This window comes from Malus sylvestris, chromosome 11 (genome assembly GCF_916048215.2).
Source record: "Malus sylvestris chromosome 11, drMalSylv7.2, whole genome shotgun sequence".
NCBI classification, from domain to species: Eukaryota; Viridiplantae; Streptophyta; class Magnoliopsida; order Rosales; family Rosaceae; genus Malus; species Malus sylvestris.
In genome coordinates this window covers 2,386,173-2,439,134 of record NC_062270.1, presented here as the reverse complement: position 1 = coordinate 2,439,134, position 52,962 = coordinate 2,386,173, and the positions used below count along the sequence as shown (strand labels likewise).

The following is a 52,962-nucleotide window of genomic DNA, read 5'->3' as shown; positions in this document are numbered from 1 at the left end:
CAAAATAGAATGAAAAATTTATTAAGTTTGACCACTCCATTTACATAATATATATAATATATATATATATATATATATATATCTTTCAAAATATATTGATCCCGAGAAAATTCAAAACTCATAATAGCTAGATTTATCAGATCATTTTCTCGCTGATGTAATAAGTTTTGGAGTACCTTAGGACTAGGAGGCTAGGCTTTCTAAGTTTGTTCGATATATTGCTTGCGAAGACAACAAAAATTAGTTGGTTTTATGTAGTAGTTATAATTTTTGCTGCAAGATATATATGTCAAACTCGGTTTCTTTACCAAATAAGTGGACATGAGACTTATTAGTGACCAAATCCTAAGAAGTTAAGGTAAATAAGGAATCGGGATCCCACAACAAAGACACAAATCTAGGGCATTCAAGAGAGAGAGAGAAAGAGATTCAAACACTTAATTGTGTGAGGTAGGCTAATGAAATAAACTAATAAATATAGTAATATTTAAAATAAATAGTATAGATCTCTGGATCCACCGGTTTGGGATACAAAAATCCAGAGATAATGTCAATTTGTAAATAAGGAAAACTAATGAAAAGGGCTTGAAAACTTTGAGTTTTAATGATAAGGACAAAATAAAGGGTAAAGTGAATAGTATCAGGATTGACTTTTTAGTGTAAAAATGTGGTTTTTCGTTAAAGTGAACAGTACCGGGTGCTTTTCATTAAAGTTCCATTGTAAATAAGATGCAATTATTGTATATTCTTGTGGTGGGTCATGCATTCATTACTTGCCATTCTATGTTATGACACGTATAAAATGACTAGAAATGTTTACAAAATATTTTGTCTAATTCTCCATTGAATTATACAACATTATCTAATAATATAATGCACAGCTCCTTACTCTCCACTCAACCATCCTTGTCACTTTGTGATTTGATTAATCTCATCAAGATCTGAAGCTTAGTTAATTAAGGCTACAGTAACGGGGGGAGATTCTCATAGGTTTTAAACTACAAACTAAATTAATCCCCGATAAGCTGGCATCAACCTTTTTACGGTCAAATTAAGTGTTAATCTAATATGATTACACGTGCAAAAGCACCTTTGATAACAAAAACAATACTAAATACTAAAGATTAGTATAAGACTTTTTTTAATTTTTAGAAAAGAATAATATTATGTACATTAAGAGGTGAGAGAGTGACATAAGTCTTAAAATAGGTAAGCCATAATAATGTGATTCAAATTCACATTTAGTGAGAATCGAACCTAAAATCTTTTATTTACAACTGAAGAGAAATATCTTTAGACTGTAGTACTAGGTGAATTAGTATAATACTTGAAGCACCTTGATTAAATCGACTGGCCGTTTTGTAAGATCTCAATTAATTAACCTTATACTTTCCTTCTAAGCAATAAGCTCTAAACACCTTTTAACTAGTTTAATTAGATTATTGTGACATCTTTAACCACCACAACAAAGTTGGCGAAATCCACTTTTGAATGCCTATATATTAATGAACTAGTGAACCAAAAGTCCAAAAATAGCTTGCGCATTAGATAATATTGACCATTAACTTTTGACCATTTGGTGCATTGCAAATTTGGTCAGACAAATTGTTTAGATGAAACCTAGCACACCAACAGAAAAAATTAGATGAAGGGAAGACAATAATGCATATTAATCAATGGTTAATCTCTCTTAAATCCTAATCAACAACTTTAATAAGACAAATTCAAACTCAATAATTCATATTAATCTTTTATTTAACGTGATGATTTTGTTTGTTAGTATGAGGGTCGCCTCTACTTATTAAAATCCATGTGCCAATATATGCACATTTCTATATGTATACGACTCCTCGGGGCAGCATTGGTACCCTACTAAATTGCAAAAAGAGACCATTTCTTTAAGCACCAAGAATTAAGGAAAGTAATCCCTTGTTTTGAAAACATTAAACTTGAACTCCCACAACCTGTATTCTGTGGCACGTCACGAATTATTAAGCAAAAAGTCCTCCAGATTTGTAAATCTAATAGAAGATCATTATTTATTTAGTCTCTCCAAAAGTGATGGAGGATTGTTAATTAATTTTTGGGTTTCTGTAAAAGTGGAGGGGGTAACTTGCCTTTGATTAACATCCACAAATAACTTAGGACTTTATAACCTATGAGATGAATTTTCTGTATTAAACTCTGGTTGTCTGATTTCATTTTAATTTTGGTGCTTTGGCTAAGGTACACCATGATGAATGACCAAAATCAAAATCTACTGTTCTTCTCTGTATATATATATATATATTTTTCGCAGTAATGTACTTAATTCAATGATCAAAATTAAAATCTAAAATTAACAACAGATTTAACAAAGAAAAATGCCAAAGCCATTTGATGAGTTGCTTCATCTGCTACGATAATTCAAAGGTGCTTCCATTTGGAATCTCAAGACCAGTGTTGACCACCATGAGAGTAAAAGCAAAACCACATATATGACATATGATATGATATATACCCACCACCACAACTCATTTTTTCGTTTTCCATTCTCACAATATTAAACACAATTAATTGGTGCTACAATGATCTAAGTAAACTTAGAAAAAAAAATATATCTTGCCGATAAATTGTGAGGAAGAAATTATTCTTCTACAAAGCCACTAGGTGCGTAATAAGAAATATAGGCTCATCATTGTACACAAGGTGATTATAAAAAATTTCATCTCTTCAATGGCGGATCTAGGAATTTTTCTTTGAGGCATTTTGCTAGAGCATCTTGCCCACACGGCAATCATGTTAAGGAGAACATCAAAGAAACAAATTGCAATTTTAATTGTACCAATAAATGGATTGAGGGCTGGTTTGGTATTGTTGTGCTTTAAAAAAAAACTGCTGTGAGAATAAGCGGTTGTGTTGTGAGAATAAGCGGATGTGAAATAAATCAGCAGAGTATTTGGTAAACTTTTTTGTAAAAGTGCTTTTGGAAAAAAAAAAAAAAAACAATCCGATAGTGGGTCTTTTCATTAAAGGAGCACTGTAGCTTCGTGTGCTTTGAAAAAAAACCAGTTTTCCAAAGCTGCAAATAGCAGCTTCAGCTTTTTCCTTTGATTTCAGCTTATTCTCACAGCAGCTTCCAAAATAAGCCATTTTTTTTAAGTTTATCAAACACCTAAAACCCTCACAGCTTTTTTTCATAGGTGCTTTTTTTTCAAGCACCTCACTCCCAAACCACCCTTGATTCAGTTGCACACTTTGGCGACGTGAAGTACTGAAACCAAATGCCTACCTGATTACTTTCACAAAACTGAAACTGGGAATAAGTGCATTGAAACTGCTTCAAATGATTGCAGATCAATCCCAGAACTTGAAATACATTTATTACATGGGAGGAGTATAGTGATCACATTTTAGGGAGAAATGGTAATGGGAAGCATGAAAACTTAAAGAACTCGGTCTGCTTCATACGTAAAAAATAAGCAAAACTAGTAAAAAGTGAATCAAAACCGGCCCTAATGTGAATTCGCCAGCTCCCCTACAGAAAGGTATACCAGCAGTTTTTTAGTTCACTCACACTTTTCTCCTCATACCTAACTTTTTATACACGTAGAATACGTTTGATCACACACATCCGTACATCTGTATACCATATAATGTCGGTACGTTAGCAATAAATCCCTAAGTTCCCTGTGAGTACAACTACGTTGTCTCTGTCTAAAACAGCACCCACAATACTAGTGGTCCGAACATTCACGAAGGGCAGCATATAGTCCATGACCTAGTGGTCACCCTCCGCACCAAAAACCTTGCTTTTCTGCTGCAAATGGGATTGGATTATGTTCTTTATTTGTCACACAAACCCCAGCCCCATTTCTGTGTTTGGCTAACGTGTACACAATCCAGCCAATTTTTCTCTTGCTTTAATAATTATGCTTCTGCTCCCCTCCATTCAATCTGAATGCAGCCATTTCTCTCTTAAAATTCAATGGTTCTTCTGTGATAATGACCGGTCTTTGAGGGCAATATGGTCATGTAAAAAATGTAAATATACCATATCCGAGGGACTAGATTTCGGTCCTCAGTTACTTCTGGTTGGCTTAACTAATAGAAGAGGAAACAAATGGTTTTATTATTATTATTATTATAATTGTGGGTTTCCCTTTTATTTATGTCTCCTAATTCACTGGCCTCAACGAGAACTCCACCACGACTCTCAATAGTATTCCATGCCCAGCACCAGCAGCAGCACCTGTAGAGAAAGAAGAAGCAAATCTCTAGAGAGAGAAAGATTTTCTACAAAGTTCTAGAGAGAGAGAGTGTGTGAGTGTAAAGGTTTGTTTTTTATATTGTTATGCTTATGTTCTTGCTTTTGTCTTCTATCATCTGATATTGTGCTTGATTTCAGTGGGTTGTTTGGATTTCTTATGTTATCTTCTTTACTTGGGTGATTGAGATTTTAGGAATAGAAAATTGGGTTGTTGGTAGGTTTTAGGTGGTTGTTGGGATTTGTGAGAATTTTTTTGAGTGAACAATGAAAAATGGTACTTTTTAGTGTCTCTTCTCCGCAGTTTTTCTTGGTTTCAGAAGCTTACTTTTATAGCAGAATCAATTTATCTTTTCACTCAAGTAAACATTAGATGGATTTGGCTTTTGGGTAGCTTTAAATTCTTGGGTTGAATCTAAAAGTTGGGTTCTTTTTTTTTTTTTTTGTTTTCTGGGAATTTTTGCAGGGGAAAGAGCCAGAGGTTTTACTTATGATTTGATCTGATTTTGGTCAGAAAATAGAAAAGGAGAAGTTTATTACTTTGTTGAAGTTTCTATTTTTGGATGAGAATTTGAAGAATTAAGGAAGCAATGGAATCAGATCTTCAGCAGCATCACAAACCCCAGCAGCATATGAACTCTGGCTTGATGCGGTACCGGTCAGCTCCCAGCTCATATTTCACAAACATTTTGGACTCAGAGCTTTATGAGCCGTTTTTCAATCGGCCTTCTAGCCCTGAAACCGAGAGGATTTTGGCCCGGTTTCTGGCCAGTGAAGTTGGTGGTAATGGAGGAGGAGGAGGTGGTGGTGGTGGAGGAACAGAACAAATTGCATCACAACACAAAGTAGCAACACAAGTTAATAATCAGCAACCACAATTTTTGGTGCCTAAGGTGGATGATGAAGTGGAGGTGATTCAACAGCACAAGCAGCAGCAACAGCAGCAGCAGCAGAGCAATTTGAACAACTATTCATCTGTTGCTCAAGGATTTTACCAAAGTCCAGCGGCGAAGCCGCCTTTGCCTAATCAGAACTTGACATCAGCTAATGAAGGAGCTTATTCAATGAGGGGAAGTCATTTGCCTCCTATGAAAACCGGTAGTGGTGTCGCGAATTCCAATCTCATTCGGCATAGTAGCTCGCCTGCTGGATGGTTCTCCAATATGAACATTGATGGTATGTTCTTTGTTTTTTCAGCATAGATGAATTTCAAGAGGAAAAAGGTGCTAAATCAAGTAAATTTTGATTATTGCGAGGCAGATTTTTGTTTCTTTTGGTTTTTGGATGCTTAATTTTCTCACTGTATGCAGAATTGTATTTGCTTTCTGTTATTTGAATTGATTGATTTTATACAGAAAATTAATGAACTTTGGATATCATTCTGATAAATCAGTTGGAAATAAAGTGGCTTAGTGATAACTGTTGCTTACGAAATCTTTACCGAACATTTTATGAAAGAAAAAATATTTCTGGTTCTTGCGTTTGTTTGATTCTAGTCTTAGTTTAGATTCGAAATAAAAATGATGGAATCGATTTGAGAATGATACTTAGCATTTGGCAGTGGCAGGCTATGCTGCATTGAGAGGAATGGGAAACTTCGGAGCACGTGATAGCACTAATGAAGAAGCATCTTTTTCTCCTGCAAGCAGGTTGAAAAATTTCTCTTCAGTGCCACCATCTACATCGGAGCTAATTAGTCCGATTTCTGAAATTGGGAACAAAAGAATGCGATCGAATAGTCTAGATGCTAGAGGTTTTGGGGATGGCCGCGGTAACAATTATGCCACTGGTTTCCCAATGGATTCATGGGATGACTCTGCGATTCTAGGTGATGATATCAGCAGTTCAACAGGCTTTAGGGATGACGATGTGAAAGCATACACTGGTTTAAGTCCATCCGAAACTCAGGTACCAAATTTGTGTTAAATGTAATGTGCTTGGTTGTGTATTATCTGGTGTCTGATATAGTTTTCGTTGCTGTCATGCAGGATGTAGAGGCCGGAAGTCGCCCTCCTACACTTCTAGCTCATCACTTGAGCTTGCCAAAAACAGCCACTGAGATGGCTGCCATTGAAAAGTTTTTGCAGCTCCAAGATTCTGTTCCTTGTAAGATTCGAGCAAAGCGGGGCTGTGCAACACACCCAAGAAGCATTGCTGAGAGGGTACTGTTTTAGTGTCTTAATGTCACACATTGAACACTCTTCCTATTGCTTTAAACGCTTGTAAACGAAAAGCACCATTGAAACATGTATGTTAAATTAAAATGCTCAAAATGTTTATTTTTGTTCCGGTCAGGTGAGAAGAACCCGAATTAGCGAACGAATGAGGAAACTGCAAGAGCTTGTACCGAACATGGACAAGGTAGAATCTTCACATGCCTTTTCGATCTATGAACCAGTTAGCGTGTGCACTAGACTCAAAACATCTAATGTCTTTACTTTGCAGCAAACAAACACTTCAGACATGTTGGATTTGGCAGTTGAGTACATTAAAGACCTTCAAACTCAAGTCCAGGTATGTTTTATAAAAAATCAAATCGAATCACGAAAATTTACAAATTGTGTAGCTCAAACACTTCTGACTTGCATTTGTAATGTATACACTCACTGCTTTATCCTTTCTTTTCGGTTAAATTTTTCCAGACGCTCTCTGAAAATCGTGCCAAGTGTACCTGCTCAAACAAGCAGCAGTAGCGACACCAAAATGTAGGAGTGACTTTGCTTTTCATGTACAGAACCATTAGAAGTTGTAAAGAAGAGAGCTTTCTGGGGTTCTCTTTTGTACTTAAAAATTGACAGTTAGGTTATTTCTTTATGTGGGTGGAGAGGGAAAAGAAGAAAAAAGGGGCTGCTAAAAGTTGATGTCTAAGATCCAAAACCCACTGCTGGCATTAAAAGAATACATGCTGTATAGTAATATTCTGTGGTGAATGTGACATTACATGCTTACAGTTGTGGAGCTCAAGCAATTTATCAAATCCCCACTTCCCATCCGAGGAGACGGAATTACACGAAGATTCTACTCATGCGACGTTATGTGAGAAAGTAACATATAAAGTGAAAACACATGGGGACGTCTACGGACAAACATGCTTTTTCCTGGCATAATTGGAGGAAGAATGAGTGAAGCAAATTAAAGAGCACATGATTACTAAATGAGCATTTTCTCTTTGCTTTTATTTTTATGCATCAAATTGCACCCATGCAGTCAAGGATGCTAATTGTTCTTGTTGCCCAATTTCGATTTAATAATGGAGGTTCAAATATTTCATTTTTTTGTTGTTAGAAATGGGTATGGAGGGCCAGATGAAAGTCAAAGAAATGCATAATTTACGTAAGAGTAACATGGTTGCCACCCTAAATTTATTGGCCTTTGTCTTGTTCTATGCAACAAGGAGACCACTCCTAATACTAGTTTCTTTGTAGTAAATGTGTGTTGGTTTTGTGGGGTTATTGAACTAAACATCTCATAGCTTATCGTGTTCTAATGATAATGTTCATGTCAAGTAAGATTATATTAAATTCAAATTTCAAAGCCTAAACTTATCATTCCCAAGTATATAAATTTTGATGTAGCACGAAGTAATTAAAAGGCTTACCAACGTAATCTCTTGAAGAACAAGTCTGAAATCCATCAAAAAATTGAGAAAAAAAAATACTAGGGATTGAATTGATTAATGATTGAATGAATACAATTATTGGGAACCGGATCCCCTCTGGATCCAAAGGAACTGAGCCCAAGGATCAAATGATCTGGGACATTGAAATTTAATATAACGGCTACAATTATTATAACTTTAGAGGGTCTTCCTGTTTGTAGCCGTTGAATTAAATTTCAATGGTCCGGATCATTTGATGAGTATGCTCATTTCCTTTGGGTCTGGAGGGGATCGGGTTCCCAATTATTGATACATCTAGATGATTTAAATAAAGATTACAACCACATGAAATAGCTCTGAAACAACTCAAAGGACTCTAAGTATTAAAACGTCATTAGTTAAACATTAATCGAACGGGAAACCGAAAGGTCCAATTTTATTACGAAACTGTAAACACTGTTTGGAGCCTAAAATGACTTCAGATGACCAAAATCATCATATATCATAGCAAAGCAATGAGTTTGACTCGTGGTGTCGTTCCCTTTCCAAAAAGGTATCACGGGTCTAAATTAGAGCTCATACGCTAAATCAATGTTCTTTATTCTAACAATCTATTTCTCTTCGATCCATATCAAACGCAATCTCCTTGGCAGATCTTGTTGGTTGTGTTGTGTTTTCACATGTTTACTCGTTTTTCTTCATTCCTTTTATCAATCAAACACCAAACAAATAAAATATATAGAATAATATCAAAATATAACATCATGTAACAAATGTCCAACCTTTCACCAACAAACATACACAAGAATCCAATTAAGTTAAGACTAAACAATAAATAAAAAAACATATTTCACAAAGATAAAGAGTCGTTATCATGTTTTGCAAATTAACACCGACTTGAATCTTCAATTAATGTGTTATATAAATATATCAACCCACCATGAATTAGACCTAAACAAAATTTGCCACGAAGACTTATTTTATTGTTCGTGGCTATAGACTCGTAACGTGTTATTATGTCGTAAGAAGGCTATAGCAAAAACATGAGTTGTTTTTTTTTTCCTTTCTAACTTTTCTTTGCAGCTTCCTTTTCAACTTGCTTTCATAAGCATGAAGTGGGAGCTTTTTCAAGTTTGAAGAGATAAGGAAAAGAAAAACCAGCTGATAAATGAGGCTGGATGCCTTGGCGAAGAAGGATTGTTGGAAGAATGAGTGGCTATAGTAAGCTGGACTAAATGGATGAGGCTACTCACTTTCTTTTGCATGTAAGTGATTGCCATGTCATATCTGATGTCACGTCCCTCCCAAAACTTGTATTTCCTTTTTTTTGGTAAACAAACTTGTATTTCCTTGCCCATGAAAGAGAGATTGCTTTCTTGTTTTTATTCCCCGGAAGCCCAGGATGTTCATATATATTTATGTATATATGTATATGTATGTGTATATATATATTTGGTCATCACATATACTAGTTGGAGGATTTGGATCCTCTCCGGACCTTATAGTCTAGAACATCGAACCTTTTTAAGAATTTGGATAGTTCAAAAGAGAAAAAAAAGATTCGGACTCTTACTTTGTGTGAAATAGGTCATCGAAATGAGTTAATGAAGACCGTCAAATTTAATTTGCATAATTCAAATTACTTGTTCCTTGAGCTTTGGACAATGAGATCAGAAGACGATCTGTATTTCTAGTTGGAAAGAGAGAGATGTAGGCGTACCACTTGGAATCATCCAGGAGGATCCTCGCCGGATCCTCCAATCACATCCGTTAATCGTATATCGTGCAGTCAGAAATCATTGTAAATTTTTATTATTTAAAATTGAATATAAACAGTATCTGACAAAAACTAGTCGTACAATATACGATGAACGAATGTGATTTGAGAATCTTTGAAATCTTTATAAAGAGAATCCGACGAGGATCCTCTCTCTGGAACATGAAATTACATAACTTTCTTTTCTGAGTGGGGATTTATTTATTTATTTTTAATGAAAAGTGGGGACCTTTTTCTTTCTGGCTGCATGATGAATCTAGTGCCTCCCAAACTAGTTAATACAGAATGGCATTCTAAACTTGGTTTGTTGAAAAGAATCCGGATTCTCACCGGATCTCTTTGTGAGGATTTCAGAGATCTGTGAATCATGTTTGTTTATTATACATCGTGCAATTAGAAATTATTTTAAATATTTTTATTTAAAATTAAATACAAACAGTACTTGATAAAAACTGACCGCATAATATACAATGAACACACAATTTACGGATCTCCAGAATCATCTCCGGAATCCTTACCAAAAAGATCCGGATAGGATCCTGTTGGTGTTGAAAAGACCCAAACAAACCTCATTTATTGAAAAGTTTATAATTTTTCGGTGTGTCCTATTTATTGAAATTTTTGGTCAGTCGTTAGATCTTGGTCATTGAATTTTTGAAGCACGTTAGGAAATCACTCTCTAATTACCATTGAAAAAAAAATCAGAGTTTGAATCCCTATCAAAAAATTAAGTAACATGCATGACTGCTGATATGGGATGAACCTCTACTAATTTACTGTTAAGTTCTAACAAGGTCGGCGAGGCTTGGTGTAACATGAGTTGTGTTACACTTATTTTCTATTTGTACCATCTCTCTCATAGAGGTAGAGCTCACTAACACTTGTATGTCTCATCTATATTAAAGAGACGGAACAAACAATGGTACAAATAGAAAGTAAGAAAAACATTTTTGGTCTAATATTATTAGAAAAACTAATGAAAATAGTTTGAAAACTTTGAGTTTTAACGATAAGGACAAAATAAATAATAAAGTGAATAGTACCATTATTGACTTTTTAGTGTAAAAATATGATTTTTCCGTTAAAGTGAACAATACCGGAAACTTTTCGTTAAAGTTCACAATATTATTTTGTAGTTTTCTTTTTCAATTGGCATTGCCACCATGTAACCGAAAAAATTAAAAATAAAAACATGAGTATGTTTACTAAGAATCCAGATCTTCTCTGGATCCACTTTGTGAGGATATCAGGAATTCGTGAATTGTCTCTGTTCATCGTACATCGTGGAGTTATAAATCATTTAAATTTTGTTATTTAATATTGAACACAAATAGTACCTGACAAAAAACTAACTGCACAATGTACGATGAACGAACACGATTTACGGATCCTAGGATCCCCTAGAAGATGATCCAGAAAGGATCTTGGTGGTGTTTACTAAATTAATAAATATTGTGTTTCCCATCCGAATCCAAGTTGTGGGGATCTTCACATCCTAATCGTTTATTGTATATCGTACGATTATAAATCATTTTAAATTTATTTATTTAAAATTAAACACAAATACTATTTAACGAAAACTAACCGTACGATACACGATGAACGATCATAACGTGAGGATCCCTACGATCCTCGCAAAGAGGACCAGGAGAAAGGATCCTCATCCTAAATCAATAACTTTTATCCTCCTTTTCTATTCACAGGCCAAGTGTTATTTTAAGATTGAGGTCTTATCTCAAGAGAATCTCTCCCCTTCTGGTATTGGGAAGGAGATTAGGCAAAAAGCTACACCGATCGCATGGGTTAGGGTTATATTTATTTGGGTGAGTAATTTGTTATCACAGCTTATGTTGAGGTTAAACTAAGTTCGTTCTAAGCTTTATGAGTAGTAGGGTATGCCCCGTTCTCAACCAGCGTATAGCGAATCACCTTGTGGAATAAAACATTTATGTCCTTTTGTTTTCTTTATAGTTATCCCCTTATTTCCCTCTAATTTACTGAAGAAAAACAAAATATTTCGAATTCTGATCATTCAAGAGAGAGAAAAAGATAAGTGGCTCGTTACCGTAGTGGTAGAAATGAGTTGAGCCCTTATATGATGACGTCGGCTCAAATTTCATCAATGATTAATCTAACAAATTTATCGTTTGACAAAAAACCTAAAAGAAAAAGAGATACGGATTCTTGATTTGTATGATTGGTTTAATGAAAGAAAAGACCACTCATGCAGAATATTTGGGTTTTTTTTTTATACATCACATCATTTTTGCTCGGCTAAAATCTGGGTTGGGAACATTTGGGCATTTTTGGGCCTCTGTCTATCTTTTACCCAAAAGTTTACATGGGCTAAAGCCCAATAGAGTGCCTGTTTAAGCCCAATAAATAAGGATAAGACCAAGACATTTAACTATTTAATTGCTTTTTCACAACATATTGTTCTGAAATTTAGATCTTGTTATACTTGCCCTCTAAATTTTTCATTTGATTTTGAGCCCTCCAATTCGTTAATTGTTACCAATATCGCCCAAATCGTCTCTCAATGTCAGTGTCGGCTCAACAAAGTACTTTCGCCATTAGTATTCTTTCCGATCTTTACTCGTTCCACTTCACCGAATATTCCATCTGCCTCTACTGTACTCCAACTTGGTAGTTTTCACTTCTTGTCCAGGTTGACCCTGGGATTTGACGGTGGACATAAAAAGTCACCTATAGACACTTTATGCCCTTGTATTTTATAGCATTCAAATTTCTTTTAAGTGAATCACAAAAAGAAGTGAGAAATAATGCTAACAAATTGAGTATGATCATGATATCCGTACTTCATTTTCATTTCAATTTATGCATCTCATAACATCTGATCTTCTCTATTTGTATGGGATTTTTTCAGTTTCTTTAATAAAAATAATTTGATTCTAATCACTAGGACATGTCTACGTAAATCAGCGTTAAAATCATGACTAAATTACCAAAATAAATGACTAATTAACAGATTCTAGGTGTTTAGAAAACAACTCTATTTGGACTACGCCCAGAAATAAAAGTACTTTTTCTTGATAAATTGAATATTTAGTTTCAGAGAAAAATCAAAAATAAAAAAATGGAAAAGAAAAAAAAGGAGAAAATTTCCAGCGTCTGAAGAGGGACGTTGGACAAACGGTTATTGCGGTTTCCCTCTCAATTCAAAAGCATTTGAAAAAAATACCAACAACTTCCCAAAAAAGCATTTTAAAACTTGGTCGATTCTCTCTCTCTCACTCTCTTTTCTCTCCCTCCTCTCCTCTCCGCCCTTCATGCCATGGAAGTGTCCGACCAAGACTTCCCCTCCGGCGGCTTCGGCGCGGTTCGGGTCACATTAACCCCAATCCCCACGCCCTCCTCCAAGCGCCGCCTCTCAAGCAGCTTCAATGAGAGGAGCCGCCCCGTGCCGGCTCGCCGGAAGCTGGCCTGGGTCAACCTCGAAGGCCGGATGGTCAATGCCGACGAGGCTAGCTCGGCTCGAGCCATTAAGGGTGGCTTGAGCCCAGAGCAAGCCGCGGCTTGGGAGCTGTTTACCCCCTTCCAGAGGTTCCTCTTCGTCGCCGTGATAAGTGTCGCCGCCGCCGAGTCGAAGAAAAACCGCCACATTTCGCAGCTGAAGAAATCTGTGGAGCTTCGGGTTTGTAGTCATTGAGTTTTGATTAATTTGGGTTTATTAAATTTTCAATTCTCTCTTTAATTGCTGATTTGGGTTGGTTTAAATTATGAATCTTTAGACGTTTTCTTTAACAAATTTTGAAATTTTGTATAATTCAATCATTATTCTCTCTGTATATTTATTTTAACTGTTGTAGTTATGGAGGTTATATTCATAACTGGGCATGTGTTTTTAATATCAATTTAATTTTATTCATGAATTTTATATAAGGAAAACTAATGAAAAAATGCTAGAAAAATTTGAGTTTTAACGATAAGAACAAAATAAAAGGTAAAGTGAATAGTATCATAATTGACTTTTTAATGTAAAAATGTGGTTTTTCGTTAAAATGAACACTACCAGAAGCTTTTCGTGAAAGTTCCCTTTTATATATTCTCATGTACATTTGATATTGAAATCTTTGGTTCAGCCTAAGTGTTAGTCTAAATTTTTAAGTATCAGATTTGATATTGTTTTTGAGTAAAGTATCAATCTTTCGAGTTAACTGAGAACCTTAAAGTGGTGAAATATAATTCTTGACTTAAATTCTTGTGTCAAACTGTTTACCAGGATCAGATATTATCAAGCATGCAGCAGAAGCTTGACAGCCTGTGCGAGCAGATGAATAACATTAAGGATCACTCGGGAACTCTCGTTCCTTCCACCCTCGAAAATGTAGAATTGCAGCGCAACGAATCTTTCAGTTCCCATAATATCAAGTTTGTTGATTGTGGTTGTTGGCTCTGTGATCAACATCGTGACCTTCCAAATGGGTTGGTGGTAAGAATTTGTTCCGTGTTGCTACATTGATTGTTTCGAGTTATCTTGTACTAATGCAGAAATCTTGATCTGGTTAATCTCTTAATTTGGTATCAGGATAACAATGCTGAGAAAGCCTCTGATGGGGATCATATACTACGATATAAAGTGTCTCTGCCAAATGTACAAGAGCAAGAGGAGCGCCGGATGTCAGATTTATCAGACTTGTGCTCAAGTGTCACTTCTGCTGCAGACATCCAGGTAATGGAACTGCTTTCATCTTTTGGTCTGCAAAACTTACCAGAAATGGCAGTTTCTACTTTCTAAGGTATCACTTTTTCGTGTTCTTGATGTAATTCGTTGTGATTTCAGCAGCTAAACGCCGTAGATATTGAACAAGACATAGACAATCTCAAGAAGGATTGTGAAGAGAAAGATGGAACCATACAGGAGCTGACCACTTTACTCCAGTCAGCTGAAAGTGCCGGTTCAAAGGCAACCTCCCTCTTTTGTTCTCGTTTTGTTCTTCTATAATTCTATTGCCAAATTTTGTCTTTGGCTGATCACGGTTATTCTTATCATTCATATCAGAGGATTTCAGAGTTAGAAGACATAATACGTAGAAAGAACTCAACGATTACAAGACTAAAGAGGGACATGGTAGTTCTAGAACAAAAGGTACGGAGCTGCGAAGTAAGATGTGGGGTTTCAGAATTACGGAAAATAATGTATTTGACTTTTGAGTTATTCATGTCAAATTGTCAATGTGTATATACATATACAGGTAGTGCACCTTACAAGGCTTCAGAGACCCTCTTTCTCTTCCCCAGATGCACATGAAGATGATAAACAAAACCATCACATGATGAACAACATCCTTTATGATATGGATAGCACTACTGGCCCTTCATCTTCTGATTCAGACTGCTCTCCACGGATTCGACCACCAGCTCCTCCTGTTTTTAAAACTCGAAAGGTTCCTCAGATCCTTGACCCTGTTCAAACAACTAAGAAACCAGAGCCTGAAAAAGCCTCAACTTCGAAGGTGAAACCAACTAACAGTCGCATAAAATCCCACCCACCGAATCCTCTAAAAGCGATCACCATGAATTCAAGGCAAGTACACTCAGTGAGCAAAGCTTCTCAACCAATGAGTCCAAAATCTCAACCGGCGAGCCCAAAATCTCAACCAATGAGCCCTATCACAAGATCCAGTACCGCTCAATTTTCAAGGCCAAGGCCGACATCAGCTGGTGGGGATTCAAAAAAGACCATTCGAAGGCTTTCTATATCTGAACGAAAGGATGCTCCTCCACAGAAAAGATGGGCATAGAAAGGTAGACCTTGCTGTTGCCATCAATATTAGGTCAATTAGCTACTTGATTTTCAAAACATCAAACAATAATGGCCGTTTTTTTTTGGTAGGAACGACCCTTAAATATGTGTTTTGAGGGGAAGGGCAAGATTTTCAACTTGTAATTTCTTAGCCAAATTGTACTCTCATATATCTCTCCTTGTCTACCCTTTTGTAGGTTGATGTGGAGAACGGTATATGCAACTATTGAGTTTATTCATCCCTGTCGTCGACGATACTTTGAAGTAGATATAAGAATCAAGCTAGTAAATAGATATATATTATAGGTGCTGAGAGAGTTTTGTATTTTATCAGAGAACTGCAGAGCTGCAGAAGTCGGGAAATCATCTGTTTACGTTGTGAAATTGCTCTATCAGCGGAAGATCTTGTTAATTAGCCAGAATATGTTTCATACAGCATGAATTGTGGAAACTTGTGATGCAAGTCAATCTGATGCAACTTTGAGAACATATGGAGGAGAGAGAGGATAGGAATGATGATGTAGAGATGATTTGCATTGTAAAAAGCTCAAGATGTGACCAATTTTCCCATAGATTATAATCGAACCCCGGATTAACTAAAAGCCAGTTTAATAACCATTTCGTTTTTTATTTTTAGTTTTCACTTTTGTGTTAGTTATAGAGGGGAAATACATGGCGAAAAGAGGGATGATGGACGGTGGTAGAGATGTAGAAGAAATGAAACAAGCATAAACCCCGAACATGCAACAACAACAACAACAACAACAACAAAGCCTTTTCCCACTAAGTGGGGTCGGCTATATGAATCCTAGAACGCCATTGCGCTCGGTTTTGTGTCATGTCCTCCGTTAAATCCAAGTACTCTAAGTCTTTTCTTAGAGTCTCTTCCAAAGTTGTCCTAGGTCTTCCTCTACCCCTTCGGCCCTGAACCTCTGTCCCGTAGTCACATCTTCGAACCGGAGCGTCAGTCGGCCTTCTTTGCACATGTTCAAAATCACCGGAGCCGATTTTCTCTCATATTTCCTACAATTTCGGCTACTCCTACTTTACCTCGGATATCCTCATTCCCAATCTTATCCTTTCTCGTGTGCCCACACATCCCACGAAGCATCCTCATCTCCGCTACACCCATTTTGTGTACGTGTTGATGCTTCACCACCCACATTCTGTGCCATACAACATCGCTAGCCTTATTGCCGTCCTATAAAATTTTCCCTTGAGCTTCAGTGGCCTACGACGGTCACACAACACGCCGAATGCACTCTTTCCATCCAGCTCGTATTCTATGGTTGAGATCTCCATCTAATTCTCCGTTCTCTTGCAAGATAGATCCTAGGTAGCGAAAACGATCGCTTTTTGTGATCTTCGCTAGATTGCTCCGGTCATTAGTGTGGATAAGTATATAAATGGATAGAGATAGGAAAGCAAACACAAGATGTACGTGGTTCACCCAGATTGGCTACGTCCACGGAATAGAAGAGTTCTCATTAATTGTGAAGGGTTTACACAAGTACATAGGTTCAAGCTCTCATTTAGTGAGTACAAGTGAATGATTTAGTACAAATGACATTAGGAAATATTGTGGGAGAATGATCTCGTAATCACGAAACTTCTAAGTATCGAAGTGTGGTGTCGTCTTGACTTGCCTTATCTGTCTCATAGGTAGATGTGGCATCTTCTCTGGAAGTACTCTTCCTCCATCCAGGGGTGGTATCTTTAACTGGTGGAGATGCACAAGGTAATGTATCAATTTCACTTGAAGCTTACTTGTAGTTTCAGGCTTGGTTAAGCGCGATACAAACCATGTAGTAGGAGTCCCCCAAGTCGCCGAGCTAGGGGGTCTGCTGAAAGAGGTGACAGACAAGGTAAGCAATCAGAGCTCCGACTGATTGTTCACCTTCTCCCCATCTTGCAGCAGCATGAAGGATAAAGAGAAGAAAAATGAGAAGAGATGATATGAGATACTTTTGCTTTTGAAGAAGTAACTTTCCACAGGCTTATTCTTGAACTGAGCTGGAGGGTTTTCTGGTTTCCTCCAGAGTATAAGGCCGACTGAAGAATTTGAGGGTCAAAACAAGTCCATCAAATCTAGAGTACGTTCCACCCTGCTGATATGGGATACTTTTGCTTTTGACAGAGTAATGAATGTATCGGCACGTGTGCTGTTACGCTTGTCTCCACATGCTTCCTTGTATCCTTCGCACTTGCCCTATCTGTTCCTCAAGCAGATGCGGAATCTTCCCTGGAAACATAAGATGTTGAAGATGAGTACTCGAGAGCAATGCCAGGTAAGTAATCAGGTAAGGGGTTCCAGGCAGTCAGTTCCTGGCTGGAAGCTTGATTCCAAATGCTGACTGATTGCTCTCTTTCTCCTTGTCTTGCAGGTAAAAACAAGGCCAAAAGAAAAGACAGGGAAAAAGCATGATATGGGATACTCTTGCTTTTAACCCTGATGATATGAGATATTCTTGCTCTAGTATAGCTTGTTTGCAGAGGTATTATCGGGGGGAAAGAAAGTTGAATATTTCGAAAGGCTTCGTTGGGAGTGCCCTCTCAGATATGATGAAGGGTTGAGCATTTTTGCAGGTCTGCCTGTCCTTTGGGGATAGAGGTCGACATATATAGGAGTCTCCCTAACAACAAGTAGTAATGCTATTCCTTTACCCTGCTTGGTCATAGCACGGTAGTGGGAGCTGCCAGTTTCACATGTTTTAACTCTGTCAGAGCACTTTGAAAAAGTGGTCTGTGGTATCTGGCTCTCGAGATTCGGAGAACGATGCCTCTTCGATTTTTGAGAAAGCAATCATGCTGGGGGTATGACTCTCGAGATTCGGAGAGCAGTGTCTCTTCGATTTTTGAGGAAGTAATCATGTTGGGAGTCTGGCTCTCGAGATTCGGAGGGCGGTGCCTCTTCGATTTTGGAGCAAGCAATCTTGTTGGGAGTGTTGTCTCGAATGTGAGTAAAGGTTGGGCATGTTTGCTAGTCTACCTTGCCACGAAGCACAAAGGTTGACACACAGGGACTTTCCAATTATCCAGCAATGGTACTGTTCCTTTACCCTCTCTTCGATTTTGAGAAAGTAGTCATGTTGGGAGTCTGGCTCTCGAGATTCGGAGGACGGTGCCTCTTCGATTTTGGAGCAAGCAATCTTATTGGGAGTGTTTTCTCGAATGTGAGTAAAGGTTGGGCATGTTTGCTTGTTTACCTTGCCACGAAGCACAGAGGTTGACACACAGGGACTTTCCAATTATCCAGCAGTGGTACTGTTCCTTTACAGTTGTGGGTAATAATATGGTAGCTAGACCTTCAAAATTTATGTGTCTAAACTTTTGTTAGTGCTGTTTCTTTGCTATTCTTTTACCCTTCTTGGTCAGAGCGATGTAGTGGGAGCTGCAAGCTTCACGTGCTCAACTTTGGCAGAGAACTTTGGCAAAGTTATTTGTGGTACCCATGAGCTATTGTTGCGTGTGGGAAGTGGGTGATTGAACAGTAAGATTCATGTGCTTTCTACTTCACCAGAAGTCTTCGACAGAATGCCCATAATTTCTGCAAAGCTGAGTGTGCGTGTGACAGGTGCTGACAAGGCTAGAAAAGTAGGTGCCTCTTCGATTTCTGAGATCGGCCCTCGTGGTCTCTGAGCAGCCCAGCTCTTGAGAAAGCGAGCGCCTCTTCGATTGATTCGGAGAACGATGCCTCATCGATTTTTGAGAAAGCAATCATGCTGGGGGTCTGGCTCTCGAGATTCGGGGAGCAGTGTCTCTTCGATTTTTGAGAAAGTAATCATGTTGGGAGTCTGGCTCTCGAGATTCGGAGGGCGGTGCCTCTTCGATTTTGGAGCAAGCAATATTGTTGGGAGTGTTTTCTCGAATGTGAGTAAAGGTTGGGCATGTTTGCTAGTCTACCTTGCCACGAAGCACAGAGGTTGACACACAGGGACTTTCCAATTATCCAGCAATGGTACTGTTCCTTTACCCTCTCTTCGATTTTTAAGAAAGTAGTCATGTTGGGAGTCTGGCTCTCGAGATTCGGAGGACGGTGCCTCTTCGATTTTGGAGCAAGCAATCTTATTGGGAGTGTTTTCTCGAATGTGAGTAAAGGTTGGGCATGTTTGCTAGTCTACCTTGCCACGAAGCACAGAGGTTGACACACAGGGACTTTCCAATTATCCAGCAGTGGTACTGTTCCTTTACCCTTGTGGGTAATAATATGGTAGCTAGACCTTCAAAATTTATAGGTCTAAACTTTGTTAGTGCTGTTTCTTTGCTATTCTTTTACCCTTCTTGGTCAGAGCGATGTAGTGGGAGCTGCAAGCTTCACGTGCTCAACTTTGGCAGAGAACTTTGGCAAAGTTATCTGTGGTACCCATGAGCTATTGTTGCGTGTGGGAAGTGGGTGATTGAACAGTAAGATTCATGTGTTTTCTACTTCCCCAGAAGTCTTTGACAGAATGCCCATAATTTCCGCAAAACTGAGTGTGCGTGTGACAGGTACTGACAAGGCTGGAAAAGGCTGGAAAAGTAGGTGCCTCTTCGATTTCTGAGATCGGCCCTCGTGGTCTCTGGGGAGCCCAGCTTTTGAGAAAGCGAGCGCCTCTTCGATTTTTGAGATCGGCCTTCGTGGTCTTTGAGCAGCCCAACTTTTGAGAAAGCAAACGCCTCTTCGATTTCTGAGATCAACCCTCGTGATCTCTAAGCAGCCCAGCTTTTGAGAAAGCAAACGCCTCTTCGATTTCTGTGCATGCGCCTCTTCGATTTCTGAAGCTTCGTCGAGTGCAGATTTTTATAGGGGCTGGCATTAAGTTCCAAAGCACACTTGAATCTCCACCAGTAGAAGCTTCATTCTTGCACTTCTAAGATCTTGATTTGTCCGACCTCTTCTCTCTTCAACACCTTTGAAAATGTCTGGCCCCTCCGACCGTCGTTTTGACTTGAACCTTGTTGAAGAGGCAGCCCCGCCTTCTCCAGACAACATATGGCGCCCATCCTTCGTCTCCCCTACTGGTCCTCTTACCGTTGGGGATTCCGTGATGAAGAATGATATGACCGCTGCGGTGGTGGCCAGGAACCTTCTCACTCCCAAAGATAACAGACTACTTTCCAAACGGTCTGATGAGTTAGCTGTTAAGGATTCGCTGGCTCTCAGTGTTCAGTGTGCAGGTTCTGTGTCTAATATGGCCCAACGCCTATTTGCTCGAACCCGCCAAGTTGAATCATTGGCGGCTGAAGTGATGAGTCTCAAACAGGAGATTAGAGGGCTCAAGCATGAGAATAAACAGTTGCACCGGCTCGCACATGACTATGCTACAAACATGAAGAGGAAGCTTGACCAGATGAAGGAAACTGATGGTCAGGTTTTACTTGATCATCAGAGATTTGTGGGTTTGTTCCAAAGGCATTTATTGCCTTCGTCTTCTGGGGCTGTACCGCGTAATGAAGCTCCAAATGATCAACCTCTGATGCCTCCTCCTTCTAGGGTTCTGTCCAGTACTGAGGCTCCAAATGATCCCCCTCCGGTGCCTTCTCTTTCTGGGGCTCTACCGACTGCTGAGACTTCTCCTAAGCAACCTTTGTGAAGGCTCCCTCTTGTGTGCTTATTTTGACTCATGTATATGTACATATTTGTAGCTTATCGGGGATATCAATAAATAAGCTTTCCTTCATTTCAACGTATTGTGTTAAATACACCAAAGCCTTCTTCGCTAAGTTCTTTGAATTTTCTTTTGTTAAAGTTTGTATGTTGAAGCTTTCTGAGTAGAGCATGTAGGTTGGGGTAGTGTTCCCTTAATTTCCCGAGTGAGGAAAACTTCTCGGTTGGAGACTTGGAAAATCCAAGTCACTGAGTGGGATCGGCTATATGAATCTTAGAACGCCATTGTGCTCGATCCTGTGTCATGTCCTTCGTTAGATCCAAGTACTCTAAGTCTTTTCTTAGAGTCTCTTCCAAAGTTTTCCTAGGTCTTCCTCTACCCCTTCGGCCCTGAACCTCTGTCCCATAGTCGCATCTTCTAATCGGAACGTCAGTAGGCCTTCTTTGCACATGTCCAAACCACCGTAACCGATTTTCTCTCATCTTTCCTTCAATTTCGGCTACTCCTACTTTACCCCGGATATCCTCATTCCTAATCTTATCCTTTCTCGTGTGCCCACACATCCAACGAAGCATCCTCATCTCCGCTACACCCATTTTGTGTACGTGTTGATGTTTCACCGCCCAACATTCTGTGCCATACAGCATCGCCGGCCTTATTGCCGTCCTATAAAATTTTCCCTTGAGCTTCAGTGGCATACGGCGGTCACACAACACGCCGGATGCACTCTTCCACTTCATCCATCCAGCTTGTATTCTATGGTTGAGATCTCCATCTAATTCTCCGTTCTTTTGCAAGATAGATCCTAGGTAACGAAAACGGTCGCTCTTTGGTATTTCTTGTAAGCTGTTTAAATTCAAACCCTTCATGTACATGACGATGGTGGAATGGCTCCCAGTACAGGGACAAAACAAGGCGGACTTTTTGACCTCCTAGATGGACAGAATCCTAGGAACGACTTGTTCGACTGTCAAATGTTTTAGGAAGTTCAGGATGTAAGAATTTAAGTGGGAGATGCATATCTTCCATACGTGTATCGAAGCAAAACACGGGACTATCTGAAGATGAGCCAAATATGTTGGTGCCTACAATTGTATAACTGATAGAAGGGTAGGGATTATCATAACAGTATGAAAAGCAGGAGTAGTCGAAAAAGGTTCGGGAAGAGGCAACAATTTTCCCTCCCTGATGTCAAATACCTCGAAAGAGGGTGTCGCGGGGGTGCCAATCACGCTCTTGAAAGGATCAGAGGCAAGAACATATAATTTTCCGTCATGCTCCGCCTGCAGCTGTGTCTTTCTCCCTTGTTGTAGGGGACTGTTGTTGAAGACATGCTGGGGATGCTTGACGATACCGGCGTTGGGATCCACCGTTGGATCAGTCTCAAAGACAAACACATATTTACATGAAGACGAGCCAAATGACGCGACACAGATGTTGGTGCCTACAGTTAGATAAAGTGGATCGTCGCATAGGCAACCTTTTGCCCACACTAGGATCGAAAACCTCGAAAGCGGGTTCCATAGGGAGACCAACTGGGTCCAACATAGGAGAACGTGATTGAACGTAGAGTTTATCCTTGTGTTCGAATAACATGGGACCAGATTTTCCTTGTTTCATGGGAGGCTGCTTCGTGATTCTGGGTTGGGAATCGAGAGCGGGATCAGTCCTGAAGGCATAGACCTGTTTCTGTGAGGCAGGTCTTTGCCACGAGCGTAGCCCCCTTGGCGTAAACCCGCGGCCAGGAATGATGTTGAAGAACCTAAACGCGGCCGCGGGTCTCGCAATACGTGGCTCTAAGCAATGGCATGAAGAGCGTAAGCAATTGTGCCATCCAACATGTTCTCACAAAAACACAGGTACAAAGTGTTAGAATCATCAGTAATTATCTCCTTCCCTTTCTCCATCTTCATCTTTCTTCTCTTGTGCTGCTGCATCTCCATACTTTGATGTCACGCTCGTCCGATACTTGGGAATCAAGAAAGGCTAGGGTTTTGATCTCAAAGCTTAATTTGACGTACGCTTTCAAGACTTGGAATTCAAGAAAGACATCATGAATGGCTTTGGACTTGGAGTTCGCCTTTCAAGAAACTAGCTTAGGTTTCCCTTTCCACTCTCACCACTTTTTTTTTTCCTTTCAGAATTGGGGCATATAGATATCAATTGTCGAGGTGATGCTACTTGGACATACAAAACTAACACATACAAGAGTCGAGCCCATTTGTATTGTGTTTAAATAAATGAGTCAGTTTTGTGTGTCTAAATAATATTATTGGTTATGAGAAATTCGTAGAATGAATGAAGGTTGGGAACCTGATGGTGCGCATAAGAGGAGCTTATCATGTCTAAAATTGGTGTGAAGGGAGAGTTAAACTTTCCTAATATTAGGAGGAATTCGAACTTCTAGTGTGATTAGTGTTAATTAAGAAGAGAAATTAGATAAGCAAATACTTGATTATTCCAAGTAAAAGAGGCAAAGGGACGATGTCAGTATGGCATGGCTTAGTCAGTTATTCTCACAATTAGATAAGATTCGGGCCGGCACTTCTCTATGAAAGCATGGTTCTTGCCCCCCTCTCCTTCCTCAATGGAGCTCATTTATTCGTTGATTGATCCCTTACTTTGACATTTGAGTGTGTGCTCGTTGTTTAGGCCGGTGAGTGAGATTTCGGCTCATTAAAATAAGTTAATGAGAAAAACAATACATGAAATTCCGGGTATTCATCCCTGTTGTCGATATTTTTTCTAGTACATATAAGAATCAGACTATATAGGTCTCAGAAATTCATGTTGTGACATGGCATGGTGCGCACAAGATTGTGATGCAAGTCAATCTTTCTAACCTTTGAAAGAACATGTGAACAAAACAATGAAATTCTTCACATTCATAAATAAAAATTCGATTACGAGGCTATAGTATTTCCCCCTGTTTTCCTTTCTAAAGTGGAAAAGGTTTAGGCCATACAGATTCACATACTACAAATGTAAAAATACGGGCAGCATGTCATCTGTTCTTGACACCGAACCACTATACTCTGGGCCAGTGTGGACTCACAACCTGCACAAGCAAATAATTTTTTGGTCATCACAGTCAATTCCTTATCACATATTCTACGGCAGAGCCTAATTTGGTTCAATACCATCTAAAAACAGATTACAGAAATTAGATTAGCAACACGGAGACTACAGAGCTGAAATCGCCACAAGGGCAAGGGGCTTGATATTAAACACATTCTCAATTAAGAAAATGAACTATATTCAGCTAACCTCAAGTGTGCTAAAAACTAATCGCATTCGACTTGCAACAACTGATGATTCCTCGGCTTGTCCAACCACTGCCAATTGCTCTAGTTGAAGTGTCTTTACTGGAAGCCTTCAAGGAAAAAAGTTTAAGCAAAGAGGTGAACCTTCACAACCGGTTTATATTGCACGAAAAGAGTAGTTTGAAAAGGTCAAGGTGGAGGTCGATAATTTGTTGTCATAGCATGTACTTGAGAAATATACAGCGGTGTGCTTGCACAGAAAAAATCCGGATTTGTCAAAGTAGGATTCGGATGCAGAAATTCAGCCATGTTTAATACGGATTATGATATATATAACTCAAAGTAGGATTTGGATATGCTGAAAGAAGCTTACCATGCCATTCCTCTCACATAATACGCATTTGCTATGAGTGCACAAAAGCCTTTCCATTTAAGCCTTTCTTCGTCCGATACTGGAGGTATGGATGACCATCTAACTATTGTTGGCTGTGGCGTACACAATATGGTGATGAATATAATGCTCAACCACAGAATGCACTCATCAACCTGCATTGTGAAGAAAAGACGGAAAAGGGAAATCCGGATCCCACTGAACTAATCATTCACTGTAAGAGGAAAAAAGTCGAAATCATGACCAACAGAAAACTTAACACGCACCCCTGCTTCTCACATTTCCAACACTAGACTATGACTGACACTCAGTTTAGTCAATAGATCACAAAGATCATCGGAATTGGGCAAAAAACTTCATATTCCAATCCTTATAGTCAATCAGATAATGTCTCAATGTATACTACAATGGTTGCATTTCGACAAATGGGTAAACGTTAATAACTAAAGAGGAGTTTACCTCCTCCGATGCGATCTTGAATTTGAAACTGGTGGTTCCACCATAACTTTGCATTCCTTCAATTTCAACACCAGATTCTTTCATATCAAGCAGTTCTTTTCTTAATCCCTCGTCTGTGCAGCCCAGTGCATAAGCATTCACCCCAGCACTGATGAACTCCTGATCAACCAAACGAAACATCAGTTGTGAAAGAAATTAAACAAAGCAAAACACACAAAATACCGCCGAATTCTGTATATACGTTTAGGTTGGCACCTCCTCCACGGTCGACCACATTCCTGTACCGCCTAAATAAACTGATTGCTATGTTGCGCGATGATCGATACTCATCATCCGATGGAATCGAATCCTTCATCCGGCACTGCAATGAAAAATATCAAAACATATCAAACACTCGTACAAATATCAAAATCCATTTCCTTATCCCTAAATTTTAAACAAAAGAAACTTACAAAAACACTTACTAGCCATTTCTTGGGGCTGTTTAGCTGATTACGGCTTCTCCATGACAAGTAGAAAGCAGAGAGTGCAGAATTACAAGGAGCTCCAATTGGGTTAGTACAAATAGAGATTTTGTTCAAGAAATTCACATGGGTAGTCTTGCAGGGTAAAACTGCCTCATGCTGTAAAAAATTATGAGCAGAATCTGTATATGTAATAGCTCCTGAAGCATACACCATCAGCATGGTTGCAGAACTTGATGAACCATCACAATGCTATATCACCTTTTACAAAAACCCAACAAACCAAATTCAAAACTGAGTAGTTTTCTAATAATTAACAAGCCTAAACCATCACAAAGTTGAAAGTTCTTACCTGCAGAAAAAAAAAACCCAAAAAACCAAATTCAAAATTGCATAGTTTTCTGATAACAAATAAGCATAAACCATCACAAAGGTCCCACCTTTGGAAAAACCCAAAAACAATATTCAAAATTCAGCAGTTTTGTAATTCCACAAGGCACATATAAAATGGATAATTGATTAATTCAAGTGAAATATGAAGCCTGGAAAGAAAGCTTCCTCCTTTACCTTTACCTTTTCCTGCAGTTGAATTTTCCCGGGAACCAAACAGGTTTCTGACACAAATTATTATCCAAGTGACGATTTGTGGGGTGATTGGGGAATTTTGAGGGGTTTCGAGGCCACCAATTATTGTATGGAGGGCTACGGAGATGGAGATTCCATTTATTTTTATTTTTTTGGTAAACGATGGAGATTCCATTTGATTCCAAAATTTTCAGAATATTTCTGGCTGCTAATTGTTAACTGGTGTACGAAAATCCTCCTCTGCTTTGGCGGATTTTTCCCAATTTGTTATTACTTGCAAGCCAACTCTAATAACGACGTTGCTTTCCTCGTCGTTTTTTATTACTCTAATTTGATTTTTTTTTCATTATTATCATTTTTTTTGTACCGGCTTGGGGGGGATTTTGTTTGGAGTGTTGATTATGGATTGACTACAATACATAGTATTAGGGAAATCAAAGTTTTTAAAACTAAATTTACAAACTAAACGATATGCTTATTGATGATTAGATTATCACTTAAACGTTGATTAACGTGTTTATTTCTTATTGGTAATGCATAATTTAATTTACAAATTTAATTAAATTTTAATCTCCCTAGCATTACCGATACTTATATGTATGAGATATAAGTATTATCTGTATGTGAATATTTGCAGCTACATGTATAAATTATGCATAAGACCCTTAACAGGAGGCCGATAAAAGTGAGTATGATACTAATATATGGAACTCGTACAGGAAACACAGTTTTATAGTAGGCCGAAAAATTCATGCTTTTATAGTAGACCAAAAAATTTGATTGTGAGACCAATATATTGGACTGTGTTATTAAACTTGAGTGTGATACTTACAAACTAATTTTGTAAAAAAATATTGACTCTCATAGCTATTGAACTCACTTAGTGTAACATTAATGTTATAGGTAAGAAACTTAGGCTGCCTAATTCCTATATAAATTGTATCGCACTCACTCCAACTTACAGTGAATGGCCTAAGAGCATCTCTTGCGATGCTCTATAACCTAGTTTGGTACTGAGATGATTCTGGAAAAAGTAGGTATCAAAAAAAGCTATGAGCTTTTTTGTGTTTGGTAAACATTCAGTTTCAGCTTTTTTTCACAGTTTTGGGTGAAAAAAAGCCTAAAACACAAAGCTGCAAAACCCAGCTTTGAAAAACCGGCTTTTTTCACATCTATTTTACATAAAAATTTACCAAATACTGTAATACTTTTTTTTTTTTCAAAAACACTTTTACAAAAAAGTTTACCAAACACTCTGCTGCTTATTCTCACAGCACAGCAGAAGCGATTTTTTTTTCAATGCACAACAATACCAAACCAGCCCTATATATAGTACTTACAATCGTATGTATATATATATATATATATATATATTCCAAAAACAAGTCCCTGTAGTATTGGTGGCCCACCAAAATTGTAGCCAAACCAATTATTATAGAATGAACCAATAAACCTAACTAATATAGTCACTTGACATGAGATAGACTTGCATAGGGTACCCCTGCAGACTGCGTCCCGGCCCGTTCGTCCTCATAATCAAATATTACCCAACCCCCATCCCCGATTTCCACTGCTAAAGATCGGGAGGGTTCAGAGGGGAATGCAGGACAGTTCTGAGGAGATTCCTTATGCACAAGAGCCAAAGTTGATGCCCCTAAGGTAACAAGGGTCGAGATGCGGGGGTTGGGGCGCCAGAGAAGCCCTTTTGCTCGCCCCATTGTATACTTAAGTTATAAGACGTGGTGTACCGTATTGTGCTTCGGAAATAAACATCTTGTTCATGTAGATAGAGGAGAAAAAGTGATGTAAAAATCATTCCCCAAATAAAACTCTTGTAACCGACCAATAATCATTATAAAGACTTATAATGAGTATTTTGGGGTAGCTCACTATTGTTTAGCAACTGAAATAAAGAAGGCCGGGGTGAACAGGACATTGTGATCCTACTTAAAATTAATGTCAACCCCAAATTATAGAAAAAAATTTCAATGTGCCGAGAACATTATAGGATACATTAAGTGTCATAATACAATTGGTTGAATTTTTTTTTTTTTTAAGTTTTCAACCAATTGTATTATAACATTTTGTGTTATTAGCCGTGTTTTCGACACACTAAAATCTCTCCAAATTATGTGACTAAATTAGTGGGTTCATTTTTACTAAAAATGTGAATCCCAAATTATTTGCTTCCTGTGGGCTTACTTGTACTTTTGGCTTCGGTCTTGATTATGTGATATTTCCAGTTCATCAAAAAAAAAAAAAAATGTATTTGTTGGTATGGCTCTTCAAATATCATCGTCATTCATTCATCATGTTGCAACGTCATGCATATTGTCCCTAGCTCAATCTATCAAAGTCTCACACCCTACTTAACATGCTATGATGATAATCTTATCTGGAAAACATGCTCTGATGATAATCTTATCTGGAAAATGGTTGGGTCGTTCAATGCCATGGTGGGCTATTATTTTGTCACCCCTTGTACGCTTAATTACTACATGCATTGTATATGGTAGGCCACTACCTTTATATTTCAAAGCGATGTCTAAAGCAAGAGAAATTTTAGGATGTGACGGTTAAAAGAAACATGGTGTTATCAATTTAAATGTATTATGATATATTAAGATCCATTTAGTTTTATTTCACATTGCACCATCAACATTATTACCAATCTCACATATATTATGGTGATATCAAATTAAACAGATCTTAACATATATCTATTAATAATTCAATTAGTTGATTTACCATCTCTATTGACAGTCCCATAAAAAATTACTCATATATGCACATATCAAAATAAAATGGTTGGGTGTCTCATTCCCCAATAATAATGAAGATGCTGACTTGGTTGTTGAGTAATAAGTTGTTGATCATGGCAAGTTGGTTAACCTGCATCTGGACAGAATACTAACATGTGTTTCTCTCCTACTCGTTTTGAGAGAATTATGTAAAGAAATCATGTTGAACAAGTCTTGGACTCTAAGCACCGGTTCTTCATTTCAAATAGACTGGTCAAACATTGATCAATAATATTATTCGAAATAATGTATGGTACCCACCATTTGAATCCGAGTATCCAACTCGTAAGACCTAAATGGGTATGTATATTATTGAAATTTTTTTGGTGGAACATTCATGAATATTGTTTGGTACCCACCATTTTTTAGAATTTTCATTAGTTTGTAGTAAGGGTAAGTTCCATCGATTACATAGAAGGATTGAACGTGCTCACTAGCAAGAAGAAGATGAATATAGGTTGTGTGAAAAAAAGGAAGAGAACATTACATTTGAAGGCAATTCTCAAATTGGCTTGAACTTTTACTCTAAATTTTGCAATTTGCCAGTTAAAAAACTTGAAGCAATGTGTCACTTGAATTAATAATCAGTTGTAGTCCATCATCTACGGTTAATTTAGTGAAATGTTTCGTAAGAAGTGAAACACCTGAACACATATGACTTTTTCAGCAACACGTATATTAACCTTTTAACGGGCATATGTGTTTTCGGGGTGTTAAGGAATTGGGTTCTTCAACCCAATGCAAACAAAAACTCCTCTCATCCAAATAATTTTTTTTATCATGAACTTAAGCAACAAATTTACTTACATTGCATATGTAATTCTTTTTTACTAAATATTAGATTTGCGATAGTAAATATTAAGAATAGATCACTTCACTCACCTCAGAATATGCACTATCTATTTGTATTTAGAGTAGTTTGCTAACAAGTGTTACTATTGTTATATTGACCTTAGGCTGAACCCCAAGTGAAAGTAAAACAAGCAGTGAATAGTTAATAGATCATTGTAAAATGCCCACACCTTAATGTCAATGATCTTATCCAATCCCAATGTACACTAATATGACTTGTGCTGTTCTGCAAAGATTAGTTTCCAAGGAAAAGGTCCTCTTCGGATCCTGGGGATAGTAAAGATCTCCATATCCTTGTCATTTATTATACATTGTGTGGTTAATTTTCTTCAAGTACTATATGTGTTTAATTTAAAAAAAAATAAAAAAATAAAAAAGTCAAATTATTTATGATAGCACGATACACGATGAATGACTAAGATGTGAGGATTTCTAGAATTCTCACAATTTAGATCCGGATGGGATCCAAATCAAATTTCCAACAAGGATAATGTTAGGAATATCATTTATTTAAATTATACCTTGTAAACCATATAACGTGATTGTCAATAATTAAATTATATTTAAGTATTGATTAATATGCTTATTTTTAATTAAAAACACATTACATAATTTGTAAATTTAATATAAAAAATTAGTATACTTAGCATTTCTCTTATATGAGAGAAAGAACGCAAAGAAATATATTATCATCATATGGTTTCAACAAAGCATCATTAACCAGGAAACATTACAAGTTGATCACCTATTTTATTCTCAAGTACAGGACATGTGATTTTGACATTAAAAAAATACATTTTTTTTTAAAGAAAACTAATAAATAGATTTTTTTTAAAGGAAAACTAATAAAAAGTTTGATTTTTTTTATAGTTTTAATGAAAAATGATAAATAAAGGTGTAGTAAATAATATCAGATAAATATAAAAATATGGTTTTTCGTTAAAAGTAAACAATATCAGGAGTGTTTCGTTAAAACTACTAATTTTTTATGTCCCTCGAACACTGTCACTGAATATTAATAATTATTTTATTTAAATTATAATACGTGTATTTTTTTTTAATTCTTGGTACGTGCTCGTGAAAGTTTCTCTATTAATGAAAGAGAAAATTTGAGAAAATTTTTAGTACGCCAAGAACACAGTTTGATAATCAAGTGTTATAATATAAGTGGATGAATTTTTTTTTTATAAGTGGTTGTTATATAAGAGTAAATTGTAGAAATGATCCCTCAACTAAAAATTCATTATCATTGGCCCCTCAACTTATCAAAACGTACAGCTAGTCCTTTTTGTCAACTCCGTTAGAACTTCTGTCAAAATGAGTCATATACCATGCACGTGAGGCTAAATCAAGAAGCAATTATGAAAAATCAAATAAGAAAAATTCTATCAATAATCCCTCAACTTTAATTCAAATGAAGAAATAATTGTTCAACTTTGACTCAATTAGAGCAATGATCTTTCAACTTTAACCTAATTGTAGCAATGATCATTCGAACATAACTCATTTTAACATAATTGACGAAAAGAACCATATGTACACGTTTTGATGCGTTGAGAGATCAATAATAATAAAATTTTAATTAAGCAATCATTGCTTCAATTTATTAGTGATGTAAAGATGTGGGCTCCGTACGCTAAAAAATCCCTCTGAAAATTCGTAGAAATTGAGTTCGAGTGTGAAATAAAATCAGAACACCCCCAAAACCTCCCACCCCCTTTCTAATTCATCGACTTTTTACTCCCTTGCCAATTTCTTCTCTCTCGCGTGCGCATATTATTAAATGAGATGCAAGCGTAGAAAGCACCACATCATTAAGAGCTGATGACCATGGACAGAGCGCAGTCAAGCTCGGACTCCCCAACCAGAGAGCCGAAATCACCCATGGTGCTCTCTATCGAGTGCCTCAAAGGCAGCTCCAAGGCGGACGAGTGGACAGGCGACATGCTCCAAACTGGAGATATCGTCGAGGAGCTTCGTATTGGAAGCTCCATCACCGTCAAGTCGCCGTTTAAGAACGGAAGGAGCGGTGTCCAGAAGATCCTCCACGCCTCCTTCAAGGCCAAGGACACCTCCATTTTCGTCCGTATCCGACGCGGACGAGATGAGTTCGCCGAGTTGCAGGCTTGTATAGTCCCCAATGACTCAGTGGGCGGTAGGACCAAGCAGTACATGCTCAGGTCCATTGCGGACCCTAACTACACTGTCGGCTTCTGCGATCGGACGGAAGCCGACTGCTTTGAGATCCAAGGTACTATTACGATCATCCGTTGACTATCGCTATCCTTCCTTTCTTTCATGTAAGGAAGATGAATTATTGTTAGTATTTTACAAATTATTATTGTTTTGGTGATTAATTATCCCCCACTTGGTGATTGTGGCATGTTAATTATGATTATGATTTATTGGCGCCTAGCTTTCCTTTGTGCACATAATTTTCAATGGAATGTGTGTTTGTCGTATGAATGCAAACCAACTTTAAGTAGCACAAAACAAGTCCACGTGAGAACTCATGACTTCCTCTTTGTTGAAAATTATATGTAGACCAAACCTAATTGGTGGTTGACAGCTTCGGTTAAAACATTTTATTCTGTTCATGCACTTCACCTAACTTCCATTATTCAATATATACTCATTATAGTTTAGTTTAGAACCGTATCAAAAGTCTTTTAATTTTATGTGAATATAATGTAATATAACGAGTAGTGTGACACTTGAGCCATTTTTATTAGTAAAATGTTCAGAATGTACAGTTTAATTAAGCTTTTATTGTTTGATCGTTGCTTCACTTTAAAAGAGCTAAGGTAAATCAAATAATAGGATTAACATTCTAAATTAAGATAGTTAATTATTTGCACTATAACAATAAACACTATGTATGTGCGATTGATCTTGTTGAGTTATGAGTAATTAGTTTGTCTGGCTATAAGAGGGTTCCTCATCATTCACGAGATTCTAACCTAAAACATCTCACTTACAAGTAAAGAAAAATACTATTAGACCCTTACAAGTAAAGAAAAATACTACTAGACCCTAATATTACGTGACACATGTTATTTTTTAAAATGCTAGAAAACTAGGCTTTGCTTATGTTATAACACACATATTTTTTTAATTAATACTCAAGTGTTAAAATTTGAGTTAATTTATAACACCATGCGACAACGTTGCATACAAAATTTTCTCATGCTCGATAAGTCGATCTCTATGGATAATGACTAGGTTTAAAATCAATGAGCAGTTTGAACACCAAAGGGTCAGTTGTGAGCCTGTCTGCATATAAGTTGATTTCACAGAAGGAAAAAACAACTGTATATTTCTTATGTTTTATTTCCTTACTGCAACTAGGAATTAATCAAAATTTTGTACGAGAAACTACAAGCAGTAACACAGAAAACTTGTTCAATGTGCAGCTTCAAGGAACTCGCGGATGGTGAGTGCACTGACCAGGTCTAAACTTCAAGATGGGTATGTGTCATATCCATGGGAAAGGAGAATGCAGGAATTGCTACCAGTTCCCTACTCTAGTAGCTTTCTATCTGTACTTTTCCTTCCAAAGGCTTCAGATCGATCTGCTTCTCGCTACAATGACTTAGAGGACACCCTTGCTAGGGCAAATGTCTGGCTCAATGCCTCCCAGGCTGCCGGTGTCCCCGTTGTCTTCATGAACATCCAGACTGAGTCCTTGCTCACCAAGGTGATTAATCACACACACTAAAGGCTTTTTCGTTTATATGCCCTTGCGCTGCGAAACTTTCCATTTTTCTCCCTAAACTTACAATTGTGTGACTTTGACTTATATGTACTCTGTCTCACGTTACCGTTCCGTCAAGTTAGTTGGTTAGGAACATCGTTAACTTGGTTATTGTTGTGGAACCTCGTTCAAAACAAAGAAAATGCGAACTTTCCAGTTTGCAAATCTGCCAAGTTAACGATCTTCTTGATCGACTTGACAAATTGGGTAACTTGAGATACAAAGAGCACAGGAGGGGGCAAAGTCATACAGTTGCATGTTCAAGGCAAAGGAGAGATTTTCATTGAAGCGCAAGGGAAAGAAAATGCTTAATTGTATATCTTATATGTATGTCTGATGAGGAGTGAAATATATGACAGATTTCTGGAGAGACAGCTTCTTCGACTGTAAATGCGGGGTCATTGTCTGACTTGGCTGATCTTGCAAGTGCTAGCTTATATGGTTTTGAGGACTACCATGGAGTTGACATTGGTGTTGTCCGAGCAGTTCGCCTTTGGTTTGCTCCTCTTGGTGGTGAAATTGCAGTTGAGATCAAATTACAAGAAGATGATGTCAAGCTTGGCTTTGCGATTAGCCGCACAGAAGAGGTATATATACTGTATATTAATTAATTTCTCTCTCCATGACCAATTCCTCTTTGTTACCAATTGTATATTGGGTAGGTGATTGACTTGATCATATTATGTCATAATTAATGTGTCCGTTGTAACTAGTTGAAATAACTATGAGTAATAAGTGGATTCTAGGGTCCACCACCTGTCACATATCTCCATATAATATGATCAACTAACCCCTCGCCTTGATCAATTTTCCATTAGGCACAAATTACTCGATTTGTGAAAGTTGATGTGCTTGTTCTAATTACTAATTTACAAGTAATTTTACAATAATTTTGTGTAGAAAGTAGATGTTGGATGCAACATAATATGATCCCCTATTGCCAAATTCTCCATTAAGGAAAGATTTGAGTTTTTTTTTTTTTTTTGGTCAGATGATAGATTTTGTTAGAATAGATGTTAGATTAGCCACTGACGAAGTTCAAATCCACGCCATCATACAAGGGCTCAAATCCTTTCTACCACTGTAATAAAGGGCCACTTGTGAGAAAGGTTTGAGTTCACCACATTATATATGGGATGTTAAAGATCAACACCAACCCATTAAGATTAGTCGGTATAAGGGAACTAAATTGTTTTAGTTCAAACATGCATGGAGTTGTTCTAGAAGATTCTAGCATGCAAAGTAGGGTGGCTAGTCTAGAATTATCTAAGCTAGAGATTTGTAGAATATACTAGAAACCAGAAACTAGAAACTAGTTCTAGTTTGTAGAAAGAACTAGAAACTAGTAGAATGCCAAACATTCACCTATAAATATGGGTGTGATGTTGAACCAACCAATCAACCAATCGAAGAAGATAGTAGGCAACCCAGTAAGAGAGTGAGAAGCCTTGTAAGAGAGTAGTCTTGTAGGAATGTGAGTGGTTTAGAGTGTGTCTCTAAAAAAAGTGAGTGTCATAGCTTCTAAAGAGTGTCTTTGAGAGTTTGTGTGTTGTAATACTTTGTGTGTGTAATACAAGTAATTTGTTTATTTGTTTTGTCTCTCCAACACTTGTATTAGAGTTGTGTACTCTAATTTTTCCTCAACACAGGATAGTTGGTGTCCATGATGAAGGAAGTTGAGAGCATTCAACTAAAAATCAATTAAATCTTATGTAAACGCTAGTTAAGCTATAACTTGGTAAAGAAATGCGGTCCCTCTAACATTGCTTGATGGACCATGCACTACTAGATGGTTTGGCTTGTAAATGAGTTTTTTTTTTGTGATTGCAGGGGTTTATTTACATTTCATCAGTGGTTGATGGTGATGAAAATGCACCTTCAACTCGATCGGGGCTAAGCAATTTGTACAAGGAAGCAATGGATGCATCAAGGTTGCTGGTGGTCTCAAGGGTTTCAAACCAGAAGGTTCTCCCATGGATGGTTTCCTCAACAGGAGCAATTCGATGCTTCGACACCATTTCGCTCAGCCAGAAGCTATCACTTCACCGTCACGCCAAGATTCCAATTTCCCTTCACGTGTTCATCTGGGATCGAGCAGTTGTTTCTCCAAGCGGAGGCCAAACTAGGTTTAGGAGCAGTACCTCCCCACCAACAATTATGCCATTGCCACCTGAGGTTCAATTGGCTCGACATCCGAATGAGAACCAAGTACAACCACTGCCACTAGAAGTGTTCGACGAGAGTAGTAGCGAAGGTGTGACTGAGAGATTATCAGAGGTCAGGCTTGAGAGAGATACAGCTGGAGAGTCCTCTTTTAGATTCCATGATTTTGCACTTTCAAGCAATTGGGTATGAATGTGTTCTTTTGGTTCTTCATTTGTAATGCTGCTTTCATGTCAACTCGAATCCCTGGTGTATACTCCAAATAGAGACAACGCCCTTCTGGCGATAAAGGGGTTTGCAGCTCGAGCTTGGATTCTACGATCCGGGCGATTCTGGCGACCTTCGGAGAAGGGGAAGCCCCCATCCTCTCTTTGTTTTTATATTGTTATGCATAGAGGTCTTGCAAAATTGCAAATAGGCATTGTTTGGCTAAATTTAATACACATAGTATACGAGAGAGATATATAGAACTATTTCACATAGCAGGATTTGATCGCTTTCACTTACACACCTTTCTTAATAAATGGTTTTGCTTATAAGTTCAGTAATTAAAGAACTGATAACTCAACAATCGTTTATTATCTATTTAATTTGATCTTCAAATTTGATACATAAATTTGGTGTTTCTAACACTTCGGATTTGTTGGTATTGAGAAGTTTACTAACTCAATACCAAAATATATGGGTGATAAGTTTACAAACTCTATCACACCTCTCACTTTGCACTCTCAATAAAATTGGACAAAGAAATAGAGAAAGGAGGGAAGCTACAACCTTCGGCAAACAATGCACTTTGATATATTTAAAACAGTTTGCAAACACACTTCTAAAATGGAATGACAAATCAGAGACACTTCCTAAAGCCTTATGGGAGGCTTATTTATACAAGCAGAAAATGAAGGACCACTCAAGTGCTTTTAATAAAATAAACACAACAGCACACACAAACAGATCATATGAACTTTGGACAGTCTAGCACACATGTACAGCTATCTTTCCAGCTTGCAATCAACATAGTTTCGGCTAGCACATCACATGGCAGCACACAACTGCTGTCTTTCAACACACTTTCAGCTGGCACATGGAGGAAACTTTAGTCTTTGTAGTTGCAGCAAGTGTGAATACAACCTGTAAAGAAACTAACAGCTAGCAGCTGCCATTTACAACCTGTTTTGATTTGAATTTCCAACACACCTCCTCAAATCAAAACGCCTTCATTCCTAGCATTTCACGTAGCAGCCGGAATGATTCAACTGGTAGTGGCTTAGTGAAGATGTCTGCCACTTGTTCCTTCGTGTGACAATAGACAAGTTCGATTGTCTTTTGCTTTACATGGTCCCTTAGAAAATGGAACCTGGTATCAATGTGCTTGCTCCTTCCATGTGGAACAGGATTCTTTGCAAGCTTGATTGCAGACATGTTATCCACATGAACCACAGTCGATTCCACTTGTGGATGACACACTGACTTCAATAGATTTCTTAACCAAATTGCCTCACACACTGTTGAGGCTACAGCAACATACTCGGCTTCACATGATGACAAAGCAACAATTGATTGCTTCTTTGAAGTCCATGAGAAAGTTGTTGATCCTAGAAAAAACACATAGCCAGTTGTGCTTTTCCTTTCATCTTGGTCACCTCCCCAATCACTATCTGAATAACCAAATAATTTTGCATCTTCACCAAAATTATAAAACAGACCATAGTTTAGAGAACCTCTTATGTACCTCAAGATTCTCTTGGCAGCCAGCCAATGAGACTCCCTTGGTGTTTCCATGTACCGACTCACGAGTCCAACTCCATAAACTATATCAGGTCTTGTGATTGTAGAGCTTGTATGCCTTGGACTCTTCACTATAGCCCACAAACACAGACTTTTCACCTCGATCATCAAGCTTTCTCCTCTTGGCTTCTGGAACTTGAGCATATGCAACACACCCAAAAACTCTTAGGTGTGCAACATTCGGCTTATATCCACTCCAAGCCTCTTGTGGTGTCATCTTCTTAACACTCTTTGTTGGACATTGATTCAACAAATAAATCGAACAAGCTACAACTTCTGCCCACAATTCTTTTGGCAAATTCTTCTCCTTAAGCATGGATCTTGTCATGTCAAGGATGGTTCGATTATTTCTTTCGGCTATCCCATTTTGTTGTGGTGTATAGGCAGCAGTCAGTTGATGCCTAATTCCTTGCTCCTTGCAGTATGCTTGGAAAGCATTGGTGGTGTACTCTCCACCTCTATCTGATCTCACAGCCACAAGCTTGTGGTTGCTTTCAGCCTCTGTGAGTGCCTTGAACTCCTTGAAGATTCTTAGGGCAGCCGACTTCTCCTTGAGAAAATAAACCCAAGTCTTCCTACTAAAATCATTAATGAAAGTAATAAAATACCTATTACCTCCATAAGACATAGGATCCAATGGACCACATATATCCGTGTGTACCATCTGCAGTGGTGCCTTTGCTCTCCATGTATCACCAACAGGGAATGATAGTCATGCTTGCTTGCCAAGCACACAACCTTCACATACTTGGCGTGTGGCTTCAATCTGGGGTAGACCACGAACCATTCCTCCACTTGACAGCAACTTTAGGCCATTGAAATGAAGATGGCCATATCGAAGATGCCATTTCCATGACTCATCTTCCATTACACCAATGTTGCAACTCCCAAACTTTGTGTTCAACTTCAACGGGAACATTCGGTTTTTTGACATTTGAACACGTGCAATAACCTTTCTCCTTGCATTCCTGAGAGTGAGAAACATATCCTCCATATGCATAACATACCCTTTCTGGAGCAATTGACCAATGCTCAGAATGTTGCTCTTCCTACCTGGTATGTAGTAGGTATCAGAGATGTATTCTTCTTTACCATCCTTCGGGATGATTTTGATCTTTCCTTTGCCTTCAACTGGCAACTTTGAGGAGTCACCAAGACTCACAGATCCATAAGGCCCATCTTTGAGTTCGGCAAAAAACTCTTTCTTTCCACACATGTGGTTGCTTGCACCAGAGTCTAAATACCAAACATCTTGTTGGCTACTGATATCATGGTGTGCTAGTAAGACTGTAAGTTCCTCACCAGCATTTCCATTTGATTCTGCCATGTTGACATGCTCACCATTTTTATATGAACATTCATTTGCATAATGTCCATATTGCTTGCAAGTGTGACATTGGATATGCGTCTTTCCTCGGGTAGATCTCCACTCTTGAGATTGACCTCGGTTTTGTTCATAGCCTCGACCTCTTCCTCGAGCTCGTCTTCGGCTACGGTTGGATGAACTCCCACGACGTGAGTTCCACTGCCCACGACCTTTATTTGGTTTGTCAATATTCAACTTTGACTCCAAAGCTTGCTCTAGCGTTGTGGGGCTTGCATTCTTCTGAATGCGTTGCTCGTGAACTATGAGGGATCCTAGTAGCTCCTCTGCGCTCGTCGCCTCCAAATCCTTGGATTCCTCAATGGCAGTCACCACATGCTCAAACTTAGATGTGAGTGACCGGAGTATCTTCTCCACAACTCGTACTTCATCGAGTCTCTCGCCATTTCTCCTCATCTGATTTACTATCACAATGAGCCTTGAGTGATAGTCGGAGATGCTCTCCCCTTCATTCATGTGAGCAGTTTCAAAATCTGCTCGAAGTGACTGTAACCTCACTTTCTTGACTCGATCTACTCCTTTGTAGATTGTACTGAGTGTGTCCCATACTTGCTTACTCGTTGTTGCTTCTGCAACCTTCTCGAATGTTGCATCTTCTAATCCTTGATAGAGAAGATACAACGCATTCTAGTCCTTCTTTCGTAAATCCTTGAGAGTGTTCATTTGATCTGCAATATATGTGGCTTCTTGCTCGGTAGTGGGTACAACATACCCACTACTGACAACTTCCCATAGCTCTTGTGATCTAAACAATGCTTTGAATTGGATGCACCATCTTTCATAATTTTCTTTCTTCAATGTGGGAACTTGGAGCTGCACTAAGTTGGATGCCATAACTGCTGCACCTGCCAGAATGGTATTATGGCTCTGATACCAATTGTTGGTATTGAGAAGTTTACTAACTCAATACCAAAATATATGGGTGATAAGTTTACAAGGTCTATCACACCTCTCACTTTGCACTCTCAATAAAATTGGACAAAGAAATAGAGAAAGGAGGGAAGCTACAAGCTTCGGCAAACAATGCACTTTGATATATTTAAAACAGTTTGCAAACACACTTCTGAAATGGAATGACAAATCAGAGACACTTCCTAAAGCCTTACGGGAGGCTTATTTATACAAGCAGAAAATGAAGGACCACTCAAGTGCTTTTAATAAAATAAACACAACAGCACACACAAACAGATCATATGAACTTTGGACAGTCTAGCACACATGTGCAGCTATCTTTCCAGCTTGCAATCAACATAGTTTCGGCTAGCACATCACATGGCAGCACACAGTTGCTGTCTTTCAACACACTTTCAGCTGGCACATGGAGGAAACTTTAGTCTTTGTAGTTGCAACAAATGTGAATACAACCTGTAAAGAAACTAACAGCTAGCAGCTACCATTTACAACCTGTTTTGATTTGAATTTCCAACAGGATTGTGGCACTTCTCGAATCCTTGGGGAAACTTTTGAACCAGTATGCAGAAAGTTTTGGATATCTTTTTAATCCATTATTGTAATCCGCATAGTTGATACCAAACCAAATAGTGTATTCTATTTCCCATTCAAAGTTGTCCAGTAATGACCATGCAAGGTATCGCTTCACTTTGGAACCATTTCTACACCAAAGTAAAAGCCGGAAAACTCAGAAACATTCAAGACAATGTAATTATTAAATAACCATAGTGAGAAAAAGCTAAGATATTTTGTAGTGTGCTGGAAACCTAGTCTAGTACACCAAGTGTCATAATAAATTTGGTTAGAAACTTGAAAAAAAAAGTTTAAATCAATTATACTATGACACTTGGTGTACTGAGTTGTGTTCCCGCCACATTGAAAATTTTCTTGAGAAGGCTAACGATATATAGTCTTAATTAATTTGTTAATAAACACTTACTTGATTGCAGCTTGAGTATAAAATATGTGGCGATAATAGTAGTCAACTCTATTAGTATCACTTAAGGCTTCCTCAAGTGATAATTGAGGATCATTGAACTCGGATATACCTACAATATAATGCATTATCACGCACATTTAGTATCCCATACTCTGCATGTTTCAATACAAAATTAAGATTTAACAGTGAAAATATAGGATACTCCCTGAATTGTTCTAGAAATTTTTCATAATTGTATTTCACACCATTAATGTGAAATCTTGATGATGCAATAATTAAGGCTTAAAAGTATTGGTTGCGTACCATTTTCAGTAATGTAAATGAGTGGATTATTATACTTTTCCTTTATGTAGAGTAATAGATCATGAACTACTTTTGGATAAACGTATAACCAATCTGAAGTAGACTGCAACACATACGAAACTAGTTAAGATCTTTCAGAGTTATGTTTCAATGTAGAAAACAATTATATATATAAAACACTAATGATTGGATGTGTACGGGTGGACCGATCGGGACTCCATTGAGCTCAGCTGCCACGAGAAAAATGAATATTAGAATCCAATTATATTGTAAGAACATATTTTTCAAAGTCGAAAAGCTTAATTTCAACTTGTGCTTACTTGTAAGTTTGACGTGAGGATCTGTTATGTAGCTTGCATATATGGAAGAATTATTAGTTACGTCATGGCTTGCATATCTAGCAGTATAATAATTTAATCCAAGAAAATCAAATGACCCATTTAGCACCATGGATTCTTCGTTGGTGAATACTGATAATGGTTTTCCAACAAGAGATCGCATGCTCTGTGGATAATGGCTCCATATACCTACACAAAAACATGGAAATTCCAATTCCTAAAACCTTTGGGCATATTTTCGATTTGCCTCCCTCCTCCTTCCTCCGAACTTGTATGAAGCTGCCAATTTTATTTATGAAATCTGACTTTTTATAAATAGACAACTTTCCCCCACTATTGGATTTTAAAATTTTTCATCCATCTAATTTTCCATCATTTTTGCCTTTATATAGTTATCATGATTTGTCCACGTGATCAAATGGATAGAAAATTAGATGAAATTTTTTAAAAATTCAAGAGAAATTTTGACAGCTCTATACAAAATCAGGAGCAAATTGACAAATACTTCTAAATTTAATTGAGTTTGTATATAAACTAAACAATATACTTACCAACCAAACATAAAATCCAAAGATCGTAATGCAGCATTTTTATCTTCTTTTGTCTCTGAAGCAGGAACAAACCAATGTTATCCCGATGACACCTTTTTGAAATGCCTACACAAGAACATGAATTCGATTATTAAGAGCCCGAAAAGGTACAACCTAATACCATTAACTTGTGTAGAATTCTCAATTAGGACCTAATATTAAGAAAAACAAAAAGAAACTAATAAATTAATACACCTGATATTTGTCCTTGTACACTTTTACAGCAGCTGCATGAGCAAGAAGGACATGGTGTGATGCCCAGTATGGTTCCATTGCCGAATTCCCGGCGAGGCAATTTAGATTTTGCTAATAAAAGCAACGTCCTGGTACATGAGACCCGATTGCATAACCATTATTTGTAAAGCTATATGGTTCATTCAACGTGATCCAGTACTTTACTCGATCACCAAATTCCTTATAACAAAGTTTTGCATAATCTCTAAAGTGATTGTTGTAGGTACACATTTAAAATGTATTAATATATACTAATATTTATTTAAAATGGTCGATCCACCATCAGAAACAAGTTTTGACCGACGAACTATAATTCGTCGGGCTAAAACTCTTTACTCGACGGAATACCTATGTTCCTCAGGCAAAAACAGTCAATGTTTGGATTTCTTCAGAACCTTTTGCTCGATGAAAACAATTCGGCGGACAAAGTTATGGTCGTCGGGTGAAGTTTTTGCACCAAAAGAAAAACTTGGCACGTAAATTTGTTCACTTACATAATACGAGGGCTTAAGAAACCACCATTTTTGTCTTCCAAAGCTTGAGGAAGATCCCAATGAAAGAGTGTCACAACCGGTTTTATACCTTTATGAAAGTTTGATTAAATTAATATTTCAATAGTGGATGTAACTGTTGTTATATATTAATTATTTGATAGGTAGTGCTACATACATCTCATTCATACATCAATTTGTGCACCAAATAATGTGGCATCACCGTATAAATTTTTATTATAATTATTAATCAAATTTCACCTTGAATTAAAGCACAAATTTAATCAATGCGACATCATTTGGTGCAATAATGCATGTTGCGTAGAATTAATTCCACCTGTGAGGACCTCTTTTATTAATTATAATCACCGTTAGATTATAGATTTTGTTTAGCTGCACTTTGTAAAACTAGAAACTTTATCGTGAACAATATGTCGCAATTGAGCTTTCTATATCAACACGTATAACAACATAAACACATTCCTTTTCGTCCTCCCTTTTAGCATCACACTTCAAATAAGCAGTACTTTGAATCACTTCATCCTGAAACTTTAAAAATATTATTTTTGTATATAAACAGCGCATCTGCTTTTCAATTGGAAATAATGTCTTCAACTTTGGTACTTCATTAACATCCACATAATCAGAAACCAACTCTTTATGTCTTTGGTGTCCAAGTGCCCTCTCAAATCGTGTAACAAAATCCCACAAAGAGTTACGTTTTGAAACATATTTATTGAAGAAAGAGTGTCCACTTTCAACTCTTTGACTACTTGACATTCCTGCAGAAAATATATGCATGCAAAATGTAGGGACTCATTGCTTACAGAGTTTGTACTTTGGTAGCAGCCATTCATGATTCTCCAATGTGCTATGTTGCATTAATGCATGCGTCCAACTTTCTTCATATTCTTCTATAGTTTCGGAACCGTATACACTAGTGCTAAATTGTGACATATAAACTGAAAGCATTGGGCCAAGCTTTTGTGGAAACTTATCCATTATATGCCAAATACAATACCGGTGGAATGCAAGAGGAAAAACTTGAGCAATGGCCTTTGATATTGCTTGATCTTGATCCGTAATTATCAATTGAGGTGGACTACTAGGCATAGCTTTCATCCATTACTCAAATAACCAAATAAATGACTCAGTTTTCTCATCACTTAAAAACCCACATCCAAATACAATTGTCTAATTGTGATGGTTAACCCCTACAAATGGAGCAAAGATCATACTATACTTATTTGTGTTGTAAGTCGTATCAAAAGCAACTACATCACCCAAAAAAAGTACGCTTTTCTTGCTGTGGAATCGACCCAAAAACAACGGCTCAACCTATTTTCCTCATCTCTATCAACTTCAAAATAAAGGATGGGTTCTTTTCCTTTTTGTGAATGAAAATATTCAAGAAACATGTCAGCATCATGTCCCTTGATTTCTTTCTACAAATTTCTTTCAACGTTTCTCAAATCTTTGTCAATACATCCAACATTTGTAATTCCACCTGCCTCATTTTCCATTATTCTAAATTGTTGACTTGTAGGTACATTTGCACTACTTAGTGTCTCCATGTAAAGCTTTTTTGCTTTCAAAACTTTTCCGTGTGAAGGTAGTAGGTGTACCTTTGTAGGTGTTGAAAGTACATGATTATGACACTCTTCAAAGTTACAAATAGACCACTTCTTCTTTGACTTGTAAAAATCATATGCTTCCATTATTGATCCAAATTCTTGGCCAACTATGGGATTACGTTCACCTGCAACTTGTTTGAGGTGGGGTCCCTGGGAAGATTGTTCTTCCATCATAAAGCAATCTGCAATTAAAATTAAGAAGAAAAAAATGAGGCTAAAGGTTGAACCACCACCACAAGGGCAAATGCAATATAATCAATTTTCTCACGCACTAAACGGTGAAAGGGCGGGAGCAAAGTAGTGGAGAGGGAGGATGAGCATGAATCCTATTTCTCTTTTCAAATTTTTCACAAACCAAACGAAAACCAAAACTAAAAGATACCACAGAAGTTTGAAGACAAAAATTGAGCAGTGAAACGGAAAGGAAAATTACCTCGGAGGCGATCCAGGGAGAAGATCTCGAACTCTTCAAACTTTCACTACTACAAAAGGGCCTTATAGTGTCATTATGTGGCGTCGGTTTAATATAATATAGTGGCGTATAAGACAGTTGCGACACTAACTGAACATGACGTCGGATTTACTGTTGCTTTTAAGCGTCATAAAATTCCTACGTCGATTTAAGAACATATATTTTAATAATTTTTAAATACAGCGTCGCTTTAAGAAAAACAGTGTCGCTTTTAAGCGACATAAAGTATGGGTGTCGCTTTAAAGCGACACAAATTATTGTTTTTAAATATTTTAAAGCTTGCGTCGGTTCTATAAAGCGACACAAATTATTTTTTTAAATATTTTAAAGCTTGCGTCGGTTCTATAAAGCGACACAAATTATTTTTTAAAATATTTTAAAGAAACTCATCACCCAAACCCACGACACGGATCACAACCCTTAACCGTCGATTGCGCCCAATCCACGGTCCTCGCGTTCCCCCCAAATCTCACGTAAAGAAACACAACCCACGTATCAAAGCTCCCAAACCTCTCTATATAAACCCCCTCCACTTGACCTCTCCTACACTGTAACTTACTCTCTCAATTCAAATATCCGATCCCAAATCAACCCCTAATTTCATTTCCGCAGCAATGAATGGACGCGGCAAGGGAGGCAAGGGGCTGGGCAAGGGAGGAGCCAAGAGGCACAGAAAGGTGCTGAGGGACAACATCCAGTAGGGCTCTCAAAGACCAGGTCGACGCTGCCTCTGCTCCTTCCTCAACCGCACAACAATGGTTTCACGACTTCAATGACTTGGAGGAGGAAAGCTCTGATCTTGAATATTCAGTGGACGCACTTCTTTTGCTACAGAAGTCTATGCTCGAAAAACAATGGAATCTTTCTTTCGAGAAAGAAGTATTTACGGATTCAACAATAAAAATAGCAACTAACAAGAGGATACCAGTCACTTGTTCTGGGGTATCTGCTCGCCACAGGAGAATGAGTAATAGGAGGAATGCTTTCAGCTTAAACCGTTATTGAAAGCATTTGAATATTTTATTTATGTAATTGTTATCTGAACCGACACATGGTTCTATATTATATAGTTTATTTTATTAGCTTACGTCGCTATAAACCGACACTAGTTTCTATATTATATAGTTTATTTTATTAGTTTACGTCGCTTTAAACCGACGTTAGAGTTAATGTCGCTTTAAACCGACGCTATGTAGTGTCGGATTAAGCGCACAAAGCGACACTGATAGCCTTTAGTGACGCTAGCATTAGTGTCGCTATGCCAATCCGACATTACATTGTTTAATGTCGGATTTGTGCCAAATTTCCGACAGAAATTGGGTTTCTTGTCGGATTTAGCTCCGCCGGTGATAGCTTATATTGTAGTAGTGTTTAGCAGTCATTTGTTCTTGAGCATGAATCGTATTTTTAATTTTGGCATGTTTTGATTTTGTTTAGGTGTAAAAGGAATATATAAACTTATTAGCTTTTGTACCGTTAGATTAATCCTATGGTTCTAATAAAAAAGATCCTCACAGGTCATTAAAAAGAGGACCTTAGGAGAGCATTCCTGTATTGTAATATATGATTCCTCTCGGGTTCACGCCGCCGCTTAACTTTCTATCTAATAATTAGTACAAAACAAGTAAATAAGCAAATAACTCAAATTTTTACACGCACAAAATAGAATTCAGTTTTTATGTACAATAATAATCATGATGATTGGTCTCAAGACTCCCAACCAAATACGATGAATTCGGTCACTTAATACTACATTTTAACGGTGTTTCTCACTTACAAGTGAGAAATTTTATGTTCAAATCTCGAAAATAACGAATTTCACTATCAATTTATTCCCCCATCCCCTTAGATATAACGATTTGTATAACAAAAAAATATGATGATTCAGTTGGATCAACTTATTTGGTAGCAGTCTGGACATGAGATAGAGAATCTATAAGCATCCAACCCCATATTCTTCATAATCTTGACATCTTCCTACATATAATTAATAACAGAAGAAAAAATAATTAAAAGAAAGAAGCTCAAAATGAAGGTTCTTGTCTTTCAGTTTCATGTGTTTCCATAAGCTTCAAAGTTCTGTGATTATTTAACCTTATAACAGTGATATTGATCAACAGCAACATCTCCATTGCTACCATCTACAATTCTTTCTGCATTTAACCATAAAAAAATTATATGAGAGAACTACACAATTTTCTTTGAAATGATTGAATTCAATTTCACCAGATGATAGTAGCTCAAGTTTATCCATAAGTTCAACTAATTGGAATTGATTAGAGAGACCTCGATGGATGTGCGTGTAGGGATCCCATATGCTTGGTCCTCTACCATCTTCTTTTGCAGCACCTTCGAAATGAAATATTTTCACACACACATAAGAGGTCGACACAACGAAGAGATCGATGCCGATAGTCATGCATACATGGATGCTAATTTAAACAAAAATAAACCCTAGTAGTTATACAAAGCCATAAATAAAGGGCAACCTCCGAAAGGGGTTGACCTGATAAAACGCTGAAGCTGTGCCAAATAGGAACCCTGGTTCAAAACTTCTTCTGCTGAGAAAGCCACAACATTAGTAACAGCAAGCATACGATCCAACATTGTAACTGCATCGCCATAGTTTTCTGGTACAAGTATCTTCAGGGTGTGATAGGAATCAAACACGAGACTTTGGGTGTAAGAGTTAACGCTTAAAACTAGTTCATCTACGTACAATGCCCTTACAATTGCATTACAAAAAAAAGAGGTTTTTTTTTTATCACAAATGGTCCTTGAGATTGATCAAACTCATCATTTTAATCCCTCACTTTCAAAATCAATCAAAGTCGTCCATGACATTCACTACCGCACATTAATTTCATTTCGTTAAGATTCCATCAACTACTCTTTTAGTTTGTATATGGGACCCACAAATCCAATGAAATGGTGACATGTGGATTACACAAAATAAGGGTTTTTATCGCAAATGGTGCCTAACATTAATCTAACTCCTCATTTTGATCTCTAAGTTTCAAAAATTGATAAATTTGGTCTCTAACTTTCAATACCGCACATTAATTTTATCCTTCTGTTAAAGTTTCATTAATATTTTTTGTCCCACTAATCCAATCATATGGCACCACATGGATTAACTATAAGAATTTTTTTTTGTTTTAAGATTTAAAACCAAAAGTAAAATAAGAAACTTAAAACCAAAACTAAAAGAAAAAAAAAGTCATCGTCGTCTTCATCATGGTATGCTCAAAAGGAAAGGGAAGGCACCATGACACTACTAAAGTACTTGGTCTCCTGAACTCACTCCTTATTTTCTCTAGTTGGTTATAATCCTAAATCCTAACAAATTTGGATTGAATTTTTTTCCAATTGGGGTTGTGGGATGTGAGAAGAATGTCAGTGCGGAATACTCTTCTTTTGGTTCACTCTTGAAAAAATAGTTTCTTATAGTTAATCCATGTTGAGCCATATAATTGGATTAGTGGGACCACATTAACAGAGGGAATAAATTGATGTGTGGTAGTGAAGGTCATGGATCAAATTTATCGATTTTTGAAACTCAGAGACCAAAATGAGGAGTTGGATCAATGTCAGGGACCATTGGTGATAAAAACCCTTATTTTGTGTAATCCACGTGTCACAATTTGATTGGATTTGTGGGTTTCACATACAAACTAACAGAATAGTTGACAGAATCTTAACGGAATGACCAAATTGATGTGAGGTAGTGAATGTTAGGGACAACATTGATTGATTTTGAAAGTGAGGAACCAAAATGATGTGTTTGGTCAATTTCAAAGACCAATTATGATTTTTTTTTTTAAAAAGGCCTAAGAGAAACAGTCAACTGGTACAAGAGAAGAGCCTGAAACCAGTTGTTGTATTTTTCTTTTTTCATTTTACAAATTCGAATTTTTGATAGAATTTTTTTTCGTTAACAGAGGTTGAAATAAAACAGTAGAATTTTGGGGGGAGAGAAGCAAGGCAAAGGCCAGGTATTCTAATTCATAATTTGTTTGATTTGAAACTCATTTTAATTTAGTCAATGGAAGGTTATCTGTGATAAATCATGTTTGATTTGAATATCATATACTATAAAGTAACAAGAACATCTTTCAATCCAATTTCAAGGCATATTGAACTTGAAAAGGGAAAAAAAGAAGGGAATTACACCCGTCGAACAAATAATTAAAACTAGGAACTTTAATTGTCCAACTAGGAATGGGAATGGGATGGTAAACTGGGTAGATGTCATAGATCCACAAGTTCATTCATTCATTTGAATAATTAATGGAACCATATTTCTTGAACAAAGAAAGAGAGAGAAATGAGCAACAGTTGAAGAGATATAAGTGTGAAAAAGACTATTCCACTATAAAAGGGTAATTTTGTAACTTACACTCTAGAGAAAAAAAAGGCAATGATGTCACTTTTCACATGCATTAACTTTTGTCTCTTCTTGAATGTTTAAAAAATGTTGTCTCAATATATAATTAAGTATTAAAAATATACTCTAAGTGTAATTTTTCCTTTCATCCCCACATAAAATTATAACCACAATTTTATTTCTAAAATAATTATAACCAAAACTTAATGTAAAGGGTTAATCTCGGTTTACTATCTTGAAATTTCTTGGTTTTCAACATTTAGTATATGAAGTTTTTTTATCCCATAATGGTACCTAAGAAAATCTCATACATCCGTTAAGATTGTTGTTAAGTCAACCGTTAATTGGTGATGTGGTGCCCAAGTGGACAATGAATGGAAGCCACATGTCATTATGGGCCCACGTGGATATTAAAAAAATTTAAAATAAGAAAATTAAAATTTAAAAAAATTAAAAAATTAGAAAAATAAAAAAAACAATTATGGGTTGTCCATCCCCACCCCCCTCAACCCCCTCCCTCCCTTCTCCCTCACTTATCTCCTCTGCACCCACCCTCCCCACACACCCACCCTCAATTATGAACGTTTAAAGTTTACCCAGTTTCTGACGAGTTTTCCAATTTTCCTGATGACCAGTCATCTTTTAGGCTATTTTTCGGCCATCTCCGACAACCATTGGGCTTCCAAATAGGTATAATCTTGTTCTACACTTTCCTATCTTCATTTTGATATATTATGAGTTGAATTTGATTAAGAAACGATTGAGTTACGAAGCTTTGAAAATTGCCTAAACTTCCAGCTAAAAGCTCCGGGACACTTAACGGAGTTTTTAACGGAATGACCAAAATAATGGATGGTGAAAAATCTCAAAGACAATTTCTATTGATTTTCTATCTAAGGGGTTATGCAAATCTCATATATCATTTTGGCTAAAAAGCCTTTACGGAAGGAGGGCATGGGATTGCTAAATAATTTCATTTCTCATGTTTAGTATGTTCATACTTGGGAAGGTTTCTTATGTAATGAATACAAAGGGGAAAATAAAACCCTTCATCCACTTTTGAGCAAACCTGAAGTTGGTGTACACCGAAGAGAAAATAAGGCAAACTCTTATCACACAAAATGGCTCCACAACTCTTATAATAAGTGAATGGCTCATAAGTAGGTGGGAGTAGACTAAGCTAATTTTTAGGTTTACAACTAATCTCACAATCGTTCTACTAACCAAACTCTAATTAAATTGCATTTCAAATTCTATTGGTTTTTGTTGATGCACAAAATCAGCGAGGACTTTGGTACAACATAAAGTGTTAAGTTTGTGACCTTTGCTCCGGTCACTAGTATGTACAAGTATGTAAATGGATAGAGACAGGGAAGCAAACACAAGATGTACGTGGTTCACCCAGACTGGCTACGTCTACGGAGTAAAAGAGTTCTCATTAATTGTGAAGGGTTTACACAAGTACATAGGTTAAAGCTCTCATTTTGTGAGTACTAGTGAATGATTTAGTACAAATGACATTAGGAAATATTGTGAGAGAATAATATCTATTTATAGAAGATAGTTTCTAGTTTCATTCTGACATTGACACGTGTCGTGTTGTGATTGGCTTCTGATGTTGACACGTGTCGTGCTATGATTGGCTTCTGATGTCGACATGTGTCGCGCTGTGATTGGCCTCCTGGTTGGAGGGAAACTCTTATGAGTCCTTGACAGTATAACGTTGACTAGTGTTCAGTAATTTAGGGATTGGTCAAGTATTGTACAAACAATTTTAAACTCTCCAAGACATATTTACATATGGTATTAGAATATGAAGGAACGATGGATTAGAAGGAATGATGAAGTAAATGAACTGGGTTCTTATCTATCCCCAACAAATTAGAATTTCACGGCGAAAAGTCCAAGTCTTTGGGAAGGTGTAGTGGTTTTTGCGCTAGTTCATTTGCTTTTCGTTCCATGGGTTTTGGTAAATTGCGAAACTTTCAACATGGGTTGTTCTGGAACAATGAGCTTAGGTCATTGATGAATGGAAACAGTGGAGTTTGGTTAAAGGGATTGAATAGTTGTTGTAAATCTAGACATGGGTTCTGTTGTTACAATAAAATGGAGCCATTTATGAATGCAAATAGCGCGAATAAGCAGGTCCATTTGGGGAAGAAAGGAGACACTAAGTTGAGGTCTTTGAGGAGGAGATTTTCTTTGAGATTGCGCCCGAGGTTGCGGTGGTTAGCTATGAGAGTGAAAAGAGTTACAATTCAGTCAGTGTTGAATGGTGTTGGGACTTTCTTGCGAAAGAACATGAGAAGAGTGACACTTGTTTCTTTGGTTTCTGTGATATTGGGGCTCTGCTATTTGTTTCTGAAGTTAACCGCTGTGCCCTCTCCGAAAATGGTTCCATATTCAGAATTGATAACAAGCCTTCAAAATGAGTCTGTTACAAAAGTTCTACTTGAAGAGGGGTCTCGTCGGATATATTATAACACAAATTCTCGCGTTGATGGGGGTACTCAATTGTCTGAGGGAGAATTGCCAAGCATTGAAGGTGAGAATGTGGCCGATAAAGTCACAAGTAATGATGGTTCTCGATCTAGTCAAGCACTGAATAGGAATGTTTTGAGAAAATTATCACCGACTCAAGCTTCTACGCTTGGCTGGCAGTATTCGACCAGAAAAGTAGATCATGATGAGAAATTTTTACTTAGTTTGATGAGAGAGAAAGGAATTACATATAGCTCGGCTCCTCAATCAGTTTTGATGTCAATGAGGACTACTTTGATAACTATAATATCTCTGTGGATTCCTTTGATGCCATTGATGTGGCTTCTTTATCGTCAACTTTCTGCTGCTAATAGCCCAGCTAGAAAGCGGCGACCTGATAAGCAGTTGGTTGGATTTGAAGATGTTGAGGGAGTTGATGCTGCGAAATTGGAGCTTATGGAGGTACACATCTCTTCTCTAGAATACATTAGATATGTTGCATGCTTTATTTCTATGCATCGACACTTTTTTTGCATTGAACTCCGCCTATGTCTTACATGGCCGGTCCCAAGCCCGGATAAAGGAGGAGGGGGAGAGCGTCAGGTAGTCGACAGCCGGCACTCCATGATCACGTCGAATCCTTATGAAAATGAATCCAGAACAAAATCGCGCTAAAGCTAGGGCGTCACCCGTAAGTGGCGCGCTGTGTGGCCTGAGCACAGTGATAAGTGAGCAAGGGTCGCTGTATCTCCATCGGCACCCGGATGCAGTGTTAAATGAGCAAGGGGGCCATAGAAACTTCTTTTCGAACGACTCCACTCAAAGTTGTTTGGGAGCATATGCTCCTATCAACTTTACCCGGGACACACAAAAGAAGTACTTTGATCCTATTAGACGGGGGAGGGTGAAGAAGCTAGGACAGAAGGGTAGAGTTCAAGAGAGCAAAATGCGTTTAGGAACGTGGAATATAGGAACCTTAACGGGAAAATCTATGGAAGTAGTGGAAGTTATGGTGAGGAGAAGGATAAATATTATGTGCCTACAAGAAACTAAGTGGGTTGGTAGTAAGGCAAAGGATCTAGAAAACTCAGGGTTTAAACTTTGGTATTCGGGCACAAATAGAACGAGAAACGGTGTTGGCATCATCGTGGACAAGACCTTGGTACAAGATGTTGTAGATGTCAAGAGGGTAGGAGATAGAATCATGGCAATCAAGATTGTAATAGGACAAGAACTTATCAATGTGATTAGTGCGTACGCACCT

General features: G+C 37.6%; 5 protein-coding genes, 1 long non-coding RNA gene and 1 pseudogene across 10 annotated transcripts; 4 read left to right on the top strand and 3 right to left on the bottom strand.

The window, feature by feature from the left end:
• Positions 1-3,902: 3,902 nt before the first annotated feature.
• Positions 3,903-7,516, top strand: LOC126588499 (transcription factor bHLH122-like). 2 transcript variants are annotated; one of them, XM_050253595.1, is made up of 7 exons: positions 3,903-4,314; positions 4,713-5,422; positions 5,814-6,154; positions 6,235-6,408; positions 6,542-6,607; positions 6,692-6,760; positions 6,889-7,516. In XM_050253595.1, the coding sequence occupies exons 2-7, from the start codon at positions 4,837-4,839 to the stop codon at positions 6,937-6,939; spliced, it is 1,287 nt and encodes a 428-aa protein (XP_050109552.1). In that variant the 5' UTR covers positions 3,903-4,314; positions 4,713-4,836; the 3' UTR covers positions 6,940-7,516. The 2 variants fall into 2 exon arrangements, with proteins under 2 accessions (XP_050109552.1, XP_050109551.1); XM_050253594.1 differs by having other exon boundaries at positions 3,935-4,314; positions 5,808-6,154.
• A 5,269-nt stretch (positions 7,517-12,785) lies between these two features.
• Positions 12,786-15,990, top strand: LOC126588497 (uncharacterized). Of its 2 annotated transcripts, none has more exons than XM_050253592.1 (7): positions 12,786-13,276; positions 13,865-14,074; positions 14,171-14,314; positions 14,429-14,548; positions 14,645-14,731; positions 14,838-15,390; positions 15,586-15,990. In XM_050253592.1, the coding sequence occupies exons 1-6, from the start codon at positions 12,917-12,919 to the stop codon at positions 15,384-15,386; spliced, it is 1,470 nt and encodes a 489-aa protein (XP_050109549.1). In that variant the 5' UTR covers positions 12,786-12,916; the 3' UTR covers positions 15,387-15,390; positions 15,586-15,990. The 2 variants fall into 2 exon arrangements, with proteins under 2 accessions (XP_050109549.1, XP_050109548.1); XM_050253591.1 differs by having other exon boundaries at positions 12,787-13,276; positions 14,426-14,548.
• An 836-nt stretch (positions 15,991-16,826) lies between these two features.
• LOC126588518 (uncharacterized) lies at positions 16,827-19,276 on the bottom strand. The gene is made up of 2 exons (XR_007611503.1): positions 18,595-19,276; positions 16,827-18,377 (listed from the first exon to the last, which is right to left on the bottom strand). It is a non-coding gene; the product is annotated as an uncharacterized LOC126588518 (long non-coding RNA).
• A 4,558-nt stretch (positions 19,277-23,834) lies between these two features.
• Positions 23,835-26,343, bottom strand: LOC126588504 (uncharacterized). 3 transcript variants are annotated; one of them, XM_050253604.1, is made up of 7 exons: positions 26,121-26,343; positions 25,554-25,905; positions 25,331-25,450; positions 25,090-25,248; positions 24,613-24,785; positions 24,244-24,349; positions 23,835-24,034 (listed from the first exon to the last, which is right to left on the bottom strand). In XM_050253604.1, exons 2-7 carry the CDS (start codon positions 25,773-25,775, stop codon positions 24,005-24,007), a joined length of 810 nt encoding a protein of 269 aa, XP_050109561.1. In that variant the 5' UTR covers positions 25,776-25,905; positions 26,121-26,343; the 3' UTR covers positions 23,835-24,004. The 3 variants fall into 3 exon arrangements, with proteins under 3 accessions (XP_050109561.1, XP_050109559.1, XP_050109560.1); XM_050253602.1 differs by having other exon boundaries at positions 25,554-25,814; positions 26,121-26,342; XM_050253603.1 differs by having other exon boundaries at positions 25,554-25,814; positions 26,127-26,342.
• A 5,138-nt stretch (positions 26,344-31,481) lies between these two features.
• LOC126588498 (uncharacterized) lies at positions 31,482-36,298 on the top strand. The gene is made up of 4 exons (XM_050253593.1): positions 31,482-32,042; positions 33,205-33,488; positions 33,905-34,132; positions 35,376-36,298. Exons 1-4 carry the CDS (start codon positions 31,616-31,618, stop codon positions 35,898-35,900), a joined length of 1,464 nt encoding a protein of 487 aa, XP_050109550.1. The 5' UTR covers positions 31,482-31,615; the 3' UTR covers positions 35,901-36,298.
• Positions 36,299-40,267: 3,969 nt separating this feature from the next.
• On the bottom strand, positions 40,268-47,405 carry LOC126589230 (beta-glucosidase 12-like; annotated as a pseudogene).
• A 3,666-nt stretch (positions 47,406-51,071) lies between these two features.
• LOC126589229 (probable inactive ATP-dependent zinc metalloprotease FTSHI 3, chloroplastic) lies at positions 51,072-52,476 on the top strand (the record flags this gene model as incomplete). Its single annotated transcript, XM_050254459.1, has 1 exon — positions 51,072-52,476. A coding segment is annotated over one exon (1,302 nt), but the record flags the coding sequence as incomplete, so codon positions are not given.
• Positions 52,477-52,962: the final 486 nt, after the last annotated feature.

Excerpts from the sequence above, each read along its gene's own strand:
- LOC126588498 (XM_050253593.1), top strand. The coding sequence starts at position 31,616 with ATGACCATGGACAGAGCGCAGTCAAGCTCGGACTCCCCAACCAGAGAG. Across the intron at positions 32,043-33,204 it reads CGACTGCTTTGAGATCCAAG|CTTCAAGGAACTCGCGGATG; the intron begins GTACTATTACGA and ends TTCAATGTGCAG. Across the intron at positions 34,133-35,375 it reads CGATTAGCCGCACAGAAGAG|GGGTTTATTTACATTTCATC; the intron begins GTATATATACTG and ends TTGTGATTGCAG.
- LOC126588497 (XM_050253591.1), top strand. The coding sequence starts at position 12,917 with ATGGAAGTGTCCGACCAAGACTTCCCCTCCGGCGGCTTCGGCGCGGTT. Across the intron at positions 14,315-14,425 it reads CTTCTGCTGCAGACATCCAG|CAGCTAAACGCCGTAGATAT; the intron begins GTAATGGAACTG and ends TTGTGATTTCAG. Across the intron at positions 14,549-14,644 it reads CTGAAAGTGCCGGTTCAAAG|AGGATTTCAGAGTTAGAAGA; the intron begins GCAACCTCCCTC and ends CATTCATATCAG.
- LOC126588499 (XM_050253594.1), top strand. The coding sequence starts at position 4,837 with ATGGAATCAGATCTTCAGCAGCATCACAAACCCCAGCAGCATATGAAC. Across the intron at positions 6,155-6,234 it reads TAAGTCCATCCGAAACTCAG|GATGTAGAGGCCGGAAGTCG; the intron begins GTACCAAATTTG and ends GCTGTCATGCAG. Across the intron at positions 6,409-6,541 it reads CAAGAAGCATTGCTGAGAGG|GTGAGAAGAACCCGAATTAG; the intron begins GTACTGTTTTAG and ends TGTTCCGGTCAG.
- LOC126588504 (XM_050253604.1), bottom strand. The coding sequence starts at position 25,775 with ATGCTGATGGTGTATGCTTCAGGAGCTATTACATATACAGATTCTGCT. Across the intron at positions 25,451-25,553 it reads ACAGCCCCAAGAAATGGCTA|TGCCGGATGAAGGATTCGAT; the intron begins GTAAGTGTTTTT and ends TTTTCATTGCAG. Across the intron at positions 24,035-24,243 it reads TAGTTTTTAGCACACTTGAG|GTTGTGAGTCCACACTGGCC; the intron begins GTTAGCTGAATA and ends TTGCTTGTGCAG.